Source organism: Tachypleus tridentatus, chromosome 3, assembly GCF_004210375.1.
Source record: "Tachypleus tridentatus isolate NWPU-2018 chromosome 3, ASM421037v1, whole genome shotgun sequence".
Taxonomy (NCBI): Eukaryota; Metazoa; Arthropoda; class Merostomata; order Xiphosura; family Limulidae; genus Tachypleus; species Tachypleus tridentatus.
This window is the reverse complement of record NC_134827.1, coordinates 97876429-97932406: the sequence shown is the minus strand read 5'-3', so window position 1 is coordinate 97932406 and position 55978 is coordinate 97876429. Positions and strand designations below refer to the sequence as shown.

General features: G+C 32.2%; 3 protein-coding genes across 3 annotated transcripts; all 3 read right to left on the bottom strand.

Annotated features, from left to right (window-relative positions):
- Window positions 1–230: 230 nt before the first annotated feature.
- Window positions 231–14078, bottom strand: LOC143247557 (cytochrome P450 3A41-like). The gene is made up of 13 exons (XM_076495831.1): window positions 13979–14078; window positions 13298–13350; window positions 12610–12706; window positions 10062–10190; window positions 8731–8968; window positions 7446–7588; window positions 3779–3911; window positions 3068–3140; window positions 1931–2039; window positions 1634–1722; window positions 1058–1189; window positions 739–904; window positions 231–521 (listed from the first exon to the last, which is right to left on the bottom strand). The coding sequence occupies exons 3-13, from the start codon at window positions 12682–12684 to the stop codon at window positions 444–446; spliced, it is 1365 nt and encodes a 454-aa protein (XP_076351946.1). The 5' UTR covers window positions 12685–12706; window positions 13298–13350; window positions 13979–14078; the 3' UTR covers window positions 231–443.
- A 7517-nt stretch (window positions 14079–21595) lies between these two features.
- On the bottom strand, window positions 21596–34955 carry LOC143245925 (cytochrome P450 3A13-like). The gene is made up of 14 exons (XM_076492178.1): window positions 34884–34955; window positions 32384–32480; window positions 31696–31748; window positions 30983–31079; window positions 27701–27829; window positions 26283–26520; window positions 25820–25962; window positions 24979–25111; window positions 24150–24234; window positions 23305–23350; window positions 22974–23062; window positions 22341–22481; window positions 22022–22187; window positions 21596–21797 (listed from the first exon to the last, which is right to left on the bottom strand). Exons 1-14 carry the CDS (start codon window positions 34934–34936, stop codon window positions 21720–21722), a joined length of 1548 nt encoding a protein of 515 aa, XP_076348293.1. The 5' UTR covers window positions 34937–34955; the 3' UTR covers window positions 21596–21719.
- A 6240-nt stretch (window positions 34956–41195) lies between these two features.
- On the bottom strand, window positions 41196–55213 carry LOC143245924 (cytochrome P450 3A24-like). The gene is made up of 14 exons (XM_076492177.1): window positions 55161–55213; window positions 52655–52751; window positions 51548–51600; window positions 50845–50941; window positions 47479–47607; window positions 46035–46273; window positions 45571–45718; window positions 44724–44856; window positions 43810–43894; window positions 42901–43009; window positions 42604–42692; window positions 41969–42109; window positions 41650–41815; window positions 41196–41465 (listed from the first exon to the last, which is right to left on the bottom strand). The coding sequence occupies exons 1-14, from the start codon at window positions 55211–55213 to the stop codon at window positions 41388–41390; spliced, it is 1617 nt and encodes a 538-aa protein (XP_076348292.1). The 3' UTR covers window positions 41196–41387.
- Window positions 55214–55978: the final 765 nt, after the last annotated feature.

Genomic DNA, 55978 nt, shown 5'->3' with positions numbered 1-55978 from the left:
CTAGTTTTTGCAGAGAATTTACATAAATATATAATTCCTCGCCATCTTAATGAACCTTCAACATCCATAGAAAAAAATTTTGTGAAAAAAAAACAAATTATTCGCTGAATCCTTTCTGAAACTTTTCAAATCAACCTTTCACACGCATCATTACGAAATAGTAAATAATCGCATTACAAACTTTTACAAACTTATGTTTCCAGTGTATTACAAATCCACAAAGATTAATTATAACAAGAACCGTACGTAACATCAATCACTTTATTTTAATTATATAAATACACCTCCACCCATCAATACAGAAACTAAGTAACACATTTTCGTTCAAAACTAAAGTCCACAAAAATAGAGTAAATAATATTAATGATTCAGCTGATATATTTACGAAGATAATTAAAGAACTCTTATTTTATATGAATAGTTCTTTCCACTAGAGGCCATCACTAAACAGGAACGACTTTCACATGAATGCCATGTACTGGACCAATGGTTAGAAACTTGATCTTATATTGCATTTGTCCCTGAAACACAAGAAATAAGTAAAAAATCTCTGCTACACAGTTTAAATCTGATCATAAGTAATATTTTATTTTTATACTTATTTTAATATTTACTTCGTGATTTATCTTTATGTACTTATTGCATTATTTGTAAGAAAATTATAATTTTCATATAACTATGTTTGTGAATAAACTTGTTTTGTTTTCACTTCTCTATATTCTAAAATGAGAAACTTACAATTTCCGTTTTTTCAGAAGGAACTACTTTGTAGCCGCGTAAGATTCTAGCCAAAGCTAGTTTGGCATGCAGTTGCCCCATTTTCATGCCAACACAGTTTCGCGGTCCAGATCCAAACGCTTGATAGGCCATAGGGTGGATATCCTTCTTATTTTCAGGGAGAAACCTGTATATCATGACATTATAAGAATTGAGTTTCAAATTATACATGTTCATAATTCTTTCTCTAAATTAAAAGAAATGTTTCCGAAGAAAAATATTAATAAATGTGTAAAAATAACACAAAGTTATAGGTATGTATTAGCTACTTAGTGTTTACCTCTCAGGTTTAAACTCGTATGGCTCAGACCAGATCTCTGGATCGTGTTGAAAATGCCAAACAGGCACCTGTATGGTAGTGTCTTTGGGAATTTTGAAATCACCTAGCTGGTCAGAAAATCTGTTGACAAACCTATAAAAAATAAAATACATGCACTCCTTGTCTCATTGCTCGTTTAGCATCGTCAGGAGGTAGTGGAAGATAATTATCACTATCCAATAGAATAGCATCTCTTTCAAATTGAATCGAGGAAATCCTCACATGTTTTCACTGGTAAAGGTATCGATAAATAATTTTGACATAAGTAATTCTGTTAATTTTGGAACCTGAAAATATCACTGTTTTTGCATCATTAAGAGAAAACATTGCAATACCAAATCAATATTTTTAAACATTGTACTTAAGTATCCTTAGAAATTACTCATTATAAAAAAACTAAATGATTTACGCGAATTAAACTAAAACAGATAAAATCACTTAGATTATTTATAAACACAGCTTTGTATGATTTATACGATAAAATGACGTTTTTTTGATAAATGACGCCATTTTGAATTGAATGAAAATCAAACTCACGTGATAATTGGCGGATACACTCGCAGAGATTCTGAGAAAACTTGGTCTAAATATTGCAGTTTGTTCACTGTGTTGTAATCTAAGACACCCTAAAAAACAGTATTAAGAAAGAAATGAAATAAATAATATATCGGTTTGAAATCACGTTAAAAATGTATTTACAATAAATTGACTACAAACTTTTTCAAACACTTGAGAATAACAATCTATTGAAAATGTTTTAAAACAGAAATTATTGAAGATTTTAGTCCAGAATTCTACTTTATATGTTAGATACAAATAAAATTCAGGTCTTACATCTTGTCCTATGACATCGTTTATTTCTTCACGAATCTTTTCCTGGACATCTTGTCGGTTGACCAGTATATGGGTTGTGAAAGCGAGAGCTGTACTTGTTGTTTCATAGCTGTTGAATTAAAGAAAACTGATAAACATATTTTGTATCTATTATTTATGTGTAATAAGTAGAAACGCGGCATAAACATATTGAATATTCAAATAATAATAATTTTACAGAATCGTAACCTCATGCTCACCGCTAGTACAGCAGTAATCCTACGGATTTACAACGCTAAAATCAGGGATTCGATTCTTCTCGTTGGGCTCAGCAGATAGTTCGATGTGGCTTTGCTATAAGAAAACACAGAAGCACATATAACCTTATTGAAGAGATACAAACGGATAATTTTGTTAAGACTTAAATATCACTACAATTCCTCATCATTCCGCACATAGAAAAACAAAAGTAAAAACAAACGAACAAACTGGTTTCAACTTCCCAACAGCCAATCCGATGAGAGTACAAGGAAGTAGTTATCATAGTAACAGTCATCACTCCACAACATGGTCCGGCATGGACTGGTCGTTATGACACTTGACTCGTAATCGCAAGGTCGCAACTTCGAATCTCCGTAACACAAAACATGCTAGTCCTTTCAGCCGCAGGAGCGTTACATAGTGACAGTTAATCTCACTATTCGTTGGTAAAAGAGTAGCCCAAGAGTTGGCGATGGGTGATGATGACTAGCTGCCATCCCTCTAGTCTTACACTGCTAAATTAGGGACGGCGAGCGCAGAGAGCTTTCATGTAGCTTTGCGCGAAATTCAAAACAAACCAAAACCAAAACACTCCACAATGAAGCTCCCTTTGCTTCCTACTACTTTCACAGTTGGTGTATGAACTTCATTCCGCCAATTTTACAGAATGTTATAAAGACGTTCATTGTTACTTAAGTTTACCAGTGTTGTCGACTGGGATATGTCATCATTAGACAAATATGAATATTTGAAAGATATTTTTTACATACAGTGCTAAAAAAAACACGTCACTTGCTTCTTTTATAATACAGTTAACCATACACATACTATATAGTGTAAGTACAGTAAATTTACATAAATGTTGTACTTACCATAATAGGTGAGCAAGAGACTTACCCAGCCAATAAGAAAGTGATACAATTTGCTTTAATTTCCACATCTGTACTAAACTTCATCTGTTTCTTCTCGTCTGATCAAATAAATGTACAAACGTGTATACAACGAAATACAGGTAAAATATAGTAACATGACCTGGTCTGGATGGACTATTAGTTGCTGAATAACCACTGCCGAGACAAAGTAAACAAAAGAAAATCAAGAGAGTATTGGTTCACGATCAGTGGAATAAGTAAAGATGTAAACATGTGATCTTTACAAATGAATCGAAGTTTCAAATGTTTAGTAAATATGTACAACAGTTTGTTAAAAGGTAGAGAGCAGAAGGGTATCAGAATCAAATTACAACGTCACAGTACCAAGTGATGTTCTATAGAATAATAATTATCACATGAAACAGTAAATATTATGCTTGACCAATTTCTCGTACAACGAGGGTCTAATAAACCTATGACCTACAAAATTGTTACCAGGTTACTAATTGCAATTCTAGGTAATTAAATACACGTTAAATTCATATATATATTCAGTCAACGACCTGAAATTCACATGTAACATTACATCGATGCAACAATTCGATAAACTGACGTTACTAGACTATAACATTAAATGTAGTTGTTGAATGAAAACTGTTTCTCAGAGACTCGTATCTTGGTCATTATTGTAGATCATTTAAGAATGTAGTTTGTTTTTATTCTTTTTTATGTTCACCTTTGTTATCATTAGAAACATCTTTTGTTGGCTTGTCTTCACCAGCTGTCAGGTGTTTAACAGTGACATTTTCAATGTCTTCTTTAGCCATTCTAGCATCCAACATCATCTGCAGAAGATCAGATCTTTGAAGCTAAAAAAAGAGAAAACATTTATATATACATAACGTGGTGATTAACCAATAAAACGATTTTACAAAGTTTCGAAAATATTTAACAATAACTTCCTAATTATTGTATCAAGGTGCTATAGTCCGTTTGTCATTACGAGTGTAACTTACATTTGTCATTAAAATAACCCCCCAGTGGCTCAGCGGTATGTCTGCGGACTAACAAAGCTAAAAACCGTAGTGGGCAAAGCACAGATAGCCCATTGTGTAGCTTTGTGCTTAATTCAAAACAACACCATTAAAATACACATTTAAACAGTAATATTTTATTGAATATATTTTTTTTATCAATTAATAAAATGAAATTAATTAAATATCAAATATTGAATATATTTTTGATAGATCCAGTTTTACATTTGTCATCAAAAGAAACACGTAAATGTCCAACAACAGTATTTTATTGAATTCGTTTGTTATTCATGCACTTTTTAGAGTTGTTGACAACTGATTTTCTGAATGTAACACAAATTTTGTTCCCAGATAGTATGTATTATTTCTCAATTGCTTATTTTGTAAAAGTACAAAAAGTGGCCATTATTCCGTAAAAACTTTTTTTTGTGACCTGATTAATGAGATTTAGAAATTAACCTATTTTATATGTAAAAACAGGCAAATTTGCACATTTTCATTTACATAAGGTCTGAATAAAACAACATATGAATCAAGATTTACATGTATTTATACTAAAGTTGTTCAAAAATGTTTGGTAGTGAGTAGTTTTTCAAAATTTGTGACTGTAATGTAAATCACTTTCACGTATCAGCCCCCAAATATAGTCTCCCATCATATTTTCGTTATACGCCCCTCAGTAGCGGCGTCCAAAGTCTAGTATATCATGGTGGAACGCTCGCCTTGCTCCTCTGAGTATTTGGACTTTCAGGGATATTCTGCAGGCCATTTTCCCGTAGTTCTCACCGGAGCCTCAACCAACGAAGACACCAGCTTTGACCTTTGCCTCAGACAGCTTAGGTAAAAAGTCACGAAGGTGCTTGAAGGCTGCAGACTCCTTATCAAGAGCTGTGACAAATTGTTTCATGAGACCCAATTTTATGTGCAATAGTGGAAACAACACCTTCTGTAGGGACACTCGTGGCTCACACTTGACATTGTGCCTCCTCACAGAGAACTTGGTCCGTTGTGGCCAGTGCTTCCTGTTGTAATGCGCTGCGGTGTCCCTGCTGTCCCAAAGGCAAAGATAACAGTAAAACTTGTTAAAGCCTCCTTGGAGACCCATCAAGAATACCACCATTTTGAAGTCTCCGATAACCTCCCAGCCATAGTCATCATACTTCAAGGCTTCTAGCAAGCTCTTGACGTTGTTGTATTCATCTTTGAGATAAACCGAACGAGCCAGAGATAGAAATGGATACTTATTCCCGTGGTTAAGCAGCACAGCTTTAAAGCTTCTGGATGGGCTGTCAATGAAGAGTTGCCATTTGTTCTGATTCCAATTGCCTCAAACAAACCAGATACAGTGGTTACAACACAAACCAGTGGCAAAAGCAGAGTTCATTTTGACGAATGAAGAAGTTTGAAAAATATCGGTGACGCCTCCTTTGACTTGTGACTTGCATACTTTCATTCTTGAAAATTCTTGTAAGTTCTATAACATTCTAGAAAGTTCTTGAAAATTCTTGTAAGTTCGAGAAAATTCTCTATCACCAACTCAGCACTGAATCTGCCTGGAATGTTCTGGAAAATGGGTACATTTAAAAATTTCATTACCCAGGTCACAAAAGCAAAGTTTGAAGAGAAAAATAGGTCTTTTCCATTTACTTCAGGCATAAGCAATTAGGAAATAGCACTTTCTGCCCAGGAACAAGAAAAAGTAACAATTTTGTTGCATAGTGTGAAATTAACTTGTTCTTCACTCAAACCAAGTATGACCTCGTGTCTAGTGTGTTAGGCTGCGGATCGAATCATACAACATTAGAGGTTCGATACTGATAAAAAACATTTCATATTTTCAATATAGAACAGAATAATTCGAGATAAGTAAATCAAACCTTAGGGATTTCTTAACTTGACACTTAACTTAAATAAACATAACACGTCGTTCAGGCTTAAAATTATTGTATAACTTTCAGGTCTACTTAATAAACGTCCATGAAAGAAAACAAAAACTGAACATATTAAGAAACCAAATAAACACAGCCACAAAACTATGTTCACCTGATAAAATTAATGATGAAATAAACAAAATAAAACAACACTTCATCAACATCAACAAATTTCCTAAAAAACTCTTACAGAAATTATACTCACACACCTAGACCAACAACAAACAAACAATAAATCCCAATATACAACAAGATACAAAACCTTATACTGTTGCATACCATATGTTCCCGACATCAGCGAAAAAATAACCAACATTTAGAAAAAAACTTATAACAAAACACAACATTCCACTAAACACCCAATGTATTCAAAACCAGGTTACAAAAATAAAGTCCATACCATGTAAAAAGTACACTGACAAACAGAACACCAACATTATTTATAAAAAAAAATGCAACAACTGTCACGACTTCAATATTGGAGAAAGAAGCAGAAAAATGGAAACCAGTATAAAAGCACACAATAATAATACCTTCACAGGTTTTTGAACACTACAAATCTAATAAACATAGCCATAGAAAACACTCACACAGTAAGTAGGAAAATAAATATAAACTAAACGAGAGAAGCCCTACTTACAGAATAACTAAAACAATTTTTTTTAAAATTTTGGGCAAAGCTACACCAGCGCTGTTTGTGCTAGCGGTCCCTAATTTAGCAGTGTAAGACTAGAAGGAAGGCAGCTAATCATCACCAACCCCCGCCTAGTGATGGGCTAGTCTTTTACCAACGAATAGTGGGATTGACCGTCACATTATAACGTCCCCACTGCTGAAAGGGGGAGCATGTTTGGTGCGACGGGGATTCGAACCCGCGACCCTCAGATTACGAATTGAACGCCTTAACCCACTTGGCCATGTTGAGCCAAAACCACAATTAAACCAATATAAATTAACACCTTTCTACCTATACTAATTAATAACCTAACATATACTGCAGCGCCCCCTACAATCCTGCAACCGTTTACATTCTCCTCCCTAACACATGTGCCCGGCAACGGTCAGTTGAAAACTCTCTTTGTTAACCTAAAGATGACCTAAGAAGGTGGAAACGCTGTTCTTTACTTTATTTTAATAAACGTTTTAACACCCATACCAGCCGTCTTGAGATACACTATCACTTCAAGTGGATTTCTCGTCATCACGAAATTATTGTATCAGTTCTCAGATCTACTTAATAAAAGTCCAGTTTTATCACATGCAGTAGATATTGATATCTGATGATGATAATAAACTCTGTTCTTTAAATTAAATTACTTCAAAAACCACTTCAGAGTTAGAGTTGTTTATGACTAATTGACTTGGAATTGTCTCTTCCCGAATATTTAGTAAAAGTAACAGTTATTATCTATATGATGAAAGACAGAAACGTTCTTACTGCTGGATTTTGTCGTCTTTCCTCTGTTACTTTCGTGACTCCTTCGATTAAGGATATTCCTGGAGTTGAGAATATCTGATGCCATATGAAATCCACCAGTGTTCGCAATGGATAAAGGATGCAATATAGCTCAGGAAAACACACTAAAATCAAGGTCGTTTTTTAGTAAATCTCCATTGAAACTTCTATATGAACAATTTTTTACATACAAAGATTAAAACATTCAACTTATGCTCCGCTCAGAAGTAATTTAATTTTGTTCAGAACTTGAAAATTTGACATTATGTATATCACAAGAAGCGTTAAAACAGAGTTTTTTTCTTTATGACGAGAAACCCATTTAAAATAAAATGTATCTCAGAACAGCTGGTATGGGTATTAACATTATTATTGATAAGGAGAGAACAACGTTTCAACCTTCCTAGGTTAACCTGAAGATGACCTCGGAAGGTCGAAACGTTGTTCTCTGCTTGACAATGAAGGTGATAACACCCATTCCAGGCGTTCTGATATACATTTTTAAAACGAAGATTCATTCTTACAAGATCCTCATTCCCTCTTAAAATCCCATCTCTTGTGTATCCTGTTCTTTACAAAATGACCTACGTAATAAGAATTATGGGATCTTTAGTATTTCCATTATGTACTTTGCAATTGTAAAATCTAAGGTTTTATTAAAATTTGGTTCAGATGAAATTTAGAGATTACGAAGTAATTTATGAATTATTCAGTTACATTAACTATATTTTTATTAATTTTTTACAATGAATATTTCATATTGTCTTCTGAAGAGACTGAGAGTAAGGATAAATAATGTTAACTCTCAATAGAAGTTATGAAACACGTACAGAGTCAAACACATGTTTTTGCTTAATAAGAAATTCTTAACGGAATGTTAAATATTTTTGATATCTTACAGTAAAAAAGATAAAATGAAATTAATTAGTACATTAATTAAATTAATATCGTTATTCGATATATATGTGTGGTGTATTCTTATTACTAGTACTGTGTAGGTGTAATAACAATTGCCGCAAATGTGAGGATTCGATACTTTCATTTTCGATAGTCTATTTTTCAGTTATTATTCTGATTGTATATTAGACATTGATGTCACACACTCTGCAGTTTCTAATCTTTGTTTGAAAATGTGTTTGTAATACAGCAGGCTCTTGTTTATTGGATATATTTAACTTTGGAAAACAAACTGGAAAAATAAACGACTGGTGGAAACAAAGAACCAAAATTCACCTTTTGAACGAAATTAAACCTAACTCAAACATACGTAATAAAAATATTAAGAACCCGGAAGTCTGAGTGTTGGCAACAGCTCTGGAGTTGGTTAGAAAGGGATTGTTTGGATTATGCTGGACATTCGTCTGGATTCCAAAAACCGTTTGACCAATGGCATCAACGGTTAATTCTTGGTACATCTCGTATATATCGAAGTCTTCCTCTGTTTGGGATTTTTTGGCAATTTTTTCCATTAGGACCTCAAGGCATTTCTGCAAGATTGGTGTCATCTGAAACCCAAATTAGACTGTATTACAGACTGTATAATTAATTACAAGAAGCCTAAAATTAAATGTATAGAATTACCCTTACTATATTAAGTATTTATAAATATAATAATTATAAAATTATACATATCTATATTAACGTAAGATTATGTGTAAAATTACAAACCTGATTTTATTTCAAGTAAAACTAATCAACGTTAAACTTAAATTATGTAACATTGCATCAAAGGCAGCAAAGAACCATCTGGTCCATCTAGATTGTCCTACCTATTAAATTAAACTAAACACTGACAAACTCGATGTCATCACCTATAATTCAAATAGTAATCAAACTTTCCTTCAACCTCCCTTAAAGTAATTGCTTCTAACACATTTGAAGGGGACCCGTTTGAAGACCAACCATCTTGTTAGAAAAATAAAGCTATATTAAATAGCCTCTATCTTACCAAATGTATATCCGTGTCCTGTAATCTTACCATTCTCACCATTACATACGAAAAGAATTAAAATTATCATTTTTTAAAACAATCATAAAGACTTCAATTGTACGCCTTCTACATCTCTTATGCTATTTTTTTACAAGAAAACAAAGTTAGAAATTTTGACCTAACCTCGAATGAAACCATTTCTATCGACTTGTCATCTTAGTAGCCATCCTATGTTTTATAATCTTGTTTCATTAGTTTATGGTGCTATCTATGTCACGGATCCCGAAACTAAACATAACTATATGTTCTTTAACCAGTGACGTCTACGATAATATTATAATATTTTATATTCAATATTTCTGTAGATACAACCTAATTTTTTTTTTCTCTTTTGTCCTGCCTCTAGAGCAGCAACACTTAGGTTGGATTAGTTAAAGGACAAATGAACCAGAAAAATAAATCTATTTCTTCCTTAATATTGTTAAGGCTATTCCCATCAAAATTATATTTGTAATTAAAATGGTATTATCACACTGTAATCTCTACAGTATTGTTTAAACGTGTAAAAGATGATAATATAGATGTATGTAAGAAGTGTCTGACCATAGTTACTGTTTCAAGAACGTGTTAAAACAATGTTTAAGTTGTAGACTAAATACAATACTTACCTGTTTCATCTTACTGGAACTGAAGGTTGGAGTGATGAGACTACGAACTCCCTTCCAGTGTTTTCCACGTTTGTAAACAAACTGTGCTTGAAATTCTTTAATTGGCTGAATACATCCAGGGATTAACATCTGTGGAGATAAGAGTGATTTTATACGTTTAAGCAGTTGATGAGATACAACTATCATAAGAATACAACTAGAATAATAAAACTATCATAATACAACTACCATAATACAACTATCATAAGAATACAACTAGAATAATAAAACTATCATAATACAACTACCATAATACAACTATCATAAGAATACAACTACAATAATAATAGAATTATCGTAAGAATAGAACAATAATAATACAATTATCATAAGAATAGAACAATAATAATAAAATTATCATAAGAATATAACAACAATAATACAACTATAATAATAATATAACAATAATAATACAACCATCATAAGAATATAACTATAATAATACAACTATCATAAGAATACAACTATAATTATACAACTATCATAAGAATATAGCAACAATAATACAACTATCATAAGAATATAACTTTTATAATACAACTATCATAAGAATATAACTATAATAATACAACTATCATAAGAATGCAACTATGATAATAAAACTATCATAAGAACAGCTTAGTTAAGTAAAACACGTCTAAAGTAAAGATGAAGAGTGAAATGAAAGTTACTGAAAACTACACTATCGACAATATTTGTAATATTTTAAGATAACTCGTCCAAGCCGATCGGTAACACGGACGAGTTAATTCGTTCTCAAAAAAGCCTAATTTCAACGCTGGATGTCAACACCATACATGCATTTGACCTACTTACACATTGTTTCACTTTCTATCCAAAATGGCGTCACGAAGAAAGTTACAAAATGAAGAAGCATTAGAGTTGTATTGTAGCAGCTGAAATACTTGACAGTCAACAGGTTAAAGAACATTAATTCACCACTTACTGTTAACTCAATAATTACGTTTCGTCGAAAAGTGTTTCATAAATGTCTTGGTTTGTGTCTTGTAAGCGCGAACTGTAGAATGGGCTGTCTGCGTTCTACCAACTACGAGTACCAAAACCTTATTTTCAGCATTATAAGCCCTCATTTCTACCGCTGAACACTCAGACGTAAAGTAGTATAGGGGCATATTGAGAAACAAAAATTAATGATGTTTATGGATGTGTGGTAGACATTTTTCTAAGTGATTCACTGATCGTGTAAGATGTACGACTGCATTTACTATTTTGGATAAGTTCGTGTCTTCCATTCTTCTGTGTGTTTATTGTTGGTTTTAATAAAAAAAAAATGCTAGCAGAGATCCTCACAACATCTGGGACCAAATTAATAAAGTACAACAGTACGTCTTTTAATTCCGCATTTCTTTAGTAATACAAAAGAATTATTTTAGTAGACACTTAAATCCAAAATTTCACTTGTTTTAGTCCTAACTCTAGTTAAGCCTTTGTTAAATACAAATTATATTTGATAACGAGGTAAATCAATACTGTAACTTATGTACACTTTTGGTTTAGTTGAATCAGGGCTAAACTTTACTATTCTTAATACCATCAATAAATAATGTTCTACGACTTAACGATAGACCTTTTTATAAACTTTCAATACATTACATAAAATGTCTGCTAAAATATATTTACGTCCTTTCAGTCGAAAATTGACAATTCAACAAAGATATATTTTCAAATTGGCCCGGCATGGTCAAGCGTATTAAGGCGTTCGACTCGTAACCGAGGGTCGCGGGTTTGAACGTTATAATGTGACGGTTACCCCCACTATTTGTTAGTAAAAAAGTAGCCCAAGAGTTGGTGGTGGGTGGTGATGACTAGCTGCCTTCCCTCTAGTCTTACACTGCTAAATTAGGACCGGCTAGCGAAGATAGCCGTCGAGCAGATTTGCGCGAAATAAAAAAAAAAACAAAGCAAAAATCTTTTCAAATTGTCAAAAAATCCATTTTTTTTAAAAAAGGTAATTTCCTTGTATATTTTACTCCAGTATAGCTTTAATTTTCGATCAATAGTAGTCTAATATATTGCTAAGACTTCATTGCGTTACCGAAAGACAGACAGACAGGTGCATAATGTTTTATATAATATTAGAATTTTATCAAACTTTCACGCATAACACCTGTATGAAAATGCGAAAAATATTCAAGACTAGACTTTGCAACATGTGTGTGTCCCAACAGTACAGAAGTATTTCTGCAGACTTAGAATACTAGAGTTTGGCTTCGATGTCCGTGACGTCGAAAGGACAAATATTTATTTTTGTATATTTATTCTTAATTAAAAAGTAACTGATTAACTTCTGTAAGAATATTATAAACTAGTTATGGAAAGGAAATTGTCAGTTATTTTAGTGTTATGGTTTAATTATTGACACATTTTTATCCTTATAATAGACTGTCACTTATCAGCACCCTTCTTGCTTAAAATGTTACATGTGTGACATTGTTTAGTAAAATAAACTTGTGATTTTCAAATTAGTTTGTAGGTTGCGCTTTCTTACCGGTCTACTAGTAAACTTTTGGAAATCCCTGATCTGAATTTGTCTCAAAAGGTCCAAATCCGCTACGATAATCATAGGTAATCGTCCGAAGTAGTATCTAGGAAATAAATTATGCAGTGTTTAGTAACAGATGTTCTAGAAGATATGTGAAACAGGACCTTTTCTAATTTGTTTGGGGTCTTTTAACATTGTGTAAGGATGTTTGATAAACATATTTACATAAGACATAATCTCTATTGGTCAAGGATTAAGCAAATATCTGATAGAAATGTGTATTAGTATATTATATATTATCTTTATCTATCTCGGATAATGCTGTGTTACATATGATTAGTTTGTTAGTAACACAAATAAGATATTTTTTACCTTTTCTTTCAATTTGTTAGATATAGCCTCATATTAAACACATTTATGTTGTTCTTAATATTTTATTTATGTTTGTAAAACAACAAACTAGAACAAATATATATAAATTCATGTCCAGTTTCATACGTGTTACTTCCCAGAAAGAACCAATAGTCTTTATGTATAAACCTGTCTTTAATATTTGTACTTGATGAAGTCTAGCTTTAACAGAATGAAGTTAGAGAAAAGTTTCAACGTATGTTTTATAGATGGCGCTCATATAAATAAATAAAAATTCACGTTAACAATTTAGTCATTTTCTGAAAGCTGTAAAACAACTTACCCACAAATCTTCCCATACTTTTTTATTCATTCTTCATGACATTTAATAGCACCCTTTAATAGAGAGAAAAATATACACATTAATTATGTATGTTGGAAATAAAGTAAAAATTTAACAAACGCTGTCATCCATCAAAAACAATTATGATAAAGTTAATCGTCTTTACAATACACTTCTGAGAATCATTAAGCTTGAGCCAACAAACTGACAATTATTAATCCTGTAGTACAAGTACAATTTACTCTATAAAGTAGAGTCTATTAAAACAAGTCCTTGTTTTTGTTTAATTGTAAATAGATCTTTTACACACGTTTCGTGTTTAAACTATTTATATATAATGTTTATATCGATATTAATCTTATTTTATCTTATTTTTCGTAGCCCACATTTTACATTTTTTACAATATTTTACTTGGTTTTTAAAATGTTGAAATCCCAATATTCTTATTCTGTAAACTTAGACCTTGAGAGGAAACATTATAAGTCGTAAAATGTTTAATTGTTGTATTTCATATTTAAACAAAACTGAAACCAAACATGTTCATGTGATAGTTCAAAACTCCCAAACCGTTGATTTTTTTAAATTTTTTGAACTTCTAAGAAACTTCATTTAAACTTAGAATAATAGATTTTCTCGAATTTTGTTTCAAATATTAGAATTCAAGTATATTGTTTCGAAACCTTGGTTTGAAATTCTCTCAAGTTTCCAAAGAAAAGGTTTGGTTTTGGTCCTGGAATGTCAAGGTTTTGAAAGAAAGACAACTTCTTCTGTCGCCACCTGTGGTAGAACAAGACAAAACTGTTACGTCACTCTTACTAGTTTGATAACAAATGCTTGCACACATCCAGCTGTTATTACAAACATAACGTGGTGATTCTCAACCAGATAATTCGAATTAAAACAAGTTGAATGTATGGAAACTTACAATTCAATGTGCCTAAATTCTACTTTTAAACTAATATGGAAACATACCAAAGTTCTGAACTAAAATACGAAATGAATAATATTCATGGTGGTCCCAAAGAGTAATTACGAAAACCAATTACTTTACTTACTCAGACTAAATTAATCAGCTACAATGGTTTCTAATAACTAAATAATTCTTCAGTACATCTACCTTACAGTATCTTTAGAGCTTGAAAGAACAATAAACGTCGCCATATTTGCAATCATGAAATGGAAGGTCCTCAACTTACCCATCCTACGTCATGTTACAAATATTCGTATATTGTTTGAAATAATCCATTGAAATGCTAAATTACAAGCAGAGGACTTTCTAGAATTTTTTATTTGAGCGCGATAAGTTTCTTTTTGTGTTTTGAATTTCCCGCAAAGCAGTGTAAGAATAGAGGGAAGGCAGCTAGTCATCACCACCCACCGCCAACTCTTGGGCTACTCTTTTACCAACGAATAGTTAGATAACTAGGGTAAACAAATTATGACTTTAATATTAACTGCAGTCACAACAAAGTGGAAATGATTGAGGTCTCACTGTATACATGACTTGTGACCAATTATCTTGTTCAAACTTGGTGACGTCATAGAAATTTTAATTATAACGTTACAGAAGTTAAAGCTTTCAAGTAAACCAGTTTTAGTCAGTTGTATTTGTTTCAAAAAGCAGTCTAATGGGTAATGTTGGAAACAGTTCTTATCCATACAAATTAAAATAAACCATCGGTTATGAAGATAACCTCATAAAACTAGTTGTACTTCATCACGTTCCCACATCAACAGTGTTCTCTTTAAATAAAACCAAAATTAAGAGTAACAAATATGTTTATGTCTTACTTTCAAGTTATTAAGATGTTTTTCTTGGATTATTTATCTGAGGGGCGTAAGGAACAAATAACTGATGTAAAAAATTAAAACATTCGTATTAACTTGAATCACAATAAAAACGTCAAGGTTAAAATAATTATGTGATGTTTAAATGTGCTAAAGTAGAGCCTTTCAAGTGAAACATTCAAATTGTGTTTTAATATTTCTAGATGTACTTAGAAAATTAAAAATCAATATATTTAAATCTCACTTCTGTATTAGTTTCAGAATTAAAATCCTTCAAGTTTCACATTATAAATACTTTTTTATATTTGTTGCAAAATCTATGTAATACCTACATAAACCAGGAAACCTCTGATTCTTGGTAGATCCATCTATTTCATTCAACTCACCAGGTAGTAATTTCTACTTAATCACTAATTAGGTTAATGTTTTCCTGTTGTGTCATCACCTTAGTTTGGTTTTGTTAACAAAACAGTTTCTATCTAGTTGTCTGTAAAACCACCTACCTGAATAACGTCACCACCAATAACAACAGAACAGTAACGACCAACAACATCATCTTTACTGGTTATTATTTGGTGAAGTTTTTTCACTATATTTTTATAATGTGTGACTGCGACACCTGGCGGTTAGAGTATGTTTTCGTAATTTTGTGGTTGGGAGTTTTGTTTGTTTTTCTTTACAAACGTGCATGTGTTGATATCATATAAACATACAATCGTGAATGTATCGAGCGTATTTAATACACAGGTATTCAAAGTACCACAAGGTATTAATTATCGTTTCTTTTATTCATTGTAAATTTGCTTGTTTTTTATGTATTACATTTTACCTATCACTATAAGCCATTTACGTTGCCCACCTTTATCTTTACTTTTCTATAATTTATTCATTTATCATCCGACTTTAACTTGAAACACTTTCACCTGAAGTATCTTTGTTTTCTCATTCTACAACTTAGACTTAATTCAGTTGTACTACTTTATAACAGGTCATACCTGGGTCAGGTTGTTATTTTTGTAAGCTTATTTTTATGAATGAAGACGTAACTTTCAGAACATTACTATACTGTGTGGATTGAAAGAATTGTTGAGTTTATGATTCATTGAGTTCAGTGTTAATCAATGAGTTACAGCGACAACTGCTACGCCTATTACTTTGAATTTCAGTTAGTCAGCTAGTAAGTGAGCACAAGAGTGTTTCTTGTCACTCGATGAGAGAGAAATTTCTGGTAGTAAATTTATTTGAGAGCTAAACTTACATTAGTATCAGAATTTCTGTTAACACTTACTGATGGACTTGTGACTACAGTACCTGTGAAAATAGGATGTAACAAACGTTATTGAATAAATAAATAAATTCATTATCATTACGTGTACCGTAATTCACACGAATTTTATTAACCCAGTAGAACACACCAAATCATATCACAATTTGCATCACTTGTGTCAGAACTATAAGTACTATGGGGAAGATAAAGTCAGAAAACCCAGCGTCATGAGTATACGTCACTGTTAATGGTATAGCCACAAACAGACTAACAATCTCCTGAGACAAGAAGGACAATACATCAACAGATCATTCGAACTGTTTCTAAGATATATTACACTTAGATGATACATAAGTGGTCCCTGCTTCATTTTTCAGGTGTACAACTTCATAGTACAAAGTACTCATTTTCTTTAGCTTGATTAATAAAACTGCACATCGGTAAGGATTTCAACTGTGAACGTCACTCAAACAAACTGCGTCACATTTAAATTTAACATTGACAATGTTTCTAACGACACGCAAGCTTATTAAACTGTTTGCGTCACTGTTGACAAATGTTACTGAGCAAATTTATCAGAAAGACTTCGTTTATTTACTCACACACACACACACGTTAAACACCTAATAAAAATAATAGGACAATAGTAGGTATTATTATTAAGAGGACGTTAATCATTTACTTTCTCGTTCATCATAAATAATTATATTATTATAAAGAAGGTAATGCATTATTACAACTTTATTATATCTATGTAAATTACAGTTCATAAGTGTGTTTTTCACTGCACATTAAAATCTAATTTACTTTGATGCAAAATGTGTCGCTAGATGAGAAAAAAGTCATACTCATTTTCCTGAAAAGGTCAGCGTAATACTCATTTGCCTGTTTCCGGGTTTCTGTTATCAACAGACTCTGTGATGGACTGTTACATTATAACGTTCTCACTAATGAAATTTCAACATCGTTCGGTGATGAGATTTAAGCTCACCACGCAAAGATTGTTAGGTTCATCTACAGAACGATTCACCATAATATTGTTTACCGTTTAGTTCAAGGTTTAAAAATCTTCATGTCAAACATACTCAACACTATATGACGCCCACATTTAGAGTTGTTACCTTTTCCAGACTTACTGACATTGGTTGAAATTCTCCCCAAAGTGCAATAGTTTTGAAACAATAACGAATAAACAGATTTATTGGATTATCGGGTAATATCTTAAACAATTTGTAGTTGCAGTATTGTATAATAGTATTGTTTTGTGTGTTTGTTTTTGAATTTCGCTCAAAGCTACATGATGGTTGTCTGTGCTAGCCGTCCATAATGTAGCAGAGTAAGACTAGAGGGAAAGTAGCTACCGTGTTTCTCCGATAATAAGACCTACCCATAAAATAAGACCTAGTGTGATTTTTGGGGATAGTTTTAATATAAGCCCTACCCTTAAAATAAGCTTTAGTTAAGAGTGGCAGGAAGAGGAAAGAAATAAAAAAAAATAATTTATTAATTAGTTTAATAGTTAGTTAATTTGTTTGTTTAAGTATTAATCAGTTAGTTTAATAGTTTAATAATAGTTTATTTTAAATGGTTAGTTTAATAGTTTTACTTTGTAACTTCATTTTTTTAATATATCAAAATAAGACATCTCCCGAAAATAAGCCCTAGTGTCATATTTTGGAAGGAAAATTAATATAAGCCCTGTCTTATTTTCGGAGAAACACGGTAGTTATCACTTCCCCCCGCCAACTCTTCGACTACTCTTTTACCAATGGTAGTAGGATTAGTCGTCACATTATAACGTCTCCACGGTTGAAGGGGCGAGCATGTTTGGTGTGACGGGGATTCGAACCCGCAACTTACAGATTATTACGAAATGAGTGCTTTAACCACCTGGCCATGCCGGTCCCTTTTTGAAATTATTACACATGAATGGTTGAATGTGGACATTTACTGAGATAGACAAACAATATATACAGTGTTGTAATCGATGATACAGTGTATTTAAAATATTTGTAATGCTCACACAGTAGGCAACATAAATCGAAGTTCATGTGATAAATCATTCGAGAATAACCTAAGATAATTTGTTTGGATGCACATTGTGTGACTATATTAGACAACAACTTTGGTTATAATAACTTATGTTACTGTAACTAGTCAGGTGTATCTAATAGTAAATATATATCTTTCACTATGTTAAACAAGGTCAGGTTTTCAATTCTCACCCTTAACTACCCACGATAGTCCACCATGATTTTATCGTGACTGATCAGAGACAAGGCTGCTAATGAATACCACCCGTTGCCAACACTTTCACTGCTCTAATTAAACAGTTGGATTTTATTACTAACTCCACCATGTAGCCGTGAACTAAACTATACGTGAACTAAACATAAATATGTTTAACTGTATCGTGTTTAACACAAAAAATTTGAAAATGCAAAGAGTCTAACGTTTAGAAAATTAGCCATTTTCAATTTTGAAGAGATAGATTTGTAGGAAGAACTGCTAGGCACCACCACCACAGCCAGCTTTTGGGCTTCTCCTATCAACTGTTATATTTTAATGATGTGATTAACAAAATAGGAACATAATTCAAGCTCACGACGCACAAATTGCTAGGCCTATCTATAAAGGAATCGAACACAATATTTCTTAAAGCTAAGATTTTTAAATCTAGTTTAGTCCAACTTTTGAAAATCTTCAGATATAAACACCTAACATGTCTGTTGTACGAACACTCCAGTTATTTCTAATAATCAAAATATTGAATATTTTGTGTATTTAACCAGGATAAAATAGTTAGTTTATTTTTTATAAAACAATCTCAAATTATAGATGAATAGCATAGTTCGCTTTTACGCCTTTACTTATCTTTACCGTCCACGTGTATAAAGTTATTGTAGTATTGTATGATGTCACTAACCTATTTAACAAGAAATAGGTATATAGTTAATTCACTAGAGTATTTTGTGTTTGAAGGTGTCCATGATTTAATATTTTTAGAGGAAAGAATACCAATACACTTGTCTCGGTGTTAAGATACGTCTTTGATAAATGTTATATTTCCTTTTAACATGCTCGCATTTTCAACCATAGCAGTGTTATAATGCGAAGGTGTATCGCACTCTAGTACGTGAAATAGGGGCCGAAAGTTGGCGGTGCGCGATGTCAACTAGTTACCTTCAGTCTAACTTATCACTGTTACACTAGGAACAGCTTGAATTTTTTTCCATTTTTTGCGTTTTATTTCTGAGAATCCAAAAATTACTCACAAATTGATAAATAATATGACCGTGTTTATTTTTCAAAAAATCATTAATCAGCTTTGGCATCGGGTCCACGAGTTGACTGCAATCACACCTCAATTATGGCCTCAATTAGTTTATCTTTCGTAGTACAGTCTTTTCGCCTAAGTCTTTCATTACAAATCGCCCAAAGATTTTCAATATGATTTAAGTTCGGAGAGTGTCCAAGCCAGTCCAGCACCTTTATTCGCGTTGTGATCATAAAATTCTTCACAAGTTTCGATGTATGACACGGAGCCAGATCTTGCTGAAAATGCCAGATGCATCTGGAAATCTCTTTTTCAATTCTGGAACGACTCTTCTCTGCAAAACTTTGATGTACTGTGATCCTCGCTTTATACCTTCTAAGATATGTAAGCCTCCGACGCCATAGTAGCTGAAAAAGCCCCAAAACATCTTCTTCAAGGGATGTTTTACCAACTGATTGATGTGAGATTCTCGAAGTTTCTCACCTGGATATCTGCGAACATGCAGACTTCTTTGACCCTGTACGAAGAAATGAGTCTCGTCACTAAATAACACCTTCCTCCATTGTTCTTGCGTCCAGCTCTTGTATTTCAAACTCTCTTGATAGCGTTTTTTCTTCATTGAATTGGTAAGAAGTTGTTTTTTTACTGATCTTCTTGCTTTTCTAACGTAATTTCGAATGACTTTATATTCCTTTAAATTAAAATAGATCGACCGCACTGCAAAACACAGCTAATGACCCCGTCTGTGTGAAAAACATGACTATTAAAGGAAATCAGCAGGTCCAGCAAGCCCACACTGGCCTCCATACTGAAAATATTGTAAAATGACCATTTGTTTCAATTAATTTGACAAGGGTGTATGTTTCGATTTTTCTTCCTATAATACTCGTTGTGTGCTGACGTCAGCTTTTCACTCTTTCCTGTACTACGTGAAAACTATAGCCGGTAAACTTTCAACAGTAAAATGTTTTTTCATGTGACAAAAGAGAACAATTACATAAAAGTAATTTTAATGAGATGACTTAGTGTTAAACAATCGTCAGAACAGTATTGTTTTTATATGTTATTTACTCACACAGTAATTCTATATTTGTATAGGAACTTTATTATTATGCATTGTTGCTATAACTAACTTATGTAATACTCCAACTACAAGTGTTCAAGATATTAACTGTTAATCCGAAAAATCTGTTTACACCACTTGTTTCAAAATTATCCAACTTTGAGAGAATTCCAGTAATCCCACCTTTCGTTGGTGAAATGAGTAAACCAACAGTTGGTGGTGACAGGTATTGATTAGTTGTCTTCTTTCTAATATATCACTGCAAGTTTAGAATCGATTAGCAAATTAAAACAAACCGAATTGCAAACATTCCTTAGGAGTTGATCAGATGGGACATTCTATAATAGATGTAAGTTTTAATCCATAATTAAATGTTTAGAATATAGAGGTTCTCTAAATGTAGGCTCAGATTTCACTGTTGTAACAGAGTGAACAAACGTTTCACGATTCTCGCAAAACAGAAAAATATTCGCTAAAGAGAATGCCACCTAGAGTTTAAACGGATGTCATTGTTAAACATCAACAAACCGATCGCAACTTTAATTGTTATTTCTAAACACAATTTTCTGCTATTTTTTGCAGAGTATTTACATAAATGTATAATACCTTGTGATCTTAATGAACCTTCAACATCCTTAGAAAAGTTGGATAAACAAACCAACTTATTCACTGAATATCTTTCTGAAATATTTAAAATCTACCCGTTTTTCATAAGCAGCACTACGAAAGAGTAAATAATCACATTACAATGTTGACTTTTTCAAATCCATGTTTCTAGTGTACTATAGATCTACGAAGATTAAGGGATAACAAGAGCAGTTTGTCAAGACCCTTCAGTTTATTATAGTTCTATAATTACACCTTTGTTTAATAACACAGAAACTAACAAGCACACCTTCAGTCAAAACTATAATCAATAAAAATATATTTAATAATGTTAATGTGTTTAATTTAAACTGATACATTTCCTGAATTAATTAAAGAACTATTAATTATATGAATATTTCATTCCTCTAGAGGACACTACTAGACAGGAACGACTTTCAGGTGAATGCCACGTCCTGGCACAACTGTAACGAACTTAACATTATGCTGGATATCTCCCTGAAAGAGAAGAAAAGACTTCAATTACTAAGAAATAAGTAAAACAATTCTATTTCACACAGTTCAAATGTGATCGGAAATAATTATTACTTTTTACTTATTTTACTGCTTACTTTGTGATCTATCTTATATTCTTATCTCATCATCTGAAAGAAAATTATAATTTTGAGATTGTAAACAAACTTGTGTTTCTTACTCCATAATATTCAAAATTTAAAACTAACAATTTCTATCTTCTCAGAAGGAACTAGCATGTAAGCGCGTAAGATTCTGGACAAGGCTAGTTTGGCTTCCAGCTGCCCCATTCTCATGCCAATACAGTTTCTTGGTCCATGTCCAAAGGCTTGATAGGCCATGGGATGAATATCCTTCTTATTTTCAGGAAGAAACCTGTATATCATGACATTATAACAACTAAGTTTCAAATCAGATAAATTCCTAGTTCTCTCTCCAACTAAAAGTAAATATTTTCGAAGAAAAATATCAATAAACCTGTAAAAATAACACAAAGTTATCGGTATGTATTACGTATTTAGTGTTTACCTCTCAGGCTTAAACTCGTATGGCTCAGACCAGATCTCTGGTTCGTGATGGAGGTGCCAAACAGGGATCTGTATGACAGTGTCTTTGGGAATTTTAAAATCACCTAGCTGGTAATCCTCGTCAGATAGTCTATTAACAAATCTAAACAAATAAAAATACATGTATTCCTTGTCTCATTATTTGTTTAGCATCATTAGGAGTAGTGGAAGATTATTACCACTATACAATAGAATTGCATTTCTTCCAAAAGAATCTGAGGAAATTCTCACATGTTTTCACTGATATAGGTGTCGATAACTAATCCTGACATCATTAATTCAGTTGTAAAGGTTTTACAAATTATTGGAATAATTTATCTGTTAATTTCATGAGAATAAAGTTGGAAGTTTTTTTAAAAACGTGTCTTAAGTATCTTTATTTATAGGACAGTTCTGACTTGAGTACACAAAACTAGCATATTTTTGTTGTAAGTGATTCACTTGAATTAAAGTTAATACACCAGTTTTTGTATAAAATAAATTAGATTATTTATGAATATAGCTTCAACGTTTTGGTGTTGACTAATGATTATTATTTAACCAAAGATATTGGTTTAGGTAAAGAGCGCATTTTGAATTGAAAGAACAAACTTACCCCACAACTGGAGGGTACAATCGCAGAGATTCCGAGAAAACTTGGTCTAAATATCGAAGTTTGTTGACTGTGTTGTAATCTAAGACGCCCTAAAATTCAATATTAAGAATGAAAATAAATATTTGATGTTTTGATTAGAATTCGTATTAAAAATATATTTACAATAAATTTAGTATAAACTTTCTCAAACACCTGAGAGTAACAATCTATTGAAAAGGTTTTAAAACAGAAATTATTGAAGATTTTAGTCCAGAATTCTAGTTTATATTTTAGATACAGATAAAACTCATGTCTTACATCTTGTCCTAGGACATCATTTATATGGGTTCACCAATATATGGGTTGTGAAACCGAGGGCTGAACTTGTTGTTTCATAACTGTTCAAATAAACAAGACTGACATACTGTTTCTGTATCTATGATAATTATGTAATAAGTAGAAAAGCAGCATGAACATTTTGAATATTTCAACAATAATAATATCTAATACCTTTATGACATCTTTCCATGTTTTAATAAAACATTTAATAATACTTTTATTTAAAACAAAAATGTTCTCGAAACAAATATATTTAAGTACAGTTTGTGTACGTTTTATACAATATGAAAAATACCAATAGAAGACTGGTAAACACTAATATGTAAATTGAATGAGTTTAATTTCATACAGTTATTAATCAAACAAAAGGATCGTATAAATATGACATGTAGTCACTGTAGAATCATAACCTTAAAAAACACATACAAAGAGACTTTTTTATTAAATATCGGTGTTTCAAATCATACACATACAGAAGTAAGTAAAAAAACAAACAAACTGGTTTTCACTTTCCAACAGCCAATCATATGAGAGCACAATGAAATAACTAAGACACTTGTGTAACATAAATCAATCCATAATAAAGTTTCCTTTAATTAATACTTATTTTCACAGTTCATTCGTGAATTCATCGCGTCAATATGTGAGAATGTCAATATTGTTAACTGTGGTATGTCACAATTAAACAAATATTCAATACATGAATAGTTGAAAGAAATTGTTCACATACAGAAACAAGAGACATCACTTCAACTGCTTCCTTTATAATGTAGTTAACCAGAAACATACTATATTATGTAAGTACAGTAAGCTTACATAAATATTGTATTTACTACAACACGTTGACACGAGACTTACCCAGCCAATAAGAAAGAGATACAATTTGCTTTAATTTCCACATCTGTAATAAACTTCATCTGTTTCTTCCCTTCCTTCGAAGTTTCTGGTCAAATAAATGGACAAACGTGTATACAACGTAACCAAATAGAGATTTGACTAGTTCTGTATCTTTTTTTACACATCAGATTAGTTACCTTGATTAAAATATAGGTATATGCTACGTTGAGAACAGTAAAATACAGTTTAATGTGACCTGGTTTGATGGACTTGTAGCTGCTGGATAACCGTTGCTAAGACAAAGTGAACAAAACAAAAAAAAAATGAAAGAATTTTGGTTCACGATTAGTGGAATACGTAAAGATGTGAACATGTTTACCTTAGAAATAAATAGAAGTTTCAAATGTTTAGTAAATATGTACAACATTTTGTTAAAAGGTAGAGAACAGAAGGGTTTCAGAATCAAATTACAACGTCATAGTTCCAAGTGATGTTCGATAGAATAATAATTATCACATGAAACAGTAAATATTGTACTTGACCAATTTCTCGAACAACGAGTGTCAAATAAACCTATGGCCTACAAAACTGTTACCAGGTTGCTAATTGCAATTCTAGATATTTAAATATACGTTAAATTCATATATATATTCAGGCAACAACCTGAAATTCACATGTAACTTTACATCTATGTAACAATTCTATAAACTGACGTTACTAGACTGTAACATTAAATTTAGTTGATGAATGAAAACTGTTTCACAGACACTCGTATCTTCGTCATTATTGTAGATACTTTAAAAATGTAGTTTGTTTTTTAATCTTTAAAATGTGTTATTTTTATGTTCACCTTTCTCATCATTAGAAACATCTTTTGTTGGCTCGTCTTCACCAGCTGTCAGGTGTTTAACAGTAACATTTTCAATGTCTTCTTCAGCCATTCGAGCATCCAACATCATCTGCAGAAGATCAGATCTTTGAAGCTAAAAAAAGAGAAAATATTTATATATACATAACGTGGTGATTAACCAATAAAACGATTTTACAGTAAAATACGAATGTTATTTGTAGGAGAATAACTGAGTTATAAAATATGTGTTCATCTCAGTTATATTAATGTTGACATAGTGAATAATTCTAAGTTTTGAAAATACACCTTCCTAATCAATATATACTCCAGTTTTCAATAAGAGTATAACTTACATTTATCTGTTAACTAAATAAAAATACTTAAGTATCAAGAAGTAGTATTTCATCAAATATATTTGTATACATCCTATTTTAGATTTATCTTTAAATAGAAACACGAAAATGTTCAGCAATAGCATTTTATCCAATCATTTTGTTATTCATCCAGTTTTCAGCTTTGTTTGGTAACTAATATTCTCAAGATTACTTTAGATTAAATGACATTCAAACATATTTTGAACAAATATGATCTTGTGCTTGGCGAGTAAACATTAATACGTAAATTGTCAGATCTACGTCACAAAAGTCCAGTTTCATCACATGCAGTGCAGGATGATGTCTGTTGAGAAATACCGTTCTTTGAATAAAATTACTTCAAACACCACTTCTGATTTATAACCATTTATGGCTATTTCACGTGATAATTTGAAATTGTTTTTTTCCGAAAAGTTCGTAAAAGTTATAGTTATTATAGATATGATGAGAAACAGAAAATGTTTTACCTCAGGATTTCTTCGTCTATTCTCTATCACTTTTGTAACTCCTTCGATTAAGGATCTCCCTGGAGTTGAAGACAAATGATGCCATATGACATCCACCAGTTTCCGAATTGGATTAAGGATATTGTAAAGCTCAGGAAAGCACACTAAAAATCAAGGTCGTTTATCAGTAAATCTCTGTATAAATTTAAATCACCCATTGTCTAATACCAGATAATTAAAATTTTGTTCTCGTTAACTGTATCTTCGTTCATAAATAGTTCATTTTTGTTCAAAATTTCAAACTTTGGCATTATAGATATCACTCAAAGTCTTAACGTAAAGTTTTCATTCTTACAAGTGTCCCCATTTTATTTTGAAATCCAATCTCTTGTGGGCATTGCTTTTGAGAGAAAAAATACGAATTATGAATTATGAGATATTTGGTGTTTAAATAGAATGAAAACACAAGCTAACGAAAACATACTTAATAAAAAGATGAGAAACTCGTAACTCTGAGTGTTGGTATAAGCTATGGAATTGGTTAGAAAGGTATCTTTTGGATTACGCTGGACATTCGTCTGGATTCCGAAAGCCGTTTGACCAAGGACATCAACTGTTAGTCCTTGGTACATCTTGTATATATCGAAGTCTTCTTCTGTTTTGGCTTTTTGGTCAATTTTCTCCAGAAGGACTCCAACACATTTCTGCATGATTGGTGTCATCTGAAACACAAATTAGCTTATTGCAGAGTTGTATTTAAATTAAATAAGTTTACTTTTAAGCATGTCGGATTATAATTAATATATTTAATTATTGATAAATGGCACAATTATAAATTTCACATGGTAAATTTAAATTATGTAACATAAAATCAAAGGTCAACAAAGAAGAATTTGGTCCAATGAATTAAACGAGACTCTTACAAACTGGATGTCATCATTTATGATTCGAATAGTTATAAAAACTAATTATATACAAAATAACTGATTCTAAGACTTCATCAGGCAACCCATTGTAAGACCAACCATATTTTTATAAAAATAAAGTTATTTTAGACAACTCCTATACTACCAATTGTACATCTGTGTTATCTAACTTTACCATTCTCGCCATTAAATACAAAAAACAGAGAAAATGATACTATCAATCATTAGACAACCATAAATACTTCAATTAAATTAACCTCCTTTTCACAGGTAGAAGAAAAAGTAACATAGAAACACCTGATGAGTCTTAGTTGTATTTGAGATAAATTATAAACACAAAACGTTCACAATCAACTTATAACTTGTATTTTAATATTAGTTTAGTGAAATATGAGAACTATTAACTATATGTGAACTGTTACAACCGTCTTAAAGTTTAACTAGTTTACTAATATAAAAGTAAATAATAAATGTAATGTTACTTTGAATGATAGGAAGATTCCATCATGTCAACAGAAATAATTTTATGATCTTCGAAAGGCTTAGCAACATTCTGTTTGTTTACTTTATAAATCTGTTGAATTAAAAAACAAACGTCTTTTACCGTCTATTCACGGATATAAAGAAACACATGAATAAAGAATACAAACTAGACAGATAAATATACAGAAATATAGAAACAGATTTGTACCCAGGAAAGAAAGATGAAAACACAGAAAGGGAGGAAAACTAAATAAATAGCGACTAGCCACAGGCAGATATATTAATATACAGAAATACAGATATATATTTCATATTTTCTACAAGTGTGATACTTTGGTAATGGTGGTGAAAATAGATTTTGTAATTTCTGCAGTAGTGTTTAAATTTATAAAAGAATATAACGTAGATGCATGTAAGAAGTGTCTGACGATAGTTACTGTTTTCAGAATGTATTGAAATAATGTTTAAGTTATCGACTAAATACAATACTTACCTGTTTCATCTTACTGGAACTGAAGGTTGGAGTGAGGAGACTACGAACTTCCTTCCAGTGTTTTCCACGTTTGAAAACAAATTGTGATTTCAGTTCTTTCATTGGCTGCGTACCTCCAGGGATTAACACCTATAGACATAAGCGAAATATTATACACATAAGTGATTGATAACACTATGTAACAAAATTTTTACTTTCTCTTGTTCCTGGGCAGAAAATTGCTTATGCGTATAGTAAATAGAAAAGACCTATTTTTCTCTTCAAACTTTTCTTTTGTGACCTGGGTAATAAAATTGTCAAATTTATCCCTTTTTTCAGAACATTCCAGGTAGATTCAGTGCTGAGTAGGCAATAGAGAATTTTCTTGAACTTACAACAATTTCGAAGAACTTTCTAGAATGTTGTAGAACTTTCAAGAATTTACAAGAACCTTTTCGAATTTTCTAGAGCTTTCCATACTAATATATATTCAGGGCTCATCACCCATAACTTCAGTTGTGTTTTAGTTGCATAAGTGAACACATAAACTTATCTGATTTTATCAGAGATGGCATCAAGAAGCTGGAAGCATTCTCCAGACACATTCTGCTACGTATGTGGCCAATTTATCAAGACAATAGCGATAAAGTACTCTGTGACAGCATCTGCCACAATGTGTGAAGCCTACAAGACATATTTCGGCATGTCTGTTGGGTATCAAGACATACCCTGGGCACTTTATTTTACCTGCGACTACTGCAAAAAAACTCTAGAAGGTAAGACGGACAGTTTTTGCTTGCTTGAATGGAAAGATTTTATATTATACAAATTTTAAACCTTTCAAAATTTAAATATCTTTTATTTTATCTAAATTTCCAGTAGTATAGAAAAAATATCACGTATAAAATATTTTGCACGAATTTCTTACACAATAGTTGTGGAAGAAGTAAGTTTATTCTTCATAATAACAATTTTATTTTATTCTTTTACAGGATGGTACAGAGGGGAAAAGAGAGCCATGAAGCTCGCTATTTCAAAAATTTGGTGTGAACCCACTGACCGCTCAAGCAATTGCTACTTCTGAATGGTGGTCCCTTCCAAACATCGGGCTGGCAAGAATGCATCTGCTATCATGTATCCGGACCTTCCATCGTCTATCGCTCCAGTGCCACACTGCTCCGAGCTCCCTGTACCCACTCCGCCAGAGAGAAAGCAGCCATCCTCAGAAGAGAGCAGCAAATCAGAGGAGGAGGCAGACGTTGAAGATCAGATTACAATTTAAGAGATGCAGCTGGTGAGAGAAACCCTTACTACCCCAACCAAAGAGACCTCAATGACTTGATCAGAGATCTTTGTCTAACAAAGTCGAATGCCGAGCTTTTGACATCTAGGCTCAAGAAGTGGGATTTGTTAAATGAAAGTGTGCAAGTCGCAAGTCAGAGGAAGCGCCACAGACATTTTTCAAGCTTCTTCACTCGTCAAGATGGGCTCTGATTCTGCCACAATGTATCCGGTTTGTACGAGGCAATTTGAATTATATGTAAACAGAACGAGTGGCGCCTCTTCATTAATAGCTCATCCAGAAGCCTCAAAGCTGTGCTGCTCCATAACGGGAATAAGTATCCGTTTCTTTCCCTGGCTCATTCGGTGCACTTCAAAGAGGAATACAACAGAGTCAAGATCTTGCTACAAGCCTTGAAGTATGATGAGTATGGCTGGAAGGTTATCAGAGACTTCAAAATGGTGGTATTCTTGAGGGGTCTCCAAGGAGGCTTTAACAAGTGTTACTGTTATCTTTGCCTTTGGGACAGCAGGGACACCGTTATGCACTACAAGAAGTAGTGTCCACAACGGACCGAGTTCTTTGTGGGGGTGGAACAATGTCAAGTGTGAGCCACTAGTGGACCTCCAGAAAATGTTGTTTTCACCATTGCTAAAAATGGGTCTTATGAAACAATTTATCACAGTTCTTGATAAGGAGTCTGCAGCCTTCAAATATCTTCCAGACTTCTTCTCTAAACTGTCTGAGGGAAAGGTCAAAGCTAGTGTTTTCGTTGGACCGCAAACAAAGAAGATCCTAGAGTGCACAGAATTCCCCAAGAAGCTTCTGTAGGAAGGAAAAACAGCTTGGGGCAGCTTTGTCGCAGTGGTTCGGGGCTTCGTGGACTATCACAAAGCCGAAAATTATGTGGAACTAGTTGAGGCTGTGGTTAAGAAATACGGTAAAAATGGGCTGCAGGATGTCCCTGAAAAACCATATCCTTGACGCTCATCTTGATAAATTCAAGGAGAACATGAGATCAATCTCAGAGAAGCAAGGCGAGCGTTTCCACCAAGATATACTGGACTTTGAACGCTGCTACCAAGAAGTGTATAACGAAACATGATGATAGACTATATTTGGAGGCTGATACATGAAAGTGATTTACATTACAGTCACAAATCTCGAAAAACTACTCACTTCTAAACATTTTTGTACAGCTTTAGTGTAAATACATGTAAATCTTGATTCATATGTTGTTTGTATTCAACAACATTTTTATTCAAGGGAATAATGGCCATTTTCTGTACTTTTACAACATAAGCGATTAAGAAATAACACATACTACACATGAACGAACTTTGTATTCATTGTGTTATTTATCATAAAGAGAACATAGTCTAAGGACGAAGACTAAAATGGAAATATTTACGTCCTCTCTGGCGTAATTCGATTTAACATACATACGTTTTCACTGACAAAAGATAACATTTGCGTACATTTTAGTGTAATATATCTTTAATTTGCTATCGGTCGTAGATTACTTGTTTCTAACTGAAATCAAACTACTTAAAATACGTAATACTTAGCTATGACATCATTGCACGAGCACGAGGCAGACAAACAGATTCACATTGTGTTGTATAACATTATATTTATATAAAATGTTCATACAGAACACCTGTGTGGAACAGTGAAATAAATGTGACTATACCTTACAACAGGTGGGGTTCAGAGGTACGACTGCGGAAACAAAATGCTAGAAACTGGGTTTCTATACCCGTTGAAGACAAAGCACAAATAGCTCTTTGTGTATCTTTGTGATTAACTACGAACCAACTCCTGTAAGAATTTATTAAATGGTAAAGGAAAGAAACTGTCAGTTATTTTAGTGTTGTGGAAAAATTATTGACACATTTTTATCCTTATAATAGACTGTCACTTTTTCAACACCCTTGTTGTTTAAAATGTTACAAGTATAACATTGTTTAGTCAAATAAACTAGTGATTTTCAAAGTAGTTTGTTGGTGGTGTTTTCTTACCGGTCTACTCGTAAACTTTTGGAAATCCTTAATTTGAATTTGTCTCAAAAGGTCCAAATCGGCTACAATAATCATAGGTAATCGTCCGAGGTAGTATCTAGGAAATAAATTATGCAGTGTTTAGTAACAGATGTTCTAGAAGTTAAATGAAACAGAACCGTTTCTAATTTATTTGGTTCCTTTAACAAGTTGTGTGGAAATATTTGATAAAGCTTATATAAAAGATATTTACAGAAGACATGATCTTTATTAGTCAAGGGTTAAGCAAATATCTGATAGAAATGTGTATTAGTATATTATATATTATCTTTATCCATCTCGGATAATGCTATGTTACATATGATTAGTTTGTTAGTAACACAAATAAAATATTTTTTTACCTTTTCTTTCAATTTGTTAGATATAGCCTCATATTAAACACATTTAAGTTATTCTTAATATTTTATTTATGTTTGTAAAACAACAGACTAGAACAAATATATATAAATTCATGTCCAGTTTCATACGTGTTACTTCCCAGAAAGAACCAATAGTCTTTATTGTAGAGATAAATGTAAACCTGTCTATAATATTTGTACTTGATGTAGTCTCGCTTTAACAGAATGAAGTCAGAGAAAAGTTTCAACGTATGTTCTATAGATGGCGCTCATATAAATAAATAAAAATTCACGTTAACAATTTAGTCATTATCTGAAAGCTGTAAAACAACTTACCCACAAATCTTCCCATACTTTTTTATCCATTCTTCATGACATTTAATAGCACCCTTTAATAGAGAGAAAAATATATACATTAATTATGTATGTTGAAGATAAAGTAAAAACTTTAACAAACGCTGTAATCCATCAAAAAATGTTGAGTACAATTATGATAAAGTTAATTGTCTTTCCAATACACTTCTGAGAATCATTAAGCTTGAGCCAACAAACTGACAATTATTAATCCTGTAGTACAACATACAATTTACTCTACAAAGTAGAGTCTATTAAAACAAGTCCTTGTTTTTGTTTAATTGTAAACAGATCGTTTACACACGTTTCGTTTTTAAACTATTTATATATAATGTTTCTATCGAAATTAATCTTATTTTTCGTAGCCCACATTTTACATTTTTACAAGAAATATTTTTCTTGGTTTAAAAAAGTCTAAATCCCAGTATTCTTATTCTGTAAACGTAGACCTTGAGAGGAAAAATTACATGTCGTAAAAAATGGTTTAGTTGTTGTATTTCATATTTAAACAAAGCTGAAACCAAACATGTTCATGTGATAGCTCAAAACTCCCAATTCGTTGATTTTTTAAAATTTTTTGAACTTCCAAGAAACTTAATTTAAACTTATAATAATAGATTTTCTCGAATTTTGTTTCAAATATTAGAATTCAAGTATATTGTTTCGAAACCTTGGTTTGAAATTCTCTCAAGTTTCCAAAGAAAAGGTTTGGTTTTGGTCCTGGAATGCCAAGGTTTTGAAAGAAAGACAACTTCTTCTGTCGCCACCTGTGGTAGAAGAAGACAAAACTGTTACGTCACTCTAACTAGTTTAATGGTAAAAAATAAAAGAAACATAAAACTGATCAGTAATCAAATAATCTATAATCATTACATCAGATCTCACATTTCGCATCTTGAAAAGTGACATTCTTAATTCGTAGTAGGATAGAAAACTCGTCTTTCGTGTACTAAAGATTTTTTAGATGTGGCATTTTGTACTTGAATACATAACGATTATAAAACGTAAAGACAGTATTGTGTATTTAAAGTAAGGAAATAGTTAAATGATTAGTCTAGACTATATGTTTATAGAGTTACGTTCATAGGGTTCTGAACAAATCTGAAGGCCGTGCAATGAGAAGTTATATCTACAATCTACACCCAATCTTCCATCACCTAAATCATGATGCCATCTGTACCTTCCGTAATCCTAATACCAATTCTTCATTGTTTGTTGAAGTTAAAAAATCTTTCCCATGGCCACGCGTCTTTATTTGAAGACTATGAATACTGAAACACAAGAATCTCAATCTTCCTTATAAAGTGTTTAATGTCATTTGGAAAATTAAATTTCAAGGTTTGATTCTCATAAAATTCTTATAATATTATTTATAACGACAGGAGCGCCACTTTGTACACGTGGGAAAATTTTTTATTTATCCAAATTAAATCTTTCCATGTGAAGATAACTCCATGAAACGAGATGTACTTCCTCAAGGTCCCCCAGAGAGAGTGTTATGTTTTAAGATTAAATAAAATCAAATATTAAGAGTAACAAATATTTTTATGTCTTACTTTGAAGTTTTTAGCTATTTCGTGCTGTGTTGTAGCCTACAGATTGCATAAACCTTCTCATGAATCATAATATGCTCACGTTTTACTGGCGTCGCTACAGTACGAATTACAAAGCTAAGGGATCTTGAAAATGTTGATAAACTTCCAAATGAAGATTGCTTGCACACAGCCAGCTGTGTTACAAACATAACGTGATGATCCCCAACCAGATAAGCCGAATTAAAACAAGTTGAATGTATGGAAACTTACAATTCAATGTTCCTAAATTCTACTTTTAAATTAATATGGAAACATACCAAAGTTCTGAATTAAAATATGAATAATATTAATGGTGGTCCCAAAGAGTAATTACGAAAACCAATTACTTTACTTAATCAGACTGAATTAATCAGCTACAATGGTTTCTAACAACTGAATAATTCTTCGGTACATCTACCTTACAGTATCTTTAGAGCTTGAAAGAACAATAAACGTCGCCATATTTGCAATCATGAAATGGAAGGTCCTCAACTTACCCATCCTACGTCATGTTACAAATATTCGTATATTGTTTGAAATAATCCATTGAAATGCTAAATTACAAGCAGAGGCCTTTCTAGAATTTTTTATTTGAGCGCGATAAGTTTTTTTTGTGTTTTGAATTTCCCGCAAAGCAGTGTAAGAATAGAGGGAAGGCAGCTAGCCATCACCACCCACCGCCAACTCTTGGGCTACTCTTTTACCAATGCATAGTTAGATAACTAGGGTAAACAAATTAAAACTTTGATATTAACTGGAGTCACAACAAAGTGGAAATGATTGAGGTCTCACTGTATACATGACTTGTGACCAATTATCTTGTTCAAACTTGGTGACGTCATAGAAATTTTAATTATAATGTTATAGATGTTAAAGCTATCAAGTAAACCAGTTTTATTTAGTCAGCTGTATTTGTTTCAAAAAGCAGGCTAATGGGTAATGTTGGAAACAGTTCTTATCCATACAAATTAAAATAAACCCTCGGATACGAAGATAACCTCATAAAACTAGTTGTACTTCCTCACGTTTCCACATCAACAGTGTTCTCTTTAAATAAAACCAAAACTAAGAGTAACAAATATGTTTATGTCTTACTTTCAAGTTATTAAGATGTTTTTCTTGGATTATTTATCTGAGGGGCGTAAGGAACAAATAACTGGTGTAAAAAATTAAAACATTTGTATTAACTTGAATCACAATAAAAACTTCAAGGTTAAAATAATTATGTGATGTTTAAATGTGTTAAAGTAGAGCCTTTCAAGTTAAACATTCAAATTGTGTTTTAATATTTCTAGATGTAATTAGAAAATTAAAAATCAATATATTTAACTCTCACTTCTGTATTAGTTTCGGAATTAAAATCCTTCAAGTTTTACATTCTAAATACGTTTTTACATTTGTTACAAAATCTATGTAATACCTATATAAACCAGGAAACCTCTGATTCTTGATAGATCCATCTATTTCATTCAACTCACCAGGTAGTAATTTCTACTTAATCACTAATTAGGTTAATGTTTTTCCTATTGTGTCATCACCTTAGTTTGGTTTTGTTAACAAAACAGTTTCTATCTAGTTGTCTGTAAAACCACCTACCTGAGCCACGTCACCACCAATAACAATAGAACAGTAACGACCAACAACATCATCTTTACTGGTTATTATTTGGTGTAGTTTCTTTACTATATTTTTATAATGTGTGACTGCGACACCTGGCGGCTAGAGTATGTTTTGTAATTTTGTTGTTTTCAAAGGTGCATGTGTTGATATCATATACACATACAGTCATGAATGTATCGAGCGTATTTAATACACAGGTATTCAAAGTACCTCTAGGTATTAATTATCGTTTCTTTTATTGATTGTAAATTTGCTTGTTTTGTTATGTATTACATTTTATCTATCACTATAAGCCATTTACGTTACCCACCTTTATCTTTACTTTTCTATAATTTATTCATTTATCATCCGACTTTAACTTGAAACACTTTCACGTGAAATATCTCTGTTTTCTCATTCTACAACTAAGACTTAATTCAGTTGTACTACTTTATAACAGGCCATACCTGGCCCACGTTATTAATTTTGTAAGCTTATTTTTATGAATGAAGACGTAACTTTCAGAACATTACTATACTGTGTAGATTGAAAGAATTGTTGAGTTTATGATTCATTGAGTTCAGTGTTAATCAATGAGTTACAGCGACAACTGCTACGCCTATTACTTTGAATTTCAGTTAGTCAGCTAGTAAGTGAGCACAAGAGTGTTTCTTGTCACTCGATGAGAGAGAAATTTCTGGTAGTAAATTTATTTGAGAGCTAAACTTACATTAGTATCAGAATTTCTGTTAACACTTACTGATGGACTTGTGACTACAGTACCTGTGAAAATAGGATGTAACAAACGTTATTGAATAAATAAATAAATTCATTATCATTACGTGTACCGTAATTCACACGAATTTTATTAACCCAGTAGAACACACCAAATCATATCACAATTTGCATCACTTGTGTCAGAACTATAAGTACTATGGGGAAGATAAAGTCAGAAAACCCAGCGTCATGAGTATACGTCACTGTTAATGGTATAGCCACAAACAGACTAACAATCTCCTGAGACAAGAAGGACAATACATCAACAGATCATTCGAACTGTTTCTAAGATATATTACACTTAGATGATACATAAGTGGTCCCTGCTTCATTTTTCAGGTGTACAACTTCATAGTACAAAGTACTCATTTTCTTTAGCTTGATTAATAAAACTGCACATCGGTAAGGATTTCAACTGTGAACGTCACTCAAACAAACTGCGTCACATTTAAATTTAACATTGACAATGTTTCTAACGACACACAAGCTTATTAAACTGTTTGCGTCACTGTTGACAAATGTTACTGAGCAAATTTATCAGAAAGACTTCGTTTATTCACTCACACACACACACACGTTAAACACCTAATAAAAATAATAGGACAATAGTAGGTATTATTATTAAGAGGAAGTTAATCATTTAACTATTTAAATAATTATATTATTATAAAGAAGGTAATGCATTATTACAACTTTATTATATCTATGGAAATTACAGTTCATAAGTGTGTTTTTCACTTCACATTAAAATGTAATTTAACTTTATACAAAATGTGTCGCTAGATGGCAGAAAAAGTCCGCGTTATACTCATTTTCCTGCTTTCGAATTACACGTGGAGCTACTCAAGGTCCATTTGCGATAGACGTCTAATATCGTATTGATAGACTTGAGGGAGGTGCTGCTAGTTAATACAACCTGTCATCAACTCAACCCTTGGGTTTCTGTTATCAACAGACTCTGTGATGGACTGTTACATTATAACGTTCTCACTAATGAAATTTCAACATCGTTCGGTGATGAGATTTAAGCTCACCACGCAAAGATTGTTAGGTTCATCTACAGAACGATTCACCATAATATTGTTTACCGTTTAGTTCAAGGTTTAAAAATCTTCATGTCAAACATACTCAACACTATATGACGCCCACATTTAGAGTTGTTACCTTTTCCAGACTTACTGACATTGGTTGAAATTCTCCCCAAAGTGCAATAGTTTGGAAACAATAACGAATAAACAGATTTATTGGATTATCGGGTAATATCTTAAACAATTTGTAGTTGCAGTATTGTATAATAGTATTGTTTTGTGTGTTTGTTTTTGAATTTCGCTCAAAGCTACATGATGGTTGTCTGTGCTAGCCGTCCATAATGTAGCAGAGTAAGACTAGAGGGAAAGTAGCTACCGTGTTTCTCCGATAATAAGACCTACCCATAAAATAAGACCTAGTGTGATTTTTGGGGATAGTTTTAATATAAGCCCTACCCTTAAAATAAGCCCTAGTTAAGAGTGGCAGGAAGAGGAAAGAAATAAAAAAAAATAATTTATTAATTAGTTTAATAGTTAGTTAATTTGTTTGTTTAAGTATTAATCAGTTAGTTTAATAGTTTAATAATAGTTTATTTTAAATGGTTAGTTTAATAGTTTTACTTTGTAACTTCATTTTTTAATATATCAAAATAAGACATCTCCCGAAAATAAGCCCTAGTGTCATATTTTGGAAGGAAAATTAATATAAGCCCTGTCTTATTTTCGGAGAAACACGGTAGTTATCACTTCCCCCCGCCAACTCTTGGACTACTCTTTTACCAATGGTAGTAGGATTAGTCGTCACATTATAACGTCTCCACGGTTGAAGGGGCGAGCATGTTTGGTGTGACGGGGATTCGAACCCGCAACTTACAGATTATTACGAAATGAGTGCTTTAACCACCTGGCCATGCCGGTCCCTTTTGAAATTATTACACATGAATGGTTGAATGTGGACATTTACTGAGATAGACAAACAATATATACAGTGTTGTAATCGATGATACAGTGTATTTAAAATATTTGTAATGCTCACACAGTAGGCAACATAAATCGAAGTTCATGTGATAAATCATTCGAGAATAACCTAAGATAATTTGTTTGGATGCACATTGTGTGACTATATTAGACAACAACTCTGGTTATAATAACTTATGTTACTGTAACTAGTCAGCTGTATCTAATATTAAATATATATCTTTCACTATGTTAAACAAGGTCAGGTTTTCAATTCTCAACCTTAACTACCCACTATAGTCCACCATGATTTTATCGTGACTGATCAGAGACAAGGCTGCTAATGAATACCACCCGTTGCCAACACTTTCACTGCTCTAATTAAACAGTTGGATTTTATTACTAACTCCACCATGTAGCCGTGAACTAAACATAAATATGTTTAACTGTATCGTGTTTAACACAAAAAATTTGAAAATGCAAAGAGTCTAACGTTTAGAAAATTAGCCATTTTCAATTTTGAAGAGATAGATTTGTAGGAAGAACTGCTAGTCACCACCACCACAGCCAGCTTTTGGGCTTCTCCTATCAACTGTTATATTTTAATGATGTGATTAACAAAATAGCAACATAATTGAAGCTCACGACGCACAAATTGCTAGGCCTATCTATAAAGGAATCGAACACAATATTTCTTAAAGCTAAGATTTTTAAATCTAGTTTAGTCCAACTTTTGAAAATCTTCAGATATAAACACCTAACATGTCTGTTGTACGAACACTCCAGTTATTTCTAATAATCAAAATATTGAATATTTTGTGTATTTAACCAGGATAAAATAGTTAGTTTATTTTTTATAAAACAATCTTAAATTATAGATGAATAGCATAGTTCGCTCTTACGCCTTTACTTATCTTTACCGTCCACGTGTATAAATTATTGTAGTATTGTATGATGTCATTAACCTATTTAACAAGAAATAGTTAGTTAGTTAGTTATCACCATTAGATTACATCAAGGAACATAGGGCCGCAATCACTTGCGGATTCTTCAACAGGTATTTATGTGAGTAGGTTATTAGCCCGCTGCACCGAGCCGTCCCTATTTTAGTAGTGTAAGACTAGAGGGAAGGCAGCTAGTCATCACCACCCACCGCCAACTCTTGGGCTATTCTTGTACCAACGAATAGTTGGATTGACCGTACATTATAACGCCCCCACGGCTGGGAGGGCGAGCATGTTTGGCGCAATGCGGGCACGAACCCGCGACACTCGGATTACGAGTCGAACGTCTTACGCGCTTGGCCATGCCAGGCCTAACAAGAAATAGGTATATAGTTAATTCACTAGAGTATTTTGTGTTTGAAGGTGTCCATGATTTAATATTTTTAGAGGAAAGAATACCAATACACTTGTCTCGGTGTTAAGATACGTCTTTAATAACTGTTATATTTCCTTTTAACATGCTCGTATTTTCAACCATAGCAGTGTTATAATGCGAAGGTGTATCGCACTCTAGTACGTGAAATAGGGGCCGAAAGTTGGCGGTGCGCGATGTCAACTAGTTACCTTCGGTCTAACTTATCACTGTTACACTAGGAACAGCTTGGATTTTTTTCCATTTTTTGCGTTTTATTTCTGAGAATCCAAAAATTACTCACAAATTGATAAATAATATGACCGTGTTTATTTTTCAAAAAATCATTAATCAGCTTTGGCATCGGGTCCACGAGTTGACTGCAATCACACCTCAATTATGGCCTCAATTAGTTTATCTTTCGTAGTACAGTCTTTTCGCCTAAGTCTTTCATTACAAATCGCCCAAAGATTTTCAATATGATTTAAGTTCGGAGAGTGTCCAAGCCAGTCCAGCACCTTTATTCGCGTTGTGATCATAAAATTCTTCACAAGTTTCGATGTATGACACGGAGCCAGATCTTGCTGAAAATGCCAGATGCATCTGGAAATCTCTTTTTCAATTCTGGAACGACTCTTCTCTGCAAAACTTTGATGTACTGTGATCCTCGCTTTATACCTTCTAAGATATGTAAGCCTCCGACGCCATAGTAGCTGAAAAAGCCCCAAAACATCTTCTTCAAGGGATGTTTTACCAACTGATTGATGTGAGATTCTCGAAGTTTCTCACCTGGATATCTGCGAACATGCAGACTTCTTTGACCCTGTACGAAGAAATGAGTCTCGTCACTAAATAACACCTTCCTCCATTGTTCTTGCGTCCAGCTCTTGTATTTCAACCTCTATTGATAGCGTTTTCTCTTCATTAAATTGGTAAGATGTTGTTTTTTACTGATCTTCTTGCTCTTCTAACGTAATTTTGAATGACGTTATATTCCTTTAAATTAAAATAGATCGACCGCACTGCAAAACACAGCTAATGACCCCGTCTGTGTGAAAAACATGACTATTAAAGGAAATCAGCAGGTCCAGCAAGCCCACACTGGCCACCATACTGAAAATATTGTAAAATGACCATTTGTTTCAATTAATTTGCACAAGGGTGTATGTTTTGATTTATCTTTCTATAATATTCGCTGTGTGCTGACGTCAGCTTTTCACTCTTTCCTGTACTACGTGAAAACTATAGCCGGTAAACTTTCAACAGTAAAATGTTTTTTCATGTAACAAAAGAGAACAATTATATAAAAGTAATTTTAATGAGATGACTTAGTGTTAAACAATCGTCACAACAGTATTGTTTTCATATGTTATTTACTCACACAGTAATCCGATATTTGAATAGGAACTTCATTATTATGCATTGTTGCTATAACTAACTTATGTAATACTCCAACTACAAGTGTTCAAGATATTAACTGTTAATCCGAAAAATCTGTTTACACCACTTGTTTCAAAATTATCCAACTTTGAGAGAATTCCAGTAATCCCACCTTTCGTTGGTGAAATGAGTAAACCAACAGTTGGTGGTGACAGGTATTGATTAGTTGTCTTCTTTCTAATATATCACTGCAAGTTTAGAATCGATTAGCAAATTAAAACAAACCGAATTGCAAACATTCCTTAGGAGTTGATCAGATGAGACATTCTATGATAGATGTAAGTTTTAATCCATATTTAAATATTTAGACTATAGAGGTTCTCTAAATGTAGGCTTAGATTTCACTGTTGTAACAGAGTGACGATTCTCGTAAAACAGAAAATTATTTGCTATAGAGAATGTCACCTAGAGTTTAAACGGATGTTATTGTTAAACATCAACAAACCAATCGCAACTTTAATTGTTATTTCTAAACACAGATCCTTGCTATTTTTAGAAGAGTATTTACATAAATGTATAATTCCTTGTTATCTTAATGAACCTTCAACATTCTTAGAAAAATTGATTAAACAAACCAACTTATTCACTGAATATCTTTCTGAAATATTTAAAATCTACCCGTTTTTCATAAGCAGCACTACAAAAGAGTAAATAATCACATTACAATGTTGACTTTTTCAAATCCATGTTTCTAGTGTACTATAGATCTACGAAGATTAAGGGATAACAAGAGCAGTTTGTCAAGACCCTTCAGTTTATTATAGTTCTATAATTACACCTTTGTTTAATAACACAGAAACTAACAAGCACACCTTCAGTCAAAACTATAATCAACAAAAATAGATTTAATAATGTTAATGTGTTAAATTTAAACTGATACATTTCCTGAATTAATTAAAGAACTATTAATTATATGAATATTTCATTCCACTAGAGGACACTACTAGACAGGAACTACTTTCAGGTGAATGCCACGTCCTGGCACAACTGTAACGAACTTAACATTTTGCTGGATATCTCCCTGAAAGAGAAGAAAAGACTTCAATTACTAAGAAATAAGCACAAAAATGTCTGTTCTACACAGTTTAAATCTGCTCGGAAATAATTATTACTTTTTACTTATTTTACTTAATTTATTTGAGATAACTGTGATTGTAAACAAACTTGTGTTTCTTACTCCATAATATTCAAAACTTGAAACTTACAATTTCTGTCTTCTCAGAAGGAACTAGCATGTAAGCGCGTAAGATTCTGGACAAGGCTAGTTTGGCTTCCAGCTGCCCCATTCTCATGCCAATACAGTTTCTTGGTCCATGTCCAAAGGCTTGATAGGCCATGGGGTGAATATCCTTCTTATTTTCAGGAAGAAACCTGTATATCATGACGTTATAACAACTAAGTTTCAAATCAGATAAATTCCTAGTTCTCTCTCCAACTAAAAGTAAATATTTTCGAAGAAAAATATCAATAAACCTGTAAAAATAACACAAAGTTATAGGTATGTATTACGTATTTAGTGTTTACCTCTCAGGCTTAAACTCGTATGGCTCAGACCAGATCTCTGGATCGTGATGGAGGTGCCAAACAGGGATCTGTATGACAGTGTCTTTGGGAATTTTTAAATCACCTAGCTGGTAATCCTCGTCAGATAGTCTGTTAACAAGCCTAAACAAATAAAAAGTACATGTATTTCTTGTCTCATTACTCGTTTAGCATCGTTAGGAGTAGTGGAAGATTATTACCACTATACAATAGAATTGCATCTCTTCCAAAAGGATCTGAGGAAATTCTCACATGTTTTCACTGGTAAAGGTTTTGATAAATAATTCTGACATCATTAATTCAGTTGTAAAGGTTTTACAAATTATTGGAATAATTTATCTGTTAATTTCCTGAGAATAAAGTTGGAATTTTTTTTAAAAACGTGTCTTAAGTATCTTTATTTATAGGACAGTTCTGACTTGAGTATACAAAAATAGCATATTTTTGTTGTAAGTGATTTACTTGAATTAAAGTTAATACACCAGTTTTTGTATAAAATAAATTAGATTATTTATGAATATAGCTTCAACGTTTTGGTGTTGACTAATGATTATTATTTAACCAAAGATATTGGTTTAGGTAAAGAGCGCCAATTTGAATTGAAAGAACAAACTTACCCCACAACTGGAGGGTACAATCGCAGAGATTCCGAGAAAACTTGGTCTAAATATCGAAGTTTGTTGACTGTGTTGTAATCTAAGACGCCCTAAAATTCAATATAAAGAATGAAAATAAATATTTAATGTTTTGATTAGAATTCGTATTAAAAATATATTTACAATAAATTTAGTATAAACTTTCTCAAATACCTGAGAGTAACAAGCTATTGAAAAGGTTTTAAAACAGAAATTATTGAAGATTTTAGTCCAGAATTCTAGTTTATATTTTAGATACAAATAAAACTCAGGTCTTACATCTTGTCCTATGACATCGTTTATTTCTTCACGAATCTTTTCCTGGACATCTTGTCGGTTCACCAATATATGGGTTGTGAAACCGAGGGCTGAACTTGTTGTTTCATAACTGTTCAAATAAACAAGACTGACGTACTGTTTCTGTATCTATGATAATTATGTAATAAGTAGAAAAGCAGCATGAACATTTTGAATATTCCAACAATAATAATATCTAATACCTTTATGACATCTTTCCATGTTTTAATAACACATTTAATATAATACTTTTATTTAATACAAAAATATTCTAGAAACGAGTAAGTACAGTTTGTGTACGTTTTATACAATATGAAAAATACCAATAGAAGACTGGTAAACACTAGTATGTAAATTGAATGAGTTTAATTTCATACAGTTATTAATCAAACAAAAGGATCGTATATATATGACATGTAGTCACTGTAGAATCATAACCTTAAAAAAGACATACAAAGAGACTATTTTATTAAATATCGATACATTTCTTTATACTGTGTCGAACATACAGACAGAAAATAAGAACCAAACAAACAGGTTTTCACTTTCCAACAGCCAATCATATGAGAGCACAATGAAGTAACTAAGACACTTGAGTAACAGAAATCAATCCATAATAATGTTCCCTTTAATTAATACTTATTTTCACAGTTCATCTGTGAATTCATCGCGTCAATATGTGAGAATGTCAATATTAACTGTGGTACGTAATCATTAAACAAATATTCAACACATGAATAGTTGAAAGAAATTGTTCACATACAGAAACAAAAGACATCACTTCACCTGCTTCCTTTATAATGTAGTTAACCAGAAACATATTATATTGTGTAAGTACAGTAAGCTTACATAAATATTGTATTTACTACAACACGTGGACACGAGACTTACCCAGCCAATAAAAAAGAGATACAATTTGCTTTAATTTCCACATCTGTAATAAACTTCATCTGTTTCTTCCCTTTCTTCAAAGTTTCTGGTCAAATAAATGGACAAACGTGTATACAACGTAACCAAATAGAGATTTGACTAGTTCTGTATCTTTTTTTACACATCAGATCAGTTACCTTGATTAAAATATAGATATATGCTACGTTGAGAACAGTAAAATACAGTTTAATGTGACCTGGTTGGGATGGAGTTGTAGCTGCTGGATAACCGCTGCTAAGACGAAGTGAACAAAACAAAAAAATGAAAGAATTTTGTTTCACGATCAGTGGAATAAGTAAAAATGTGAACATGTTTATCTTACAAATAAATAGAAGTTTCAAATGTTTAGTAAATATGTACAACAGTTTGTTAAAAGGTAGAGAACAGAAGGGTTTGAGAATCAAATTACAACGTCACAGTTCCAAGTGATGTTCGATAGAATAATAATTATCACATGAAACAGTAAATATTATACTTGACCAATTTCTCGTACAACGAGGGTCGAATAAACCTATGACCTACAAAACTGTTACCAGGTTCCTAATTGCAATTCTAGATATTTAAATATACGTTAAATTCATATATTTATTCAGTCAACGACCTGAAATTCACATGTAACTTTACATCGATGTAACAATTCGATAAACTGACGTTACTAGACTATAACATTAAATTTAGTTGATAAATGAAAACTGTTTCACAGACAGTAATGTCGAGAAAACCCACTTGTAGAGAAATATATATGCAAAAACGGCTCGTTTGGGTTGAGAAAATATTTTATTTGAGTGAAGACACTCATATCTTCATCATTATTGTAGATAACTTAAGAATGTAGTTTGTTTTTAATCTTTGAGATGTGTTATTTTTATGTTCACCTTTCTCATCATTAGAAACATCATTTGTTGGCTCGTCTTCACCAGCTGTCAAGTGTTTAACAGTGACATTTTCAATGTCTTCTTCAGCCATTCGAGCATCCAACATCATCTGCAGAAGATCAGATCTTTGAAGCTAAAAAAAGAGAAACCATTTATATATACATAACGTGGTGATTAACCAACAAAACGATTTTGCAGTAAAATACGAATGTTATTTGTAGGAGTAAAACTAAGTTATGAAACATAAAATATGTGTTCATCTCAGTTATATTCGTGTTAACATAGTGAATAATTCTAAGTTTTGAAAATATACCTTCCTAATCAATATATACTTCACTTTACAAAAAGAGTATAACTTACAATTATCTGTTAACTAAATAAAAATACTTAAGTATCAAAAAGTAGTATTTCATCAAATATATTTGTATACATCCTATTTTATATTTATCTTTAAATAGAAACACGTAAATGTCCAGCAATAGTATTTTATCCAATCATTTTGTTATTCATCCAGTTTTCAGCTTTGTTTGGTAACTGATATTCTCAAGATTACTTCAGATTAAATGACATTCAAACATATTTTGACAAAATATGATCTTGTGCTTGGCGAGTAAACATTATTACGTAAATTGTCAGATCTACGTCATAAAAAGTCCAGTTTCATCACATGCAGTGCAGGATGATGTCTGTTGAGAAATATCGTTTTTTGAATAAAATTACTTCAAAGACCACTTCTGATTTATAACCCTTTACGGCTATTTCACGTGATAATTTGAAATTGTTTTTTCGAAAAGTTAGTAAAAGTAATAGTTATTATAGATATGATGAGAAACAGAAAATGTTTTACCTCAGGATTTCTTCGTCTACTCTCTATCACTTTTGTAACTCCTTCGATTAAGGATCTCCCTGGAGTTGAAGACAAATGATGCCATATGACATCCACCAGTTTCCGAATTGGATTAAGGATATTGTAAAGCTCAGGAAAGCACACTAAAAATCAAGGTCGTTTATCAGTAAATCTCTGTATAAATTTAAATTACCCATTGTCTAATACCAGATAATTAAAATTTTGTTCTCGTTAACTGTATCTTCGTTCATAAATAGTTCATTTTTGTTCAAAATTTCAAACTTTGGCATTATAGATATCACTCAAAGTCTTAACGTAAAGTTTTCATTCTTACAAGTGTCCCCATTTTATTTTGAAATCCAATCTCTTGTGGGCATTGCTTTTGAGAGAAAAAAATACGAATTATGAATTATGAGATATTTGGTGTTTAAATAGAATGAAAACACAAGCTAACGAAAACATACTTAATAAAAAAGATGAGAAACTCGGAACTCTGAGTGTTGGTATAAGCTATGGAATTGGTTAGAAAGGTATCTTTTGGATTACGCTGGACATTCGTCTGGATTCCGAAAGCCGTTTGACCAAGGACATCAACTGTTAGTCCTTGGTACATCTTGTATATATCGAAGTCTTCTTCTGTTTTGGCTTTTTGGTCAATTTTCTCCAGAAGGACTCCAACACATTTCTGCATGATTGGTGTCATCTGAAACACAAATTAGCTTATTGCAGAGTTGTATTTAAATTAAATAACTTTACTTTTAAGCAGGTCGGATTATAATTAATATATTTAATTATTGATAAATGGCACAATTATAAATTTCACATGTTAAACTTAAATTATGTAACATAAAATCAAAGGTCAACAAAGGAGAATTTGGTCCAATGAATTAAACGAGACTCTTACAAACTGGATGTCATCATTTATGATTCGAATAGTTATAAAAACTAATTATATACAAAATAACTGATTCTAAGACTTCATCAGGCAACCCATTGTAAGACCAACCATATTTTTATAAAAATAAAGTTATTTTAGACAACTCCTATACTACCAATTGTACATCTGTGTTATCTAACTTTACCATTCTCGCCATTAAATACAAAAAAACAGAGAAAATGATACTATCAATCATTAGACAACCATAAATACTTCTTAATTGAAGTTTCATTAGGTTAATTTAATTATTAACCTCCTTTTCACAGGTAGAAGAAAAAGTAATATAGAAACACCTGATTAGTCTTAGTTGTATTTGAGATACATTATTAACACAAAACGTTCACAATCAACTTATAACTTGTATTTTTATATTAGTTTAGTGAAATATGAGAACTATTAACTACATGTGAACTGTTACAACCGTTTTAAAGTTTAACTAGTTTACTAATATAAACGTAAATAATAAATGTAATGTTACTTTGAATGATGGGAAGATTCCATCATGTCAACAGAAATAATTTTATGATCTTCGAAAGGCTTAGCAACATTCTGTTTGTTTACTTTATAAATCTGTAGAATTAAAAACAAACGTCTTTTACCGTCTATTCACGGACATAGAGAAACACATCAACAAAGAATACAAACTAGACAGATAAATATACAGAAATACAGAAACAGATTTGTACCCAGGAAAGAAAGATGAAAATACAGAAAGGGAGGAAAACTAAATAAATAGCGACTAGCCACAGGCAGATATATTAATATACAGAAATACAGATATATATTTCATATTTTCTACAAGTGTGATACTTTAGTAATGGTGGTCAAAATAGATTTTGTGATCTCTGCAGTAGTGTTTAAATTTATAAAAGAATATAACGTAGATGTATGTAAGAAGTGTCTGACGATAGTTACTGTTTTCAGAATGTATTGAAATAATGTTTAAGTTATAGACTAAATACAATACTTACCTGTTTCATCTTACTGGAACTGAAGGTTGGAGTGAGGAGACTACGAACTTCCTTCCAGTGTTTTCCACGTTTGAAAACAAATTGTGATTTCAGTTCTTTCATTGGCTGCGTACCTCCAGGGATTAACACCTATAGACATAAGCAAAATATTATACACATAAGTGATTGATAACACTATGTAACAAAATTTTTACTTTCTCTTGTTCCTGGGCAGAAAATTGCTTATGCGTATAGTAAATAGAAAAGACCTATTTTTCTCTTCAAACTTTTCTTTTGTGACCTGGGTAATAAAATTGTCAAATTTATCCATTTTTCAGAACATTCCAGGTAGATTCAGTGCTGAGTAGGCAATAGAGAATTTTCTTGAACTTACAAGAATTTCGAAGAACTTTCTAGAATGTTGTAGAACTTTCGAGAATTTACAAGAACCTTTTCGAATTTTCTAGAGCTTTCCATACTAATATATATTCAGGGGCTCATCACCCATAACTTCAGTTGTGTTTTAGTTGCATAAATGAACACATAAACTTATCTGATTTTATCAGAGATGGCATCAAGAAGCTGGAAGCATTCTCCAGACACATTCTGCTATGTATGTGGCCAATTTATCAAGACAATAGCGAAAAAGTACTCTGTGACATCATCTGCCACAATGTGTGAAGCCTACAAGACATATTTCGGCATGTCTGTTGGGTATCAAGACATACCCTGGGCACCTCATTTTACCTGAGACTATTGCAAAAAAACTCTAGAAGGTAAGACGGACAGTTTTGCTTGCTTGAATGGAAAGATTTTATATTATACAAATTTTAAACCTTTCAAAATTTAAATATCTTTTATTTTATCTAAATTTCCAGTAGTATAGAAAAAATATCACGTATAAAATATTTTGCACGAATTTCTTACACAATAGTTGTGGATGAAGTAAGTTTATTCTTTATAATAACAATTTTATTTTATTCTTTTACAGGATGGTACAGAGGGGAAAAGAGAGCCATGAAGCTCGCTATTTCAAAAATTTGGTGTGAACCCACTGACCGCTCAAGCAATTGCTAGTTCTGAATGGTGATCCCTTCCAAACATCGGGCTGGCAAGAATGCATCTGCTATCATGTATCCGGACCTTCCATCGTCTATCGCTCCAGTGCCACACTGCTCCGAGCTCCCTGTACCCACTCCGCCAGAGAGAAAGCAGCCATCCTCAGAAGAGAGCAGCAAATCAGAGGAGTAGGCAGACGTTGAAGATCAGATTACAATTTAAGAGATGCAGCTGGTGAGAGAAACCCTTACTACCCCAACCAAAGACACCTCAATGACTTGATCAGAGATCTTGGTCTAACAAAGTCGAATGCCGAGCTTTTGACATCTAGGCTCAAGAAGTGGGATTTGTTAGATGAAAGTGTGCAAGTCGCAAGTCAGAGGAAGCGTCACCGACAATTTTCAAGCTTCTTCACTCGTCAAGATGGCTCTGATTCTGCCACAATGTATCCGGTTTGTACGAGGCAATTGAAATTATATGTTACCAGAACGAGTGGCATCTCTTCACTGATAGCTCATCCAGAAGCCTCAAAGCTATGCTGCTCCATAACGGGAATAAGTATCCGTTTCTTTCCCTGGCTCATTCGGTGCACCTCAAAGAGGAATACAACAGAGACAAGATCTTGCTACAAGTCTTGAAGTATGATGACTATGGCTGGGAGGTTATCCGAGACTTCAAAATGGTGGTATTCTTGATGGGTCTCCAAGGAGGCTTTAACAAGTTTTACTGTTATCTTTGCCTTTGTGACAGCACGGACACCGTAACGCACTACAACAAGTAGTGTCCACAACGGACCGAGTTCTTTGTGGGGAGGAACAATGTCAAGTGTGAGCCACTAGTGGATCTCCAGAAGGTGTTGTTTTCACCATTGCTAAAAATGGGTCTTATGAAACAATTTATCACAGTTCTTGATAAGGAGTCTGCAGCCTTCAAATATCTTCGAGACTTCTTCCCTAAACTGTCTGAGGGAAAGGTCAAAGCTGGTGTTTTCGTTGGACCGCAAACAAAGAAGATTCTAGAGTGCACAGAATTCCCCAAGAAGCTTCTGTAGGAAGGAAAAACAGCTTGGGGCAGCTTTGTCACAGTGGTTCGGGGCTTCTTGGACTATCACAAAGCCGAAAATTATGTGGAACTAGTTGAGGCTCTGGTTAAGAAATACGGCAAAAATGGGCTGCAGGATGTCCCTAAAACACCATATCCTTGACGCTCATCTTGATACATTCAAGGAGAACATGAGATCAATCTCAGAGGAGCAAGGCGAACGTTTCCACCAAGATATACTGGACTTTGAACGCTGCTACCAAGGAGCGTGCAACGAAAACATGATGGGAGACTATATTTATGAGCTGATACGTTAAAGTGATTTACATTATAGTCGCAAATCTCAAACACTACTCACTTCTAAACATTTTTGTACAACTTTAGTGTAAATACATGTAAATCTTGATTCATATGTTTTTTATTCAGACCTTATGTAAATGAAAATGTGTGAATTTGCCTGTTTTTACATAGAAAATAGCTTAATTTCTAAATTTCATTATCCAGGTCACAAAAGTAAAGTTTGAAGTGAATAATAATCATTTTCTGTACTTTTACAACACAAGCAATTAAGAAATAACACATACTACACATGAACGAACTTTGTGTTCATTGTGTTATTTATCATAAAGAGAACATGGTCTAAGGACGAAGACTAAAATGGAAATATTTACGTCCTCTCTGGCGTAATTCAACGATTCATCATACATACGTTTTCAAACTGACAAAAAGATACAATTTGCGTACATTTTAGTCTAATATATCTTTAATTTGCTATCGGTCGTAGATTACTTGTTTCTAACTGAAATCAAACTACTTAAAATACGTAATACGTAGCTATGACATCATTGCACGAGCACGAGGCAGACAAACAGATTCACATTGTGTTCTATAACATTATATTTATATAAAATGTTCATACAGAACACCTGTGTGGAACAGTGAAATAAATGTGATTATACCTTACAACAGGTGGGGCTCAGAGGTACGACTGCGGAAACAAAATGCTAGAAACTGGGTTTCTATACCCGTTGAAGACAAAGCACAAATAGCTCTTTGTGTATCTTTGTGTTTAACTACGAACCAACTCCTGTAAGAATTTATTAAATGGTAAAGGAAAGAAACTGTCAGTTATTTTAGTGTTGTGGAAAAATTATTGACACATTTTTATCCTTATAATAGACTGTCACTTTTTCAACACCCTTGTTGTTTAAAATGTTACATGTATAACATTGTTTAGTCAAATAAACTAGTGATTTTCAAATTAGTTTGTAGGTGGCGTTTTCTTACCGGTCTACTCGTAAACTTTTGGAAATCCTTAATTTGAATTTGTCTCAAAAGGTCCAAATCGGCTACAATAATCATAGGTAATCGTCCGAGGTAGTATCTAGAAAATAAATTATGCAGTGTTTAGTAACAGGTGTTCTAGAAGTTAAATCAAACAGAACCGTTTCTAATTTATTTGGTTCCTTCAACAAGTTGTGTGGAAATGTTTGATAAAGCTTATATAAAAGATATTTACAGAAGACATGATCTTCATTAGTCAAGGGTTAAGCAAATATCTGATAGAAATGTGTATTAGTATATTATATATTATCTTTATCTATCTCGGATAATGCTGTGTTACATATGATTAGTTTGTTAGTAACACAAATAAGATATTTTTTTTACCTTTTCTTTCAATTTGTTAGATATAGCCTCATATTAAACACATTTATGTTGTTCTTAATATTTTATTTATGTTTGTAAAACAACAGACTAGAACAAATATATATAAATTCATGTCCAGTTTCATACGTGTTACTTCCCAGAAAGAACCAATAGTCTTTATGTATAAACCTGTCTTTGATATTTGTACTTGATGAAGTCTAGCTTTAACAGAATGAAGTTAGAGAAAAGTTTCAACGTATGTTTTATAGATGGCGCTCATATAAATAAATAAAAATTCACGTTAACAATTTAGTCATTTTCTGAAAGCTGTAAAACAACTTACCCACAAATCTTCCCATACTTTTTTATCCATTCTTCATGACATTTAATAACACCCTTTAATAGAGAGATAAATATACACATTAATTATGTATATTAAAAATAAAGTAAATATTTAACCAACAACGTAATCTATAAAATAGTATGATAAAGTTAGTCTAATTTTGAGAATTATTAAGCCTATAGTACAGATAAAATGTTGACAGCTTATTGACCACTTATGTAAAGTTTCATTATTAAAATATTTACTGTACATATTTAACAATGAATCTTGGAGTTAAACAAAGTTAATCAAACCGTCTTAAGTATAAATGTTGAGTACATAACAATAACAATAGTGAGTAGTTTTGTAAGATTATAATACATAGTGTTATTAAAGTAAAGATGTATTGCTTTTCATGGTCTTATTGTAGCATCAATTTGTGCAGAGATGTTTCATATGATCTGCTGCTACAGCAGTTGATGGTGAATTATTTTTACTGTTAACTGCAGCAATTGTTTGTTCAGTGTTTGTGTTTTACTATTTCAATAAATTTCTGGAAATGTTTGCATTGATATGGATTGATAGTGTTTTTTATTTTATTTTATTTTTACAAATAAAACGAATACAATATAAAAATCTCACATAATAAATAATTATTAAAAACACGGAGATGGGTTATAGAGACATTGGAACAGATCTAAAGATTATTAAAGCATATCGTTGTTTTTGTTCAATTATAAACAGATCGTTTAAACAAGTTTCGTTTTTAAACTATTTATATGTAATGTTGCTATCGAAATTAATCTTATTTTATCTTATTTTTCGTAGCCCACATTTTACATTTTTTACTATATTTTACTTGGTTTAAAAAAGTTAAAATCCCAATATCCTTATTCTGTAAACGTAGACCTTGAGAGGAAAAATTACATGTCGTAAAAATGGTTTAGTTGTTGTATTTCATATTTAAATAAAACTGAAACCAAACATGTTGATGTGACAGCTCAAAACTCCCAATTCGTTGATTTTTAAAAATTTTTGTACTTCCAAGAAACTTCATTTAAACTTAGAATAATAGATTTTCTCGAATTTTGTTTGAAATATTAGAATTCAAGTATATTGTTTCGAAACCTTGGTTTGAAATTCTCTCAAGTTTCCAAAGAAAAGGTTTGGTTTTGGTCCTGGAATGCCAAGGTTTTGAAAGAAAGACAACTTCTTCTGTCGCCACCTGTGGTAGAACAAGACAAAACTGTTACGTCACTCTTACTAGTTTAGATTTATGTTTATAGGGTTACGTACGTAGGGTTCTGAACAAATCTGATAGCCGTGTCATGAGAAGTTCTATCTACAATCTACACCCAATCTTCCATTACCTAAATCATGATGCCATCTGTACCTTCCGTAATCCTAATATCGATTCTTCATGGTTTAGTGAAGTTCAAACAATTCTTCTGAAGTTGAAATAAAACCAAAATAAAAGAAACAAATATTTTTATTTCTTACTTTTGAAGTTTATATGTCACGTCCTGCTGTGTTATAGCCTATAGAGAGCATAATTATTCTCGTGATTCATGGTATGTGCACGTTTTACTGACGTCACGACAGTACGAATAGCAAAGTTAAGGGGGCCTTGGAAATGTTGATGAACTTCCAGATGAAAAATGCTTGTACATAGTCAGCTCATCTGTTGCCACAAACATAACGTGATCAGCCCCAACCAGATAAGTCGAATTAAAACAAGGTAAATGTATGGAAACATACAATTCAATGCACCTAAATGTCTCTTTTAAATTGCACGGCAAAATCAACTAGAAATGTGTAAATTCAGTTGAAATAAAAGTTGGGTTAAAATGTGATGTTAATAACCTTTCTGGTTAGTTCCAACGAGCTACTACCAATAGAAGTGACTTTAGTTATTCACACAGAACTGAGCAACTACGTTGGTTTCAAATAACTTAATAATTCTTCAGTACATCTATCTTACAACATCTTTAGAACTTGTAAAAGCAGCTGACGTCGTCATATTTAAAGTCATGAAATGTTAGGTCCTTAATTTACCCATCCTATCTCATATTACAAATATACCTATATTGTTTAAAATACTCCATTGAAATGCTGAATTACAAGCAGTTACCTTTCTAGAATTTTTTATTTAAGGATCATAAGAGACAAATAACTAGGGTAGAAAAATTAAGACTTTAATATTAACTTGAGTCAAAACACAGTGTAAATGATTGAGGTCTCACTGTATAGATGACTTGTGACCAATTATCTTATTCAAAGTTGGTGACGTCACAAAAATTGACAACACGCTTATGAGCACTTTTAAAACGACTTTTAATTATAATGTTACAGAAATGAAGGCTTTAAAGTAAACCAGTTTAATCAATTGTATTTATTTCGAAACGCACGTAAATGTGTATAGCTGAAAACAGGTCTTATCTATACAAATTAAAATAAATTCTCGGATACGAAGATACCATCATGAAACTAGATGTACTTCTTCATGGTTACTTAGGGACAGCGTTCCTTTTAAGGTTAAATAAAACCAAAATCAAGAGTAACAAATATGTTATATCTTACTTTGAAGTTATTAACCTATTTCATGCTGGTTTTTTTTAGCTTACAGAATGCATAATTCTTCTCTGACGTCACAAAAGTATGAATAACAATGCTGATGTGCTTTATAAATATTGATAAACTTCCAGATAAATATTGTTTCCACACAGCCAGCTGTTGACCCAAACAGAACGTGATGATCCCCAATGAGGTAAGTCGAATTAAAACAAAGTAAATGCAGGGAAACTTACAATTCAATATGCTTAAAAGTCTCTTTAAAATTGTACCACAAAATACACTAGAAATGTATAATTCAGTTGAAATAAAAGTTGAGTTAAAATGTGAATTTTCTGGTTAGTTCCAACGTGTTATTACCTAAACTATGACTTTACTTATTCAGACACAATTAAGCAGCTATATATCTATTATTCAGTATATCTACATTACAAAACATTTAGAACTTGTAAGAACAACTGACGTTGCTATATTTAAAGTCATGAAATGGTAGGTCCTCAATGTGCCCACACTATGTCATTTTACAAATATAGGTATAACGTTTGAAATAATGCATTTAAACGATAAATCATAAACAGAGACCTTTCTAGGAATTTTATCTGAGAGGCATAAGAAACAAAAGACTCGGGTAAAGAATTAAAACATTCGTCTTAACTGGAATCACAATAAAAACTTCAAGGTTAAAATAATTATGTGATGTTTAAATGTGCTAAAGTAGAGCCTTTCAAGTGAAACATTCAAATTGTGTTTTAATATTTCTAAATATAATTAGAAAATTAAAAATCAATATATTTAAATCTCACTTCTGTATTAATTTCAGAATTAAAACCCTTCAAGTTTCACATTCTAAATACGTTTTTACATTTGCTGCAAAATCAATGTAATACCTACATAAACCAGGAAACCTCTGATTCTTGATAGATCCATCTATTTCATTCATCTCACCAGGTAATAATTTTTACTTAATCACTAATTAGGTTAATGTTTCTCCTATTGTGTCATCACCTTAATTTGGTTTTTTTGACGAAACAGTTTCTATCTACTTGTCTGTAAAACCACCTACCTGAACCACGTTACCACCAATAGCAATAGAACAGTAACGACCAACAACATCATCTTTACTGGTTATTATTTGGTGTAGTTTTTTCACTATATTTTTATAATGTGTGACTGCGACACCTGGCGGTTAGAGTATGTTTTGTAATTTTGTTGTTTACAAAGGTGCATGTGTTGATATCATATACACATACAGTCGTGAATGCATCGAGCGTATTTAATACACAGGTATTCAAAGTACCTCTAGGTATTAATTATCGATTCTTTTATTCATTGTACATTTGCTTGTTTTGTTATGTATTACATTTTACCTATCACTATAAGCCATTTACGTTACCCACCTTTATATTTACTTTTCTATAATTTATTCATTTATCATCCGACTTTAACTTGAAACACTTTCACCTGAAGTATCTTTGTTTTCTCATTCTACAACTAAGACTTAATTCAGTTGTACTACTACTTTATAATAGGCCAAACCTGGGTCATGTTGTTATTTTTCCAAGGTTATTTTTATGAATGAAGACGTAACTTTCAGAACATTTCTATACTGTGTAGATTGAAAGAATTGTTGAGTTTATGATTCATTGAGTTCAGTGTTGGTCAGTGATTTACAGCGACAGCTGCTACATCTAGAATACAGCAAACGTTATTGAAAAAATAAATTAATTCATTATTATTACGTGTACTGTAATTCACAATAGTTTCATTAACCCAGTAGAACACACCCAATGTTATATTAGTGGTGTCAGTAGTGTAAACATTTTGTGAAGATAAGTTTCACTTTAGACTACAGTTCAATATAACAATTAGTGCATCGATATG

Bases quoted from the DNA above. Each gene is read 5' to 3' on its own strand.
- LOC143245924 (XM_076492177.1), bottom strand. From the start codon at position 55,213: ATGATGTTGTTGGTCGTTACTGTTCTATTGCTATTGGTGGTAACGTGG. The intron at 45,719-46,034 runs GTATGTTTTCGT...ACGACCTTGATT, and splicing joins TTTCTCATCTTTTTTATTAA to TTTAGTGTGCTTTCCTGAGC. The intron at 43,010-43,809 runs GTAAGTCTCGTG...TTATTTGAACAG, and splicing joins ATCTCTTTTTTATTGGCTGG to TTATGAAACAACAAGTTCAG.
- LOC143245925 (XM_076492178.1), bottom strand. From the start codon at position 34,936: ATGATGTTGTTGGTCGTTACTGTTCTATTGTTATTGGTGGTGACGTGG. The intron at 23,351-24,149 runs GTAAGTCTCGTG...TTATTTGAACAG, and splicing joins ATCTCTTTCTTATTGGCTGG to TTATGAAACAACAAGTTCAG. The intron at 21,798-22,021 runs GTTAGTTTTAAA...CTTCTCTTTCAG, and splicing joins CTTCTGAGAAGATAGAAATT to GGAGATATCCAGCATAATGT.
- LOC143247557 (XM_076495831.1), bottom strand. From the start codon at position 12,684: ATGATTATCGTAGCGGATTTGGACCTTTTGAGACAAATTCAGATCAGG. The intron at 1,190-1,633 runs GTGAGTTTGATT...TATTTTTTATAG, and splicing joins GTGTATCCGCCAATTATCAC to GTTTGTCAACAGATTTTCTG. The intron at 905-1,057 runs GTAAACACTAAG...CATGATATACAG, and splicing joins TACGAGTTTAAACCTGAGAG to GTTTCTCCCTGAAAATAAGA.